The sequence below is a fragment of the Oryx dammah genome, unplaced genomic scaffold, assembly GCF_014754425.2.
Source record: "Oryx dammah isolate SB20612 unplaced genomic scaffold, SCBI_Odam_1.1 HiC_scaffold_29, whole genome shotgun sequence".
Lineage (NCBI taxonomy): Eukaryota > Metazoa > Chordata > Mammalia > Artiodactyla > Bovidae > Oryx > Oryx dammah.
Window position 1 is genome coordinate 80,673,946 of NW_024070213.1, and position 72,089 is coordinate 80,746,034.

General features: G+C 37.6%; 3 protein-coding genes across 8 annotated transcripts in view; 1 reads left to right on the plus strand and 2 right to left on the minus strand.

The window, feature by feature from the left end:
- Positions 1–5,815: 5,815 nt before the first annotated feature.
- Positions 5,816–29,234, minus strand: PUS7L (pseudouridine synthase 7 like). 3 transcript variants are annotated; one of them, XM_040233798.1, is made up of 9 exons: positions 27,141–29,152; positions 22,681–23,606; positions 19,871–20,030; positions 18,085–18,277; positions 15,296–15,394; positions 14,350–14,431; positions 12,554–12,834; positions 8,262–8,315; positions 5,816–7,079 (listed from the first exon to the last, which is right to left on the minus strand). In XM_040233798.1, the coding sequence occupies exons 2-9, from the start codon at positions 23,591–23,593 to the stop codon at positions 6,753–6,755; spliced, it is 2,109 nt and encodes a 702-aa protein (XP_040089732.1). In that variant the 5' UTR covers positions 23,594–23,606; positions 27,141–29,152; the 3' UTR covers positions 5,816–6,752. The 3 variants fall into 3 exon arrangements, with proteins under 3 accessions (XP_040089732.1, XP_040089733.1, XP_040089734.1); XM_040233799.1 differs by having other exon boundaries at positions 5,823–7,079; positions 29,150–29,234; XM_040233800.1 differs by lacking the exon at positions 27,141–29,152 and adding an exon at positions 26,211–26,410 and having other exon boundaries at positions 5,823–7,079.
- A 119-nt stretch (positions 29,235–29,353) lies between these two features.
- On the plus strand, positions 29,354–57,194 carry IRAK4 (interleukin 1 receptor associated kinase 4). Of its 3 annotated transcripts, none has more exons than XM_040233802.1 (12): positions 29,354–29,452; positions 35,264–35,433; positions 37,824–37,969; positions 38,622–38,804; positions 39,192–39,352; positions 40,557–40,621; positions 44,439–44,553; positions 44,975–45,084; positions 49,920–50,103; positions 51,229–51,291; positions 55,782–55,940; positions 56,056–57,194. In XM_040233802.1, the coding sequence occupies exons 2-12, from the start codon at positions 35,273–35,275 to the stop codon at positions 56,089–56,091; spliced, it is 1,383 nt and encodes a 460-aa protein (XP_040089736.1). In that variant the 5' UTR covers positions 29,354–29,452; positions 35,264–35,272; the 3' UTR covers positions 56,092–57,194. The 3 variants fall into 3 exon arrangements, with proteins under 3 accessions (XP_040089736.1, XP_040089735.1, XP_040089737.1); XM_040233801.1 differs by having other exon boundaries at positions 29,386–29,568; XM_040233803.1 differs by lacking the exons at positions 29,354–29,452; positions 37,824–37,969 and having other exon boundaries at positions 35,316–35,433.
- Positions 57,195–71,004: 13,810 nt separating this feature from the next.
- Positions 71,005–72,089, minus strand: part of TWF1 (twinfilin actin binding protein 1) — a 15,684-nt gene continuing 14,599 nt past the window's right edge. Inside the window, exons 9-10 of one of the 2 annotated variants that reach the window (XM_040233805.1) lie at positions 71,883–71,968; positions 71,005–71,393 (exon numbers count right to left, since the gene is read on the minus strand). In XM_040233805.1, the coding sequence (XP_040089739.1) occupies positions 71,894–71,968 (75 nt within the window). In that variant the 3' untranslated portion in view covers positions 71,005–71,393; positions 71,883–71,893. Of the gene's footprint in view, positions 71,394–71,864; positions 71,969–72,089 lie in introns of both variants that reach the window. The other variant, XM_040233807.1, reaches the window with a different exon arrangement.

A 72,089-nucleotide genomic window follows, 5' to 3' on the forward strand; every position in this document is an offset into this window, starting at 1 on the left:
GGAAAGGAACAAACAGAACTGAACAAAAGGTATGTTTTCACAGAACAGGAGGCAGATGACACTTGAAAGATAATCTGAAGCCATACTGTGCAGGTCTACATGTGCTGTGTTTAGGAATTTGGATTTTCATTCCATTAATACTGGGAAGCCACAGAAATGTTATATGGTCTCAACACAATGACAGGATCAGATTTCTACTTTCAGGCGGGGCAGGAGGGTAACTGACATTAGTATACAAAGATAGACCAGTTAGAGTGAAGAATGGGGGCAGTCAGTTAGAAAATTATAACAACAATCAAAACGAGAGACAATATGTACATTAAAAACACAAATCATCAAATGCTTCATATGAAATTAGTTTTCTCTTTCAATGCCTTGGAAGAATGCTCTTAGAATTCAGAATAACTGCTTCTCAGTTTGTCCACTGGTTTCTAAACGTTAAAACATGCATTGTTATTATTTACATATCATAAAATCTATTAATTTCTCTTAAAATATTTCATGGAAAAACTAGTTTCCTTTTGAAAATCATATGCAAAAAAACCCAGCACATTTTATCATAACCTAAGGAAATTATAAAGGTTATGTTAATAGAAAGAGTCTAAACCTTCCCTTTTCAGAAACAAACACTAGTCCTTTATGACCAGGGGTGGGGGTGGAAACAATAATTAGCTAAGATTAAAACCCTATTGTAGTGAAAAATTCAGAATTCTGATTTAATGAGTCTAAGAAAATGCCAGTAAGGCTTACCAGAAAAGGGTGACTTGGAATCAAAGCAGAAAGAATCGAGTCCCTAACCCTCTCCACTCCCCACTCATCTTATTGCTCAAACACCCTCAGCTGAGGACTGACCAGCTGTTTGTTCTCTTCCCCCTAAAAACAACCAAATAGCTTTTGTTTTGACTTCATGATTAAATTTCCTCTTTGTAACAGAAAATATTAGTAATTGAGTTGAGTATGTAGAAAGGAAACTGATAAAGGAAAGGCAATTTAATGTTTCTTATATTTTGCCCTATTTTCCAATGTCTAAATATAAATAATTTCATGGGTATCGTGACTTTTCTCCGTAAGTAAAATTTTCTTTTAGTAAGACAGGGTCTGTGTACACAGGCAGAGTAAATTAGCTCCTGCCTCTCAGTTGCTGAGAAAATGAATTGCTTAAGATTAGAGTCATTTTCTTTGCTTAAAGGTATTCCTGATAGCCCACGCTGAAATTACACAAGATTAACTCCATTAACACCATTTTCCATTCTTTAAACTAGTAGCTTTCTAGAAAGCAGCATCTAGACTGAATAGTTCAAAGCATATTTTAAGAGAAGATCTCACAATGCTTAGAAATGCTAATATAAGCATCATTTAAGGATTCAGAATGAGGTGCTGAGTGGTCAAGAAGTCTATTATTGGTCCTACAGTGAGCCAGAAGTGAAATGAAGACACCACTTGTTTTTCTCTTCGTCATCTAGTGGTCTGCATACTCTTTTTGCAGATGGCATTTCAAATCAAATGATATTGTCAAGGATATCCCTCAAAGGCAGGGTATTACTGATTTGTCTTTCCCCATTGCATCTTACAGAGTGCTGTGAATTTAGGGGCATGTTTTGCGGCCTATCAAAAATAGGTAAAGGGAGAGGGGCTTAGGAAAATAAATTAAAACAGTACCATAAGACATCAAGCTATCCTTAAGAATCTTTCTGAGTCTGAAAGCAAAATCTATAGCACAGGTACTACATTTTAAACTATTTATATATGGCAGTTCAGTAGTTAGGATTTCACAATCTCACTGCCGAGGGCCTGGGCTTGATCCCTGACCCAGGCACTAAGATCCCACAAGCCATGTGGCATGGTCAAATAAATAATTAAATAGATAATTAATAAATTATTTACATTAACCACAATTAGTATTGTGAAAATGTATAATGCATAAATTTTTGTCTCTCTAGTGATATGTTGGCATGAGCAACCAGACCATTCTGAAAAAATGCAATCATGATCCTTCAATTTCCTCACCTTATACTTGTTAAAATTTCAGTATTCTTTAAGTATTCTTCAGTTTCAGAAGTAAATAAAGAAAAAATATGACAAGTCCTATTTTCCTTCCTCTCCATATCTCCCTCCAACCTCTTCTCCTATTCCAACATTAATGCAAGAAAGTTTTCCATTGTTATATGCAGCTTCATTTCTTGTCTCTTAAGGGTAGTTCTCAGGTGGAAAATATTGAAGAACAGTGACCCAGATAGTTCTAAATTTGAATGAACTGCTGAATTCCCAGATTTAGAAACATGTAATTCTACTTATAAAAAATAAATAAATAAAAGTGTGTTGAATTATAATCATTTTATGCTAAGACAGTCAGATCAGATCTCAAGGGAAATTCATTAGCCATTCAATTATAAAACTTTCAACAGAGAGCCCAGTAATGTAATATTAACTAAAAGAACGCTAGTTACATTTATTAAGAATTTGCTAGGTGCTACGCACTACCACTTACATAAGATTTTCTGAAAGAAAATCCCTATCAGTACAATTTTAAGATATGACATGTGATCATTAGTACTTGTGCTTATAATATATTGAATTTGTGTATTTTTCATTGTTTTGTTTGATGCTGTACTGTCCTGGACTGGGAAATTATTACTAACATAACTTCACACCTGACATCACAACAGAGAAATTCAGTGGGTTACTAAAGTGAAAGTGAAGTCGCTCAGTCATGTCCGACTCTTTGCGACCCCGTGGACTGTAGCCTCCCAGGCTTCTCTGTCCATGGGATTCTCCAGGCAAGAACACTGGAGTGGGTTACCATTTCCTTCTCCAGGGGATCTTCTCCACCCAGGGATTGAACCCGGGTCTCCCGCATTGCAGGCAGACGCTTTGGCCTCTGAGCCACCAGGTACACACTAACACAGTGACAGGCCCTCTCTGAATTCAGGTACTCTCATTATTCCCCAAACTTCAATTGTTCATGTATTGCTGTTTTAATTACTGCTATCTCTATACTAGTAGTTGCTTATTACCTTTACATTGATTTCCTCTTTTCAAAATTAAACTTATTTTTCAAAGAAACATCAAAAAAGTGGAAAACCAATATTATTGGCCATAATAATTGGCCAATACGTCTATTAATCAATATCAAGAAATATTAAGTTGGTAGAAATAGAAATTATTATTAACCAAAAACTTTTCAGAAGGCAAATATTAAGTGGATGAAAGCAGTACTGATCTAGAAGCATAATAAAGTTCAATCAAATACCATCTTGCTTGAACTTGAACAGGTCAGTAAACCACTCAAATATTTTCCCATTTGCAAAAACAGGGAAAACACTACCCACCTACAGGGTGGAAACATGGATTACAACAAGAGGAGTGGAAGTGCCTGTCACAACACTCAGCAGATGTTACCTGGATCAAAGTTGCATATGAGTTTGTTTATGATAACTTACAAAAAATCCAAGTGTTTTTATCTTAATAAAAGACCTAAATTTGTTTTACCTTAGTAAGCCTGAGTCACTATTGCTCAGTTTCAAATATTACCTTGAAAATTAAAGCTAATCCAAAGATTCTTCTGAGAGCCTAAAATGCTCCAGAAAAACTGCAAAACCCTAGATGACTACTCGTTTGGTCCAAAGTCTATTCAAGTCCTTACTGGGGAAAAAAAAATAGAAATTAACATGGCAAATAATATTAGTATATTAAATAATTTTCCACATGAACAGTATCTGAATACATTTTATGGTAAGTTTAGTGATCCTTTCTTTACACAGGGCCAAAGTGCTAACTAAAGATAGCTAAAATTATAGTGCCACCTAGAGGCAAAGAAAATACTGTCAATAATGGCACACAATACTTTCATATTTTCTAATTGCTACCCAATGTTTAAAAGAAAACTGGGATTTAATTATTGAGTAATTCACTTTCAGATTATATTTACAGGATATAATTTATCATATAAAAGTTAAAACATTACTTTTAATTTTTTTTTACTACTTAATACAGCATCATTTCATTTTCAATGACCATTAGATAATAAAGGTAATTCTGAAAATCCACAGTACAACAATCTGCAATTTTGGTGTCCTGAATTTATTAATTATTAAAATATATAAAGACAAAACAGGAATCTTCTGGTATTAAAAAAATTCCAAACATTCTATGACATTAACAGAATGACCTTTTCATTTCTTTCTGTTCCCTTCCAAACTTGGATTTGCGGATATTTATTTAACAGTAACTAAGTGCTAGGTACTTTTCTAAGCTGCTTTATATATATTAACTCAGAAAATCATCACAATAATCCTAAGAGGTATGTTTATTACCATCCCTGTTTTTACAGAAGTTGAAACTGAAACACACAAACTTCTAAGGCCACACTGCGGTAAATGGCAGAGCCAAGCTTTAAACTAGAGGAGTTTGTCTCCAGTATCCACGCTTTTAATTACTATTCGGAAGTGCGCCTCCTGTGTAAAAGCTGCATTTAGTGTATACACTCCATTTGTGTTTTACATATACTTTTGAGGGGCAATATTTTCTCACATACATAAAACTTTCATTGTTAATACCTACATGTTTTGCCATCAAATTGTTCCATCTCATTTCACTTTAGGTTAGCTAATGCTGGCCTTTCAAACTGATTTTTTCTACATATAAAAATGTTACACTAAGCAAATCTCACATGACATATAGTTTTTTTTCTTCTTCTGAATTTTATTTCCTTATGTTAATATATCCAAAATGGTTTGACTGACTTAAATATATAAAAGTACCACATTACTAACATAATACTCTCTACAGTATTTTAAATTTAAATCATTATGTAATGCTACCAGCAATAAAAGAATGCTCAGATTTTTTCTAATCAGTATATTCCATTTGCTCCCAAATTCAACTGATATAAAGTGGTTAAAGAGATTTGTGACATGGAATAGTTAACCCAACAAATACTTAGAATTGAAAAAGACACAAATACCCCAACGTTCATTGCAGCACTATTTACAATAGCTAGGACATGGAATCAACCTAGATGTCTATCAGCAGATGAATGGATAAGGAAGTTGTGGTACACACACACATGGAGTATTACTCAGCTATAAAAAAACGAATGCATTTGAGTCGATTCTAATGAGGTGGATGAAACTAGAGCCTATTATACAGAGTGAGGTAAGTCAGAAAGAGAAATACAAATACAGTATATTAACGTATATATATGGAATTTAGAAAGATGGTAATGATGACCCTACATGCGAGACAGGGAAAGAGACACAGATGTAAAGAACAGACTTTTGGACTCTATGGGAGAAGGCGAGGGTGGGGTGATCTGCGGGAACAGCACTGAAACACGTATATTACCATATGTAAAACAGATGACCAGTGCAAGTTCATTGCATGAAGCAGGGCACTCAAAGCCAGTGCTGTGGCACAACCCAGAGGGATGAAGTGAGGAGGGAGCAGGGAGGGGGTTCAGGGTCGGGGGACACATGTACACCCATGGCTGATTTATGTCAATGTATGCCAAAAACTATCACAATATTGTAAAGTAATTATCCTCCAATTAAAATAAATAAATATATTTAAGACGTATTTAAATGTCGGAATGGGTAAAATGTTTTCTTCCTCTAGAAACATTAAAAAGGTGGAGATAATTCTATTATTTGTTGTTTATGAGGTTGGTGCCACCTTGATTCCTTAAATGAACCTCAAAAAGAATCAATAATAGTCACTAGTAAGTGTCAGAGCTGGAGTCTGAGTGCAGATCTGACTCTAAAAATTTATGTTCTAGATGATAGAACAAAAATTACAAAAAAGTGGAGGGTCAGTATATGTCAAAATAAAGAAACTGTATAAAAATTTATTTCAATGTTCATCAAAGATTATTTATTTCATAAAGGGGATATCATACTAATATTACCCTGGGATCAGTTCAGTTCAGCCGCTCAGTCGTGTCCGACTCTTTGCGACCCCATCAACTGCAGCACGCTAGGCCTCCCTGTCTATCACCAACTCCCAGAGTTCACCCAAACCCATGTCCATTGAGTCGGTGATGCCATCCAACCATCTCATCCTCTGTCGTCCCCTTCTCCTCCTGTCCTCAATCTTTCCCAGCATTAGGGTCTTTTCCAATGAGTCAGCTCTTCGCATGAGGTGGCCAAAGTACTGGAGTTTCAGCTTCAACATCAGTCCTTCCAATGAACACCCAGGACTGATTTCCTTTAGGATGGACTGGTTGGATCACCTTGCATATCATGTTAATAAATAGAGGGATAATATTTTCCTTAAGTACTATTCTGATCAATAATTTCAAAAATAGAAAAGAATGGCACTAATTAACAAAATGCTTCATCTTTCCCTCCAACCATATGTTTTCATTACAACCTAGTTTAATCTACATTTTAAGCAAGGAGCCTGAGGATATAAACACTACTCCAAGTTTTTCTTTAATGTTACCTTCTTTAATGTTATCTTGCAGTATGCTCCTAATAGTCCAGAAAGATTTTAACTTTCATAGCACAGAATAAAGGTCATTGAGATATTAGTTAATAGAAAAAAACAAAGGCTTTGGAGTCTTAAGTTCAGATTTTGCCACTTACTAACTGTATGTCCTCTTCAACGTGAGTATCAAATTCCTACTTCATTGCAATGGTGTGTAATTAAGATAACAATTATAAAGCTGCTAGCACATGGTAGACACTCAAATTTTAGCTCCCTTTTCACTTTCCTTTAAAAAGTGGCACATACTGATTATATCAAGGGTATCAGTTTTAAAAATCATGCTTCATTATTTCCCTCAGACAAACTGTAGCATAACACGAAGCGTCAAGATCAAAAGAGATCAAAAGGGATAACGTTGCTTCATCGATGTGGGAACCTTCCTTCTTGACATCAATACCATGGTCTTCCATCAGTTGGTATGAGAGATTACAGGGATGTTTCAAAATCTTTCTATAGCATCCTGGAACATTCAGTTTCAGGGTAGGTATTTTAAATTTACATGTCTGTAGTCCATCTCTGCTGAGTACTTCCTGGTACCACTGCCCTACTTTGTTTTTAGGGTACTGAATATTATATCCAAGCACTGGAAGAACCACCTATGCAAGGGAAAGGGGAAAAAAAAGGTACATGAAACAGCCTTCAGAAAAATATGTGATCATTTCTCTCTTTTTTTGGCCACCCTGCATAGCACATGGGATCTTACTTCCTTAACAAAGGATTGAATCTGCACCCCCTGCAGTGGACGTATGGAGTCTTAATCATTGGACTGCCAGGGAAGTCCATATGCAATCATATTTTAAATTTACTTTTATGACTGGGAGTTGAATATGTAAAAACACACTCAGAATACAAACACTGCAATCACTCTAAAACATGCCACTGAATACTACACTATTTTGATTCTTTTTAATGCTGCCAGGCAAAAAGAAGAGCTAACTGAAATCAAGAAGGACTCTTAGTTAACAAGGTAACCAATTCAAGTCAGATATTATTTGACAAATTGCTGTTAAGGTAGAAGAAATGGAACAAGAAGTTGAGGTACATCTAATTACCCAACAAACTTAATCTTTATTCAGTCATACAATGCTAAAAGCATATTCTTTCTGGAACAAACAGAATAATCCCTACTGCTCAATCACAGAAAATTTGACAATTTTCCATTTTCGTTGCTTACTTATTAATAAAAACATGAAAGCACAGAAGAAGCTGCCAAATTAATTTCTATTTTCTCAGCTGCTCATGAGTAAACTACATTTTGTGGAGGTTTCCTCCTTTGCTGATGACTTCTAGATATTTTTCCTTTAACTGGAACCAAAATGTAGGCAGCAAAAGAAAGGCACTAGGTAAAAACTCAAATACACACAACATGAAAATTTCAAATTCATTATGCTCATTGGAAGAAGCCAGACACAAAAAATCACATACACTATATGAATCCATTTCTATGGCATTCTTTCAAAGGCAAAACTGTAGGGCAGGAAGTAGCTGAGTTGGGGCAGGGGCAGGGGTGACAGGTGACTGCAAAGGGGTAGAGGAAGTTTGAGGGAGACGGGAAACTGTTCTTTATCTTGATTCTCGTGGTAGTCATATGATTGTCTACATTTATCAAAACTCATAGAACTATAAACTAAGAAGTGAATTTTATTGTATATAAAGTATATCTGAATAAAAAGTGGTGGAAAAAAAGGAGGCGGGGAGGAGAAATGGTTAGTACACTGTCTTTTCAGCACAATGGCTATATTTAAGTCTAAATGATACTAATTTTTAAGCACGTTTACCTGATGTATTGCATATGTGTTAGCTGATTCCTCTTCTTCAGTTACTAGATGAACCTATTTTTAAAAAACATGATGACAATACAGATGATTCACAAATGTTCCAAATTCCCTCAACTTTTCCTAACTCTGTTATGTATAATACAACTTCTTAACTGAATAGACTCATACTCAAATAAGATCTTTCCACAGCTTGTTTCTATAGGAGCAGACTACTTAAAAATTAGGATGATTCTTCTTGCTTTAACCCGATGACTGCAGAGGAACCAGAGAAGGGGGCAGCTTATCACTCTGAAGCAACACCTTCACCTCAGTTATCAATCATCTTTTTCTAAATAGCAAACCATTTTTTTATTCCACTGAATCAAAAATCTGTTTCCATGAAATCCCTCTCCATCCCCTGTCCCCAACAGGTATCATAGTACTCTATGAGAAATAGTCCTTCTCAAAATGTGTTTCATAGACCAGGAATAACTGTCACACGTACGTGGGAAAAAAAAAAAGTGAGTGATAAGTTTGAGAAATGTTGCTCTAGGACACAGAATAAATAATTCTGATTTCTCTGAGACATGAAAGCTCAAAAGTATAAAGGTAGCTACCATCACTCCATGAGGATTAACACAGTCTCATTTTCCTAAAGCATTCACCATATAATGCCTAGATCGTCTCTAAACTTGCTTGCTTTCCCAATTCTCCCTACTCAGATCAATAATATCCCTCCTTTTTGGTTTTTCATTTTGGGTTTATTTGTTTGTTTACATGTTAATAACCCATTTTAACTGCTGCATTCAGAAATGGACATAATATTCTAGATGTGATCTGACCAAAATACATGGGTCTATGATCTCTCTTGCATCATCAATTCCAGCTCTTTGCCTTTCACAAATTCATAAGCATTCCTAAAATACTACAATTTAAGCAATCTGTGAAAATACTGAACAAACATTTTCAAGTACAGAACACTGTAGCTCTCTTTAGAGAAGTCCCTCCAAGCTGATATCAACTGATGAACTCACCATTCTTTGTCGTATGGCATCTCCACAAAGATGAATTCACATGAATTTCTCATTGTCTAATTCACATTTCTCCATCTTACTCACAGAAAAATTATGAAAATCTGCCAAGTCACCTGAAATTAAGCTACATCTGTAGGCCTAGTACTCTCGCCTGGAAAATCCCATGGACGGAGGAGCCTGGTAGGCTGCAGTCCACAGGGTTGCTAAGAGTTGGACACGACTGAGTAACTTCACTTTCACTGTTCACTTTCCTGCATTGGAGAAGGAAATGGCAACTCACTCCAGTGATCTTGCCTGGAGAATCCCAGGGATGGCGGAGCCTGGTGGGCTGCCATCTATGGGGTCGCACAGAGTCGGACACACTGAAGCAGCTAAGCAGCAGCAGCAGTAGGCCTAGTAATTCTATCGAAAAGGGACTCAGATTAGATTCCTATAGTTTCCTACAATTTTTAATGTAGATGTGCAACATGAAATATTCTACAAATATTGTTTTTTCCTTTTCCATATTTTCCATATTTTATGTCCTGAGCCTCCAATTCTTGCCTTTTCTTTTCTCAGTGCTAACTAATAAAGTATAAATAATCAATTTAAAAAATACAGATACTTTTCGCTGCTAATGAAAGGAAACTCTGCAAAATGTGAAAGAGAAAATTTTTTCTTTTCTCCTATATCTCCTGAAAGAAAAGCAGACAAAATCTTGATCACAAAAATATCCTTGCAGATGTTACCTGGAACAAAGTCTTATGAGACACATGCATTTCAGAGATTATTGCTATATCTTGTCAAAGTGAACTTCTGAAAATTTGAATTAGAAATGGCTGACTTACTAAATAATGTATTGCCAAGAAATATTTAAAAGGACATGTTTTCTGAAAGGTATTAAAAAACTTAATGTTTTCCATTATTTATCAAAATGGAATCAACTGACATAGCCCTTCTTCCATTTATATGAGGTAAAATAAAACCTAAGATGCTGCTAGATTTCTTTTTACACAGTTTCAGAATCTGTGTCTCAGTTAAATGACCATTCTTAATGAAGCTCCTAGTGATCACTTTTTTTTTTTTTCCCCTTAATGTTTCTTATATTTTATTGTTTGACTATGCCGGGTCTGACTTGTGGCATGGCAAGATCTTCGACTTGTTGCAGCTAGCAGGATCTTTACTGTGGCATGTGAACATTAGTTGAAGCATGAGAACTCTTAGTTGCAGTATGTGGAACCTAATTCCCTGACCAGGGATGGAACCCAGGCCCCCTGCCTTGTGAGCACAGAGTCTTAGACACTGGATCACCAGGGAAGTCCCTCGCTTTCTTATCTAAATATTCACAAGTCATTCATTTAATAGAATAGTAAAGCAGACCTCTTTGTTGTGGCTCACTCATCACTCAGCCTTGACTCCTTTTCTGATAGTGTATCTGCAATTTCCTGGGAGCTTCCCTCCCAGTTCTTGAATGTGGTTTGGGTGGGATGGTTCCAGGAAGGAGTCCTTGGAACACAGGCTTTGCCAATCACATACTGCAGTCCACAGTAAGTGGTCTGGGGACATGGAACACAAACCAAGCCATTCTGAGACTCAATTCCATGGCTTTGACTGAAACTGTTAGGAAATAAAAGACTTCTTTGCTGGAGAAGAAACTGAGAATGGATCTAACAGAGGAAAGCAGAGCTGAAAGATGAAGAAAATGAGATGGATGATTTAGGACACTGTCTAAGCCCCTTCATAACAGCTGTACCTGAATCAATCATGGACTTCCAGTTATGAGGGCCAAGAAATTCTTGTCTGCTTTCCTTAAGCTAGTCTGAGGTGGGCTTCTATCACTTGAAACAAACAAACAAACAAAATCCTAACTTATACATCTAAAACTCTGCCATTAATTTAGATAAATCATCCATTATGGTAAGGTCAGAGTCTGTTTTTTCTCCACTTTTGAAAAATAGGACCATGCCCTATCTCCGCATGCTGACACTTTTCTATACCCCATGATTTCTCTAGTCGAGACCAAGCTGGGCTAGGAATCAGACAACTAGGTCTTCTGAATTCTGCTACCTACGTCACTTAACCTGTCTCCTCTCCAGCCTGGGTCTCAATTTTCATTTCTATGAAATGGGAATTAGAAAAGAAGTCTCTAAAATAATTTTATCCCCTAAAGTTTAATGATTTTATGATGTTATATACAAAAGCACTACTCAAATCCCTTCATTAATTTTTAAAATATAGTTTTGAGATTGAATTAAGATAATGATGAATAGTCTCTTTTTGCATTACAAAGCTATGAAATGAATTTACGTGATTTATGGAATTCAATTTCATTATTTAGGTCATATTCACAGAGATTAAAATACCATAAAAATACTAGTTGGAAATACCAATATCCAAAATATCCAAAATACCATGGAGGAAATGGAAGGATCAATTTTATAAGACAAATTATATTTCATTCATATAAATGTCTCTAAGATCTTGTTAAGAGAGAAAAAAACAAGTTGTAAAACCACACTTATATAAAAGAAATGACATTTCATATCCTATAGCATTATTATAGAAATTTTATTCTTTTTCCTTTTCATGGTTTGAGTTTCGAGTCTCAAATTTCTGTATTTTTTTTTCTCATTGTTAACTAACAATAAAAATCCACTTTCTGTGGATATTTATGGGAAAGTATAGAAAATGGTCTAGAAGGAAATATGCCAAAAGAGACTGATTTTCTGATAGTGGCAGAGGAAATCACAATAGAGTGGTGGCAGGAATGACCTCTCCATCTGTATTGTTTTGGATTTTTAAGGAGCCTGTTTCATGCATTGGGTGTGTGCTCCGTTGCTCAGTCTTATCTGACTCTTTGCAGTCCCACAGACTGTAGCCCACCAGGCTCCTCTGTCCATGGGATTCTCCAGGCAAGAAGACTAGAGGAGCTGCATTTCTCCCTCCAGGGGGTCTTCCCGACCTGGGGATGGAACTGCGTCTCCGGCATTGGCAGGCGGATGATTTCACCAACGAGCCACTGGGGAAGCCCGGTTCATGAACTGCTGTGGAATTTTCTAAAGAATGTGTTCTTTCAAGGAAGGCTTACTATCTTCGTAACTCTCACTTCATACCACTGACCATTTGTATACTTCTATCTAATGGCATGTTAAGTGTCAGCTGACAGCAGAGCAGAAGCAGATGAGCAAATATAAGTTTTAAAAAAAAAAAGCATGTTTAGTTTTAATTTTTTTCTAAAATAAGAGTTTCTGAAAATAAATGCTCCTGATACATAACTACTCTTGATGAAATGATACTTACTTTACTACTTGGTAATTGCTCATTGTCAGCATCTTCATCCAAACAGACCAAGTCACCCTCCACAACTCTTGAGCCATAAGTTGCAAGTCTGTAAGATACTGCCTCATTCCAGATTTTGCTGCTGTATGCATGAACGTAGAATATGCGCATAGAATGGGGGAAGGAGAACCACGCCTGGATGCAGCCCTCCTCTGTCATGCCAAAGCGATGCAGTGAGTCTAACAGTGCTCTCTCCCGAACTTTGAATTCGGGCATCAGGGAAAGTGTGCCTTTAGCATCCTCTGAAACAAAGAGAACAGTCAGTTCCTTTTATTCAAAGGCCAGTTATTAAGAGCTTTACCATGCTCTCTAAATACACTGAGCTATCCTGGGAACCTGAATATGAAGATGAGGCTCAGCACCAACTATAAACCAGAGCTACATTTGAAGAGGTTTTTTGTTTGTTAAAAATCGTTAATCATGTGGTTCATTCACTTTCCCTGCTTTAAAAAGAGGACATTAGTAACTCCAATTTCAGGATGGAGATTAACTAATTTGCAGTTATTTAGAACACTTTTTTTTAAAGCATTATACAAGTCCCTGAGCTGAGATTTTAAAGAGCTATTATGGACATTTTACAGAATTTTTTGAATAAGAAAGGGTTGACATCTGGATCCTTCAAGTATACTATTCAATATTCTACTATTCAGCATGCTTTTTAAAATTAGATTACTGGACTCCGTGGCAAACCTGCTTATTCAGGTAGGGCCTTGGAGTAAGCATTTTAACAAATGCACCAGGTTTCTTGCACACACTAAAATTTAACAGTCACTGCCATAAGGAAATTATTTTCTCAGGACCCTACAATAGATGTAATTTTGAACTTTGTTTAGTGTTACTTAGATTACTCATAACAATGTGAAATGCTCATTTGGTTTATAGATTTGGGTGTGGCATAAAAATATTTTTCACCTATTAATCATTATATATGTAATATGTACCTAATTTTAAAAAATGGAGGTATTAGAAACTGATGTCCTTTATTTGTATGCAAGTGAAATTTAATATGCACATATATGTTGATCATATATTTTGATCATATATTTAATGAATCTAAAATCTTATGGTTGCTGTTACTATTTAAATACACATAACATTTATTCAGTATTCAGAATAAGCCAGGCATTATTTTAAAAGCATTAAATCTATTATTTCATTTAAATATTAACAGTCTTTTAGGTATCATTATTGGCTTCAATTTGCAGATGAAGAAACTAAAACAATGAGGCTAAATCACTTGCATGAGACCATATGCTGGGAAGTACTAAAGTTGTATTAAACCCATGTAGATTCACTCTAGAACCACACTCAACAAATTTTTTTTAGTGCTTCTCATTAAGTATTCTACATATACTTAGCTAAAGTTTTCAAAATTAGCAATCAGGGCTAAATGGAGATTAGATCAAAAACAATGCACAAAGTACCAGATGTAACCAATGTACTTTTATTTATTTTTCAGTCTCCTGATTGCAGTGAATTATATCAATGTCAGTTTAGAACTGGGAACTCTTCTTTTTTGAGGATTTGGGCCAGGAAAAACTCATAAAGCATCTTTCCCCTCACCCAACCCCGAAGTAAGAGTTATACAAAAGTCCCATAAAAATGGAGTACCTAGGGCACATAATAAAAATGCTTAAATATATAATATATTACAGTCTATTTCTTATCACATTTATGTAGAAATGAATGCTATCCTGATGATATAACACTTGTATATCTACCTAACTATATACGAGGTAAAGAAACTTTTAAAGTACCAGTCTGAAGAAAATATTTCTTTGCTCTATTTACAGGATCATCCAAATCTTCTGGTGTAAAAAACAATTTTACAGCCTTCACCTTTAAAGACCAAACAAGCAAATACGTATTAGATGAAAATGACAAATTACTTACTTTAAAAAAAAAGGTACATCTTTAAAGAATAGGCACTTAACATGATATTTGACATGGCAATTCTATCTTTAAGCATTCATAAGCTAAACAATTTAGAATTAACTCCAGTGCAAAGGAACCTAATACACAGATTTAAAATCTTATGGACTGGAAAAGTGGTCGACACAACTTCCATACATCTTCTTCTGTCATTTTTTGCCTCTATCATAGAAGTAAGTACACTGTATTAAGTGGTGACAGAAAACTCAGGCTTTTCCAACACACACAATAAAAAAGGGGGAGAGAATAAACATAGGAAAGTGGCAAGCCACTAATTTCATTTGTGTTCTCAAGTTTCAGAACTCTTTGTCTTTGGTCTTAAAAATAATTTTTAAAAAAATAAATGTAAATAAAAGTTTTAAAAATTCCCAACTTTAACATTTTCTTTTAAAACATAAACAGATTAAAAGATGCTCCTTAAAAAAAAAAAACATATCTACTAGTTCCTGTATTTTATCACTGTTTCCAGTACTACAACTTATTTCTAAGTATGCATCTTAGAGTAGGAAAGGATCTTAAAACAGGGCATTCAATCTAGCCTCCAACTCATTCTTCTTTTATACTATTCATTCATTCAAACAATTATTATTCAGCATCTGTTTTGCTGTAAAGTGATATGAATATAGTGGCTGTTCAATAAACATGATGTACAGTACATATATATGGGGGTATACATGCATCTATATGTTGGGTTAAGAAAGCAATGAGCTGGCTTATGTAATAAGTACATCTGACAAAACAGGTAAGATCATATCTTTTTAGAATCCATACCATTTCACTCTTCAGCAAAGCCAATCCAATTTGGTCTGTGTGAACTTTCCTTCCCATCCCAAATCTCTGTGGTCCATAGTAATTCACAAACCCTTTATTCTATAAACACACAAAAAAATCAGTTAATTAAAAATATATTACTATAGACTCATGTCTGTGTCCTCCCAAAAATCACATGTTGAAACCCTAACCTCCAGTGGGATGGTATCTGGAGATAAGGCCTTGAAGAGATAATTAGATCATGAGCATAGTGGCTTCATGAATAGGATAAGAACTCTTATAAGAAAAGGGGGTGGAGCTAGCCGACTCTCCTTCCACCACATGTGAATACAATAAAACCAGGCAGGTATCCTGATCTCAGGCTTCTATCCTCCAGAACTATAAGTAATTTTCTCTTGTTTAAAAATCACCTTGCCTATGGTTCTTTGTTACAGTCTCAAACTAAGATAAATAAATACAATTATTGTGTCAAAATATGTAACCAAGTCTTTCTCTTTGTCTTTATTGTAACAAAAGAATCCTGTAATTTGGCAATACACAGATGGATACCAAGTGGGCTGAGAAACACTATATGGTTAAAGAATACAAAGGAAAAGAATAAATGATTGAAAATCAGAAAATAAGTAAAAAAGCTTTAAAAATATGTGAGCTTTTCATTCCCATTACTGAGGAGTTTTCTGGCATGTGGGATTCTTGGTGCTAAAATCAGGAAAGCTCTGGGGAAACTGGGATAAACTGGTTACCTAGTACTGCATCTGCTCTGATCCCTGAAGCTCCTCCTGATCTCAAGGATTCGGCTGTCTGCAGATGCTTGAAATACGAAGCAGATTTATTTTCAAACCCAGCAAGTCCTGGCTTTTTTGTATATAATGGTTGCTTTTTCGATTATCTCAGTTTCTGAAAGTCTGAGCCAAGACAATGGCACAGCATCACTTCAGTAGGAAACAGAAAATTGATATTTACTACTGCAACCATTGAGGATACTGGTTGGTGGTTAAACATGTCCTAACAAAGCAAACAACAGGCCCATATGGTTTCCTGAAAAACAGAAGAGCTCTCTACACTCACTCTATGGGGGGAATATATTAATATATTCATTCAGTGATGATTATCGAGCACCAGTTCCAGGACTGTTCAATAACAGATGCAAATAAAAGATAATCTGTAGTCAGCATGCTACACAAGGAACTGCATCCTTCCTGATCTCATGCCACAAAGATCAACTGCAGATAGAATAAGTACCCCCTGTATTAAGTCTCTCAGTTAAATACTTTTAACTATTTCAAATTTGGAAAAATAACATTAGACAATATCCTAAAAACACCAGGAGAGTTTTAAGTACCCCTGCCAAGTTATTCAGGGTTGATTACAATAAAATGTTTATAGCAATCTGAGTTATAACCCTTTAAAACAAAACTCCAAAGATTTCTTATTTTCAGGACTTCTCAGCTCACTTCCCCTCATCATAAGAACTAAAGGAAAGTTGGCTAAATCTAAGATTATTCCTACAGAGATTTTAAAATATATATAAATAGGTACCAAATGAAAGATGGGCAATAAATAACATCAGAGTTCAGAAAGCCCCACTCCCTTTTCTAAGAGATTATCTTTGTAATAGTTTAACAGGGGGGAAAGAAAAAAAATATATAGTCCTAGGTAGGTCTAGAGAAAAGGAAAAAATAACCATATGAGGATTTTAAATATCTTTAGTGAAGATATTTTCCTGACTGTTAGGGTATAATAGTGATTAAAATCTGGTTTCTGTTTGTTTTCCTGTTGTAGAGGCATAAAATTGTATGAAAAGGTCTTTGTGGTCAGAAACTTGCAGCAGTGTTTCTCAATGTTAGTTGTGGAGTAGAATCACTTAGGGAGATTTTTTTAAATGCTAATGCCTAAGCTACATCCCCAAATGTTCTTATTCAATCGGTCTGGGAGAAAAAACAGATTATTGAAATTTTTTTAAAACACCCTAGGTTGAGAATTTCTGGTCCAGATCAGGGGTTGGCAAGCTATTTAACTGCCCCACAAGTCAAATCTGGCCCTGTAACCACTGCTTTTGTATATAAAGTTTTATTGGAATACAGCCATGTTCATTCATTTATGTATGGTTCATGGATGCACCCACACAATAGCACTAGAGTAGCTGCAACAGAGACCATATGTCTACAAAACACAAACATTTCTTTTCTGGCCCTTCACAGAGAAAAGTTTGCTGACCCACAGTCTATATGATCAGATTGAAGGCTATGGCTATATGTACACATTTAGATGCCCAGCAAATATCATTTTAAAACTTACAGTAAGTAATTTTTTTACTGTAAGAATAACAAAATGTATATGATTTCCCATTTGCATACATTGATACAAAATTCAAAATTAGATTGAAAAGAAAAAACATTCTGAAAAGTAATATAAAAACTATTTACCAAAGATTTCTGAAAAGAAACGCTGAACAAAGTCTCCCCCCAAATTAATCTCTTTGCCTGTAATATTACTCTAAATGGCAGACGCTAAAAAAAAAAAAACTGTCCTTTTAAACAGATAGGTTTTACCCTTCCAACTGGGGGAGTCTATACAATTTTTTAAATTACACTAACGTTGTGTTTTTTTCAATACAAAGATATATACTAAGAAGAAAAAATAAAAAATAAGTAAAATGGACCCAATTATCATTTTTAAAAATAATTATACTGCACATAAAAAGAAAATGTACAAAATAAAATATTTCCCTTCATATCTCAATGTAAATGAAGATTTTCCCAAAATACTCTACAGTGCAGTTTTCTTACCTTAACATTTTCTATTGCCTCCAAAATTCTCTCTCTCAGGTTTGCAGAATCATTTATTTGATTTTTTAAATTTCTGATGACAATATCAAAGTGATTTCCTTTGAGCTGACCAAGTCTAAGGGAATCCTCTACAGGCCGAATGTTAAACACATTCATTCTTTTCTTTTCAACTTCTTTTGCAATATTTTTCAACCTATAAATGATAAATCATTTATCATTTGGATTCAGTTAACTCTTACATTTAAAAAATAGTTTGTGTTTAGTGTTAAAAATTATTAATGTTTAAAATATTAAAAATGTCAAAAATTAATTTAAAGTAAAGTTTAAATGACAGATGGCAGACAACCACTTATACTGGAATACTGAAAAACTGGAGGGATTATTTCAAAAACACATCTTTAATTTATTTCAACAGATGTGCACTAAAAACCCTTTATCATAGGATTATATTAACAGAGTTATTCTAAACTCTGGAACACATATTCCTAATGCTATCACTCTATGTAGGCTTCTGACTTCTCCTCAGTTCAAGTGATAGAACCTCTTAACTGTTCTTCGCTCTTCTGTCCTTAGACTTTGCTCCTTTCCTTCTCAGTTTTTCTCCGTTACCAAAAAGCCACCAGCGCCAGAGGACTTTCCTAAAGTTCTGCTCTGAACACTTATTTACTAAAATTTTCAGTTCTTCACCAATATTAGATCCCAATTGTCTTATCCTAACTTCTAAGATCCTGTAAGAACTGATGTAAATTTTTCTTTACATCTATATTTTCTGTAGTCCTTAAAGGAACCACCTGCTTTATCAGGCAGACTGTTTTACTTACAGGCCCTCCAAAATATCTTCAGATTTTCTGCATCTGCTAAAATCTTACTATTGGTTAAATTAAAATTCCATACCCATAAGCCAAATCAAACTACTCTTTTCTCCTAGAAACTAATAAAAGATTTCGTTTTTGGTGGTTAAAAAACATTTAACATCTAAATACCTTTCAACATCTAAAGTCATTCCTTCTTAGCATAGTGCACTTTTTGACCACAAAGACAAAATCATAAACATTTTTCTGTCCCTCATATAAGAACTTAAAAATATTTAACAGAAAATAGTACTTAAATATCTGATGACTAAAGATTAATATATTTTTAATACGTCAAGTTAGGCAGAATTTTAGTCCAATGATTCAACTTTTTTTAACTTTATCTTAAGGAAAGCATCCATAAGGCACAGATTTAAGTGTAATAAAGTTAATCACAGTAGTATTTACAGTGAAAAATTGGAACAAATTTCTATATCCCAAAACAAGGGAAAGTTAAACAAATTAGTCCATATAATAAACATGACTTTGAAATATTTCATGACATAAATTTTCATTAAAAATACTATTTTACTTTTATTAAGTAAAATACAAATTACATATATAGTATGATTTTCACATATATAAAAAAGGCCTCTGTAGCATCTGCAAATATCTTAGTCTCTGAAAAATGTCTGAAACAGACCAAACTGTTTTTGTGGTTATTTCTATGTAAGAGAAATTTTAGTGACATTTAATATTCTTTTATATTCTTTTATATTTTTCTAAATCTTCTACAATAAACATGTATTATTTTTACAATAATAAGTCTATTTAGAAGATAATTATACTATTAATGCAGAATATGCTGCTCAGTAAGCCTATAATTACTATTGATAGTGAGGTTAATATGCTCCCAGTATTATTCTCAGTTTTTAATCTAGTATTTATTTGATGCAATAAGAAAATAAAGTTCTATCCTTTAAACATCTTATTACCTCTCTGGTGTCACTTTTCTAACCACCATCGCTTGATAAGTGATGGCTTTCTTGTCTTTAAGTCCTGCATAACTAAAATCCGAAGGAATCACACCAAGTTTGACAGCTAAAAAACCAACTGCTTCAAACATTTCTAGATTTTCTTTTCGTAGGGTAAAAGCTGAAACAAACAAAAAATCCTCAATTACAAAAAAAGGCAGCTAAATACATCATTTACATTCTTAGCAAACTGACAGATCATTATAGTGAATCAAATCATTAATTTAGATGAGTATTTTTTAATCAAAATACAATCAGTAAAATACAAACCTCACAGATTTCAGCTCTCATTTTTAAAATGCTAGTTGGTTCACAGGAGGCTTACAGAAAAAAAAAAAAAATCCACATTCCCTGATTAGGCATTCATATTGGCCCTAATCCACCCCTCCAGTCTGCACTTGGGCTATCTTATATATCCTATAATTGTAACCCAGAGAACTTGTCACAATCCTTGGATGAACTAAAGCCTTTCACTGTTGTGGACTTGTGTGCATTGAGGTCCTCTGTCTAAAACACATGCTCTCTCCACTTATTATTTGCCACACTTTTTTTCATGCTTCAAGATCCAAGGGCCACAGCAGTTTTCCCTCAAATTCCTTCCAGGTTCTGGAGGCTGAATGCTCCCAAAGTAAGGATCATGTTTGTTTCATTGACCATTATACCCTCAGACTAACACAGTAAGTATTCAAATATTTGTTGACTAGATGAAAAAACGAACGTTACAAGGAATTGATTACTTAAACCTACATGTCTTCACAAGCTGTCATTATCTACATCATGACACTGAACACCATGCCATAATTTATCTATTTAAGTTTGTGTGCCCGGTAGACTGGGAGTTCCAGGCCAGGAAATCGGTAAATAAAACAGAGCTTGTTGCCTCATGGTAGAGCCTTCAAATGTCTATTAGATGAGAAGGTGAGAATGAGATCGCAAAAGTGGAAGGAGGAACAAGCCCCGTAACAAGTACCACCAAGCACTACCCCCACCCCTGCCAACTTGTTGGCCTATATAACCTACCAACATTGACAGTAAGAAAATATCTCAGTCCTCAGTTCAACATAAACATATGACACTTCAAAGTACTGTCCTCTTCCCTCAGATCATGGAAAGGAAATTCAAAGTATTCTGCAGAATAATTTCTGTTTTGTACAACTCCTGTAACCATCATCAGGAGCTACAAGAGTCTCTCTGAAGAGCACTCTAAGAAAAATGAACATTTAACATAAGCCTGACTCAGGAAGCAGAAGGATGTGAAATCTATCTATCTCTGAATAAATGAAATAGCTAAACAGAAGCTTATAATATCTATTCTTTAGAAATCATGTTTAAAAGAAAAAAGAAAGATCTGTATGTTCTTTGTATCTCTCTATAAAGAATCTCTAAAAACATGGAAACAGCAAGTTTCAAAAATATGCAGGGTGTATATTATTTATGAAAAGTTTTAAAAATTTGCAATATTGATTTGGTATTTGAACATATTGGAAAATGACCACCACAATAAGTCAACATTTATCACCACACATAATTACAATTTTTTTCTTGTGATGACAACTTAAAAAAATTTTTTCTTAGCAACTTTCAAATATATAATACAATATCATTGACTATAGTCACTATGCTGTACAGGCTTCCTGATGGCTCAGTGGTAAAGAATCCATAGGTTTGATCCCTGGGTCAGGAAGATCCCGAGGAAGGAAATGGCAACCCACTCTGGTATTCCTGCCTGGGAAATCCCATGGACAGAGGAGTCTGGCAGACCATATAGCCCATGGGGTCCCAAAGAGTAGGACACGACTTAGGCCACAACCAGAGGGATGGCAAAGAGTTGGAAACGACTTGGTGACAAAACAACAACAATCATGCTGTCTGTGCACAATATTCCAGAACTTGTTTATTTTATAACTGGGAGTGTGTACCTTTTGACCACCACCATCAATAAACATAAATTCATATTTCTAACAATTCATTTTAAATTGCCAATAAGTTAAACATAATTACAACATAAGCAAAACCTGTTTGAGATCCATAATAATTTACAAGAACTATCCTAGTCCTGGAGCCAAAACTTTGAGTATCAGTTAGTAATAGTGTGAAAAAAAAAATAGTATTTTAAATATACCAAATCTATGGAACTGGACAGACATCACTAAAATATCTTACAAGTATAGGAACAGCCTGGCTAGGAACTGCAAAGTGTGAAAAACAGACCAAGAAAGTGTATTACATAGAGTAAAAATCAGAAACTGATAACAGGGCTCAGAAATCTCTCTCAACAAGCCCTTTTGATGATTATATGAATGCAAAATTTCGAGAAACTCTTCTTTAAAAGATGGGACAGTGTCAAACGAAGGAATTCCTTGTAAATCTGCAGGATTCTTTCCATAGGCTATGAAGTCCAGCTGTTCCAGACTACAAGGTATTCTCTTCACTTCCCTAAGTACAGCAAACATATTTTACATCTCTCCAAATATTTAAGATAATTTTCAAAATATGAAATCAAGATTCACCCCCGTGAGATTTATTAATTCTTTAACTTTATACATTTGTGACTACATTAACTATAAACATGTGTTAATCACACTTTCATCAATAAGGTTAATATTTTACAACTAGTATATTGTGAAAGGCTTATCTTCCATTTAAAAAAGGACCCATATATTGTTTTCAATATCCCTCTGGACATGTCTATTTAATTCATTTGAAATTACACAGATTTCACACAATTTTATCTAAGTTTACCTAAGAAAATGGTAATGATATCTTGTTACCTGTGTATGTATCTTTTCTTCCCTGGCATTCAAGAAGAGACCTCTTCCGGTGCTTGTGTGCTTTGACCCGAAATCTTACAGTTATCACCACATTTGGATTATCAGCACTGTCATTCAGTTCAGGAAAGGATTTGGTCTCCACAAGATTTCCAAACTTCTTGTTGACAAAATGGTGGACAGCTTTTCTGTGTTCTTTGTTCGTATCAGGTTTAAACGTAAATTTGGAATTTTCTTTCTTTGCATCCAAATATTTAAAAAAGTCAAATGCTTCCTCTTCAGATACCAAGTGACAAAGTTCTTTATACTCAAGATTTGGTCTTACAACAATTTCACTGTTTTTTCCTACGGTTATTAAAAAAGGAAATTTCTGCCTAATAGCACTATGCAAGGTAGCCCTCTGGTTCTTATCAAGGACTCTGCCTAATGAGAATTCAGGAGATGGTCCAGTTAGCTCAGTTTTGGAGTCCCACTTCTCTTTTATATCACAGGCAAACTGATTCAGTAATTCATTAGTTTTCTCATCTAACAAGGAGCCTAATACGTCAACATTTTCTTCTTCACCTTTGTAAGTTCTATCTTTGATAGTATCTTCCTTTTCTGAACAAGGCACAACATTGTGGTCATCACTGGAGCTACCAGCCAAAGTACTGACTTCTTGATTGCTTGCCTCTTCAAAACATAAAGTCTGAAGATCTAGTTTTGCTTTTTTAGCCAAATTATTTGGCTCAGGTAGTACTTTAGTAACCTTGTAAACAGGTTTGTCACTTGCTTTATTAACTAACTCTCCCTGTTCATCAATCTCAATAACAATGAAGTCACTTGGTGAACTTTTTATGGTGCCACAAAAACCAACATGATCAGTTATGAAACACAAAGAACTAAATCTGATTCTGAAATCTGTATCCTCTTCCATTCTTGAACAATGCCTACAAAAGAAACAGAGGTGATCAATTACCAGGAAGAAAAAAAAAATCTGGAAAAAAAAATCTAAAAAAGAAATAGGTCTGCAGGATTTATTTAATTCTGCTTCTCTCTCTCCCTTCCAATTCTGAGTCCCCTTAAATGACAGGGCCGGCGGCTGGGAGGAGCTACCCAAGGAGTGGTGGCTGCGCAGGCACAGGAGGGCCTAGAGGAGCTATCCCACGTTGAAGGTCAGGAATGCTGGCAGTGAGGAGATAACCCTCATCCAAGGTAAGGAGCAGTGGCTGTGCTTTGCTGGAGCAGCCATGAAGAGAAACCCCACACCCAAGGTAAGAGAAACCCAAGTAAGATGGTAGGTGTTACAAGAGGGCATCAGAGGGCAGACACACTGAAACCATACTCACAGAAAACTAGTCAATCTAATCACACTAGGACCACAGCCTTGTCTAACTCTATCTGATAGATAGAGTGCCTGATGAACTACGGAATGAGGTTCGTGACACTGTACAGGAGACAGGGATCAAGACCATCCCCATGGAAAAGAAATGCAAAAAAGCAAAATGGCTGTCTGGGGAGGCCTTACAAATAGCTGTGAAAAGAAGAGAGGGGGAAAAGCAAAGATATAAGCATCTGAATGCAGAGTTCCAAAGAATAGCAAGGAGAGATAAGAAAGCCTTCTTCAGCGATCAATGCAAAGAAATAGAGGAAAACAACAGAATGGGAAAGACTAGAGATCTCTTCCAGAAAATTAGAGATACCAAGGGAACATTTCATGCAAAGATGGGCTTGATAAAGGACAGAAATGGTCTGGACCTAACAGAAGCAGAAGATATTAAGAAGAGGTGGCAAGAATACACAGAAGAACTGTACAAAAAAGATCTTCATGACCCAGATAATCATGATGATGTGATCACTAATCTAGAGCCAGACATCTTGGAATGTGAAGTCAAGTGGGCCTTGGAAAGCATCACTATGAACAAAGCTAGTGGAGGTGATGGAATTCCAGTTGAGCTGTTTCAAATCCTAAAAGATGATGCTGTGAAAGTGCTGCACTCAATATGCCAGCAAATTTGGAAAACTCAGCAGTGGCCACAGGACTGGAAAAGGTCAGTTTTCATTCCAATCCCAAAGAAAGGCAATGCAAAAGAATGCTCAAACTACCGCACAGTTGCACTCATCTCACATGCTAGTAAAGTAATGCTCAAAATTCTCCAAGCCAGGTTTCAGCAATACGTGAACCATGAACTCCCTGATGTTCAAGCTGGTTTTAGAAAAGGCAGAAGAATCAGAGATCAAATTGCCAACATCCGCTGGATCATGGAAAAAGCAAGAGTGTTCCAGAAAAACATCTAGTTCTGCTTTATTGACTATGCCAAAGCCTTTGACTATGTGGATCACAATAAACTGGAAAATTCTGAAAGAGATGGGAATACCAGACCACCTAACCTGCCTCTTGAGAAATCTGTATGCTGGTCAGGAAGCAACAGTTAGAACTGGACATGGAACAATAGACTGGTTCCAAATAGGAAAAAAGGAGTACGTCAAGGCTGTATATTGTCACCCTGCTTATTTAACTTATATGCAAAGTACATCATGAGAAACGCTGGGTTGGAAGAAACACAAGTGGAATCAAGATTGCCGGGAGAAATATCAATCACATCAGATATGCAGATGACACCACCCTTATGGCAGAAAGTGAAGAAGAGCTAAAAAGCCTCTTGATGAAAGTGAAAGAGGAGAGTGAAAAAGTTGGCTTAAAGCTCAACATTCAGAAAATGAAGATCATGGCATCTGGTCCCATCACTTCATGGGAAATAGATGGGGAAACAGTAGAAACAGTGGCTGACTTTATTTTTTTGGGCTCCAAAATCACTGCAGATGGTGATTTCAGCCATGAAATTAAAAGATGCTTACTCCTTGGAAGAAAAGTTATGACCAACCTAGATAGTATATTCAAAAGCAGAGACATTACTTTGCCGACTAAGGTCCGTCTAGTCAAGGCTATGGTTTTTTCCTGTGGTCATGTATGGATGTGAGAGTTGGACTGTGAAGAAGGATGAGTGCTGAAGAATTGATGCTTTTGAACTGTGGTGTTGGAGAAGACTCTTGAGAGTCCCTCGGACTGCAAGAAGATCCAACCAGTCCATTCTGAAGGAGATCAACCCTGGGATTTCTTTGGAAGGAATGATGGTAAAGCTGAAACTCCAGTACTTTGGCCATCTCATGCGAAGAGTTGACTCATAGGAAAAGACTCTGATGCTGGGAGGGATTGGGGGCAGGAGGAGAAGGGGTCTACCGAGGATGAGATGGCTGGATGGCATCACGGGCTCGATGGATGTGAGTATGAGTGAACTCCGGGAGATGGTGATGGACAGGGAGGCCTGGCGTGCTGCAATTCATGGGGTCGCAAAGAGTCGAACACGACTAAGCGACTGAACTGAACTAAACTGAAATTAAATGACATTACTAATTTATTTCTATATATCATGTGTATTTTGACTCTCCTATACCAAGATGGCATGTCTGGTCATTTGCATCTTGATTCTTCACCACTCCACGTTTTCATCTATTAAAATTCCAGGATTAAAATGGGTTCGTTTCAAGCTCACTTTTAAAATATCATCGGTAGACCAACAAAGAAGAGACTGGAACATACACTGTTTTTTACAATGAGTTGTCTGAATTCCATCCCTGAAACCTAAAATTTCCAGTTAATTTCAGAGAATCTGTGACTAGATACTAATATATGGAGGGATAGGGGTAGGGTAAAGGCTGAGGGGAAGACAGGAAAAAACAGTCCACAATGACATATAATGAAGTACTAAAAAAAATTTGCAGGATTTCCGTGGTAGTCCAGTGGTTAAGACTCCAAGCTTTCAATGCAGGGCGTGCAGGCTTGATCCCTGGTCAGGGAACTAAGATCTGCTGGGCATGATTCCGAGGCACACGGCCAAAAAAATTAATTAAATAAAACCAACATGCAATGTGATTAGGCTTCAAGGAAGGCTTATGTTAACCTTGGACCTTAAATCTTCATGAAAGCTCAGATACAAACTTTTTCAGCTGACCCATAAGAAAAGTACAACCATCTCTCTCTGGCATCAGAGAGAAGACACATTTACAGAGCTTCTTGAAGCAACCTTCACTCACTCTTTGCACAACCCATGGCTACCAAATGGAGTTTCAGGAAAGATAAAATGCCCAAGGAACTGACTGGTACTGCCCGATTCTTTGTGTTCATCATGCTCTCCAGGTAATACATCATCTGGACCTTCATCCCATTTCTATGGTGTATCTATTCATCTGAACCAATTTAGAAAACCACTTCCACTCCATCCTTTCTGTAATGTGGAACTCACAGAAATATCCTAATATGCTACTGTCCTAGGAAATAAATAGGATATATTTATTTTTCCTCATTCCTTAATTTCCTGCACAGACTCCTCAGTTTCTTGCCTGAACTGAAACCTGGCTATTTCCCTTGGGCTGCTTCTTCTGTAGTCCTCCTATGTGACAGCTATTTTTCCTTTCATACCCACCTGGGGACCTGGAGGTTGTAAATATTTTCCGTGTTTGCCGCTGCTCCTTCCAAACCACTTCTTCCTCTACCTCTTCAAATCCCATTTCCTTTGAAGTTCAGGCCATCAGGCTGTACTATTTGCTGCCACCCTCTCTCTGGTCTCAGGACAATTCTTCTTCACTCACTAATGACTTTAATACCTAGCTTCAAATATACTATCCAGCCTGACCTCCACAACCATCCGTATGGATGATTCATTTAACATCACAGTCCCTCAGTTCCTTAATCTCAACCTCAAACCTTCCACTTTGTCTCAGTCTTAGCTTTGATTTTTTTCATCACCAAAACTTGCATCACCTTTAAGCATCTGGCTCTCTGATTATCCCTACTGCCCTTTCATCACCTCTATTTTAATATGTTCATTCCAGAAATTCTTATACACTATGAAGGGCTCTAATCTCTGCTTCTATTACTAGTCCACCATAGTCAATTTTCCACATAGTAGCCAGAATGATGATTTTAAAAGGAAAATTAAATCATATCACCACCCTATTTAAACCCTCTAATCACATTTATAATAAAATCCAAATTACCTACCCTGGCTTCCAAAGACTTCTAAGATTCTGAACTCTGTTCTCCTAATTTATCCTGTACCCTTTCCCCATTATCCACTATACTCCAGCTACACTGGCCTTCTTCAGTTCCTTTATGCCAATTGTTCCTGATGATTAAAACAGTCTCTCTTCAATAATATCCTTAAAGAGATCTTCCTTGACCAATAATTGGAAGAAACCAGCAAGTCACTATTTTTCATAAAATCTTATTTAATTTTCTGCATATTTCTATTTAATCATTTTACTTCACTATTTACTAAATACCTACCCCAACTAGAATGTTTGCTCCATGAAAGACTCCTGTTTGCCTTATTCATTGATTATCTCACAATTAGAACAGAATCAAGCACATAGTAGGTGCACAATCAATACTGATTGTGGAATAAATAAAATGACTAGTACAAAATAAGAGCAGTAAGAGTGAAGAGGAAGAAAGAGGGGGTCACTTTTGCCTAGAATAATCAGTAAAGCATAATGCAAGAAGTGGCCACATTTTCAAAACACTTCAGGAGATAGAAATGAGGCAAAGGCATAAACAAACTATGCAACGTGTTAAGAAAAAACTGAACAGCCCAGATACAGAGCAGTAGGAGAAAGTGTTTTCTAGCACAGTTCTGGAAAATATGGCCGGATTACTGCCGAACTAGGTAAAACACTTAATGCCCTGTCAGGGGCTTAGAATCCATTGAGTGGTTAATCGATGGCCACTGGAGGTGTCTGAGCAGGAAAATAACACAATCCTAAAAGATGTTTTAGTAAGATGACTGATAGTACTAGGCAGGATGAATCTGTTGAACAGTTAGAGGAGATCAAAAGCAACAAGATGTGATCAAGAGCTCAGCTGTAGGAAGAAGATATGAAAACATTCTAAGCTAGTGGCATAGGAGAACAATTTGAGAATACAATGATGAGGGAATTACAACCAAGCATCTTAGTAAGAGTGGAACCGTGCTGAAGGGCAGCCAAGGAACCCACACAGAGTCGAGTTTCCATGCAACAGATGTGTCGGTAAGCCTGCCGGGCGGACATGGAGAGGGCAGTTTGGCTGACCCAAGGCTTGGGAATTTGGATTGTGGCTAAGGGCAGAGTTTAGGAGGATGTTAAAAAAGGACAGTAGCTCCTCCTGTTCCTTCCACCGCCAATGCTCCACCTAATTCACTCCTACTTCCTACTTCTGCCACCAACCAGCAGGACTGACTCCTGCAGCACAGACTTAAGGCACTTTCAAAAGCACCCCCGACACAGCCATTGGCTCCACGGGCGTCTTCTCCACCCCCATCCCCGCCTAACTCAAGGCGCGACAGTAGCTCACATCGCGCTCCTCTTGGGGACAGAGGGTCAGGGTCTCAATGCCAATACTGTCATCGCCCCCTGCACAAGCCCACGTGGCGCCAAGAAGCTCAGCCCGGTCTACCTCAAGTCCAGCTGAAGGGTTTCCTCCGCACCTCGCCGTGCGCATGCCCGGAAGCCATAAACTAGCTAGTCTCCGACCGAAGAGTATTTAAAGGGACAGGCTCCTACTTAAAGAAACGCCTCTCGGGAATTTTTCACTCAGTGAAGAGGCGAGGGGGAAGCACAAAGAGGAAGGGGGCGGAGAGGGGCGGGGGCGGGACCTGACGGATTGGGCACGCCCCGGCCCTTCGGAGTACTTGGGTCCTGACGACGCTGGCTCAGCCCCACGGCGCCCTGTGCGCCCCTGCGCCGCGCGCCCGGGCAGGTAAGGGGTTCCGGACTTGCGCGCCACCTTCTCCGCGAAGTGTCCGAGGTCTGCGCCCTGGCCTCAGGGTTGTGGAGGGACTGCTCGGAAGGAAAATCGACTTCTCTTCAGCCCAAGTGAGGAAAGTTAGAGGGGAAGTAGGTTGCGTGGGCAGCGCCTGCTCCAGGATAAAGGCTTGGGTGGGTCCCTAGGGATTAGAAAATTGGTGGGTCCTCCATTGGAGGACCGTGGGGCGAAGAGAAGCGTCACTCGGTGGTCGGACACCGCCTCGAGTTTCTCAACTCCCGAGCTATGTGTTCCGAGAACCCTGTTTACGAAATGAAATCTCTTTTCCTCAGAACCAGGAAGTAGGACCAGCACCCAACAAAGATGCTGACCGCGTGGAAAGCATTCTGAACCCCCACAAGATTCTAATTAGCTAGTTTCTCAGGCCTCCAGGAAATTAGAAAGTGGAGCGGCATTGTCAGTACGTTATCAGATGGGGAAAGGGTACCGACAGCCTGGAAACGAGAGGGAGCAAAGGGATGAAATGCAACCTCAGAAAGCATTTTAGCCATTTAGGATGGGATGCTGGGGAAGACTGAAGGCAGAAGGGGTGGCAGAGGAACAGATGATTGGATAGCATCACCGACTCACTGGACATAAATTTGAGCAAATTCCCAGAGATAGTGGAGGATAGAGGAGCCTGAGGGGCTATTTGGGGTCGCAAAGAGTAGGACGGGACTTAGCAACTGAACAAGTGCCTCAAAAACGTCTCTGCCTAAAGAGCTGAGAGCAGAGGATATTCAGATTTGCCTTTTCCCTTTCTGGGGGTAATCCTTGAAGAGACCTGTCAGAAAGTTAAGATTTCTTTTCACTTTTGTTTGCGTGCTAAACGTTCATTTGACGTTTGCTTACCCCTGTCCAAACAGAAATCCTGAACTTCCAGGCTAAACATGCTCCTTTCACATTCTGCTCCATCTTATTGTAAAAGTCAGGAAGGGGGCGGAGAGAGGCGGAACCACGGGCGTCTTCTCCACCCCCATCCCCGCCTAACTCAAGGCGAGATACTAGCGCACAGCGCGCTCCTCTTGGGGACAGAGGGTCAGGGTCCTTTCACAGTCTTCTCCATCGTATTGTAAAGGTCAGGAAGCTTGTTCAAGCCAGAAACCTTGGTGCCAACTTCTCACTCTTCATAGCAGCATACAGGATTCTGTGTGATTTCTGAGGTTTCTACCTCAGAAAATATCCATCATCCTAGGAATTCTACCTTCTTTGCTACCACTCTGATGTAAGCCACAAGCACCTCCCACCTGGATTGTTGATGTACTTAATTGATCTCTTCCTGCTTTTCTGCCCTTATTTTAATATACTTTATTCAACAATAATTTAAACAGCGATTAAACAACAATAATTTTCCACAGCAGTCCCCGATGTCCTTTTAAGTATAGAGCACGTCTGTCCGCTTCTCAAAATCTCCCCTGTCTTCTCATCTCCCTCAGAAGATGAAAATGAAGTAGGACCTTAGGGGACCTGGCCCCATTACCCCTCTCTCCTACTCTGCTTTCCTGCTCCCTCTTCTCCAGTCTTACTGTTTTCTTGTGGTTCCTCAGTGAGCCCATTCCAGACCCTTACGTTCTCTATTCCTTTTGCCCAGAAACTTTTACCACAGATATCCCAGTGGCTAGCTTTCTCATTCCCTTAAACCTTTAATCCCATGGCACCTTATTGAGGCCTACTCTGAGTACTCCATTTAAAATTAAAACCCTTTCTCAGTTATTTTTTTTTTTTTTCCTTTTCATTTGGCATCATATAAAGACTTCCCAGTGGCTCGAGGGGTAAAGGACCCACCTGTTAATGCAGGAGACATAAGAGACTCGGGTTCCGTCCCTTGAGTTGGGAAGATCCCCTGGAGAAGGAAGTGGCAATCCACTCCAGTATCCTTGCCTGGAATATCCCATGGACAGAGGAGCCTGGTGGGCTACAGTCCATAGGGTCACAAAAGAGTCGGACATGACTATAGCAACTTAACACAGCACAGTGTACTGTAGAGTAAATGCTTATTACCCATCTTCATCTGTTAGAATATAAGCACTCTTGCCTGGAAAATCCCATGGACAGAGGAGCATGGTAGTCTCCTACAGTCCATGGGGTCACAAAGAGTCGGACACAACTGAGTGACTTCACTCACTCCATGAATTCAGTTAATTTTTTTTTTTCTTATTTTCCTAATGCTTTATCTCCAGGGACCTGGATCAATATCCAGCACAAAATAGAGATTCAGTAAATATTCATAAATGAATAATATTTTGTTTTTTTAAAAATATATCCAAAATGTTTCAAATTACTTACCATTAAGTTAAATTGATTTTTGAGGATGGTATTAATATATTGTGTTTAATTTATGGCATATTAGCAAACATCCCAGTTTGAGAAGGGCAGCCCTGTATAACCTATTAGGTCTAGAAGGTATCACAGACTTTTGTTCATAATGATGGTGTTGGGTTGTCCAAAAACGGACAACCACTTTTGATCTAGGTAAATGGTTATCTACAATCCTTTACTGAAGAAAGCATGGGAGTGAATAATGTATTTTGGGAAGATTATAAGCATATTAAGGATACTATGCTTAGTAACATGACTGTCACCGTGAAAAGCTTAGCTCTGTTCTCAAACTTTCTTATTTCCACTTCCTCTCCTTCGGTTGCCTTTCACTGCTGTTGTGAAATTGAGCTTAAATAAAACTCTGCACATTTCTTTTTTAAAATATGACAGAAGAATAACTTCTGCCTTATAATAATCATCACTATATTTTCTTTGATCACTTATTATTGATAGAATTAGACATCTTTTGACTTTTAATCTATACAGAAACTCTTAGATATGACCATCTCCGGTTTTCAGATGAAGAAACCGAAGTCCAGAGAAATTGAGTTATTGATGCTAGTCACAATTGGCTTGTGGAGGAGCTACATAGGAACCCAAAGTCTTCTTGGAAAATGTATTTCTACTATGCACTCATTGCTCCACCAAAACTGTTCTTAAGTCACCCAAAGGCCTTTTGGTTTCCAAATTGAGCACACCATCAGTATTTATCTGATCTCTCAGGGACTTTTATACCAATCTATACCCCATTCTAGAAATCTCTGGTATACTACCTCCTGGTTTTCTTAGCTTCCATGACCTATCAATACTTTTTTTATAGTTTCTTTTTTTGTTTCCCCTTCATTCCTTCCTTCCTCTTTATATTCCTAATAGGCAGGCCCATATTTCTTGTTGCTTCAGCCAACTATTCATATGGGAATATGTGAGAAGGCTCATACTTGAGGATTCATTACCAAAACATCTATCCTAATCTCCAGACTGTATATTTAGCTATTTAGTGCCAGCTTCCCAGATGGTGCTAGAGGTCGATATTTCACATTTAACATTGACCAAAACTGAACATGGGGCAACCCACTCCAGTATTCTTGCCAGAAAAATCCTGTGGCCAGAGGAGCCTGCTGGGCTATAGTCTGTAGAGTTGAAAACTTCTGAGCGAGCACGCGTGCAGAACTGAACACATTATTTCCTCTATCATCTACGTAATTACCCAAGCCGAAAAAGTTAGGAATCAGCTTGTTTTCCTCGGTCTCCCATTCTTCTAATGTCTTGATTTTCTTCCCAGATCTTTGAAGCTGTTTCTTCTCCATTCCCTGACTGAATGCTTTCTTAAGACTTTGATTTACAGATTATTGTAAAGTTTTCAAACTGATCTCTTTCCTTAATATGTACCCCTTCAAGTTTTATCCAGAGGAATCCAGTTAACCAAATAAGATCACTTACCACCTTTCCTTAAATTGTGCAGTGGCTCCCCTATACCTTTTCATATGAAGTTTAAATCTCCCATTGTAGTATATGAGGGGCATGATGACTTGGCCCTGCCTACCTCTCCCACTTCATATTTTACTGCTTAATGACACGTATCCTAGGTCCAGCCATAGCAAACTCCTGGCCTTAGCCTAACCCGCCCTTTGCCATGCTAATCCTGCTGCCTGGAATTCCCTTTGGGGTTTATCCTCATTCCTTCCAACTACCCACTCACCCAAATCTGTCTTCAGACTTCAGACTCTTTAGATTTCCTTCCTTGATGCTTCTCCTCTGGGCCCCATTAACACTGCTAACACTTCTTGTAACGTTTATACTGAGTGTAAGTGGTTGTATCCCCCATTAGACTGAGAAGCTTGAAAACAAAGATTTTCTCTTCTCTGTAGCTCCCGTCACTTAGTGCAAAGCCTGACATATATCTTTATTAAGTGTATGAATGAATGAAAGGAAATGACTGGTCTTTCTAGAAAAGAGAATGACATGAACAATGAATTGAATTAGAGAAACAGGCATATATGACATGAATTTGGAGTCAGACATGGGTTCAAGAACTAACTTTCACTTACTACTTTCATGAAATAGAGATCCCAGCCCTGCCTTAGTCACTGTTATGATCAAGTGAAATATATAAGTCACCTAGCATGGGCAAGAAATTCATTCATTTGTAATACTGAATACCAATTTCTGGGGTATGCTAGTAATTAGTTATATATTAGTGAATAAAATGAACATTACCTCTGAATTCATGGAGCTTATAGTCTAATGGTGGAGACCATTATAAGCAGCTAAACAAATAAATATATGATTACAAACACATCGTGCAATGATGAAAGATAATTAGGTTGAGAGTAGGTGGACCTATCTAGATGTGATCAAAGAAGGCCGCAGAGAAGAGACTGCCAATATAGAGCCTAAGACATAGGAGGACTTCTTTCTTCTTACCCTTTTGTAGCATCTCAATTTCATACCACATGAATCTAGTCTTTACTCCCAAATTAATTATATTGCCCTTTTAAAATAAAAGTATGTAAGGGAGCAGGAGAGTAATTGATAGGAGAATATTTAAATCTACTTGTTTTGATTAATTAGAAGGAAAGGCCACTGGCCTGCTGGGAATGAGTGAGGCAGAAGTCAGATAAATTATGGGGAGACCTGAAGGTGTGAAATAGTCACTCAGGGGGATGAGCAAAGGCAAGTGAAAGGATAAACAGCAGTGTTGAAGGCCCAGTGAAAAGGGGTCCCCTAAATTTGTATTCACACCAGTCTGCTCAGTTACTGGGTTCTCCACAGCTATATTCAGCAGTGCTTGTATATAAGAAAAATTGTGAGGTCCCTAGCTACAACTCTCCAGGATGGAGTAACAGAAGAATAGGGGAGTGAGCAAATAAAGGTTCTGCCTAAAGAGTAGTTAGGTGGCAAACCACAGGGTTCACCTTAGTAGGGAATGAATTATCATCAGGCAAGTCTGATGGACTCAAAAATTGCAGCAGAGTCAAGGAAGAACATGTTACATAAAAAGGTAGTGAGTAGACCATCTTTGAATGCTATACAAATTATTTCAGGACATTTCTTTTTTTTACTTCTACCAAAGAATGTTGCATAAATATTTACTAGTAAAGAAATACAGATTGAGAAAAATATTTTAAATTGAAAAATATTTTTCATAATATATTTGATTCCTGAATATGTTTACATGAATTTTTATGAAAAAGTACATTTTTTCCACCTTTTTGTAAATTTCACTTAGAAAATATTAATGTCAGAAAAATAATCCTGTAATTTTTAATTAATATTTAGAGGCGGAGAAAGACTAAAATATCAATGTCTTGACCTTGGAGTTTTCCTTCATTACAGTGTAATAAGTTGCCAGCATTTCCTATGTTAGACCAAAGTGTGATGTGTGAGCTTATAGATGTCATCACTAAAGCTACTGTAAAATTTTAATGAGAATTTTCCATATTTTAGGAATAAAAGATGAACAAACCCATAACAGCATCAACATACGTGCGCTGCCTCAGTCTTGGACTAATTAGAAAGCTGTCTGATTTTATTGATCCTCAAGAAGGATGGAAGAAGTTAGCAGTCGCTATTAAAAAACCATCTGGTGATGATAGATACAATCAGTTTCACATAAGGTAACATAAAAATCTTTCTCTTTTTAAATTCTTACATCACAATTTAGAATGATTAATAGGTACAAATACTGTCTAATGCTGCAGTTCAGAAAATAAATCTCTCTCTAGGGGAGGTATGGTAATAAATCCCCCCTCTTTTTTTTTTTTTTTTGCGACTTTTGCTTCATTCTCCAGTATATCAGCCAGGTCAATACTGTGATCTTGCAAATAAATTTTTATGGTTAAATTCATGTATGAGTCTCTAATTCACTTAAATGGTATATTTGGGGAATTTTTCAAACTGATGTTGTAAAGTTGCTTGTACATGTATACATCTATAAATCGACTTCTTAGTTCTTACCCTGGATTTTTCAACACTGTCTTCAGAAAAATTCCATTCTATTTGTCTCTACTTGATTCAGTGTGAGATATAAGTACAAATTTTGTTTTTGTCAGTTATTTCAGCCAAAACTCATGTCAAAATATGTCTCTGGAAGCAAAGGGAAATAAATTTATTTGTGACTTTCAGCATTAACCTGAAAAAAATCTGAAACTTTAGTTTTCATATTAGTCCTTCCAGGAAGTGTTTTCTCATGTGAAGGATGAGCATCTTAAATTATTTGGAGGAAGCTTAAGTTTAAACCTCAGAAACCATTCTTATAGAGAGTTTGTTGATATTCACTTGAAGACCTTGGGAGAAGGGACTTCTGTGGTGGTCCAGTGGTTAAGAATCTGCCTTCCAAAGCAGGGGATGTGGGTTTGATCCCTGGTCGGGGAACTAAGATCACACATACCAGGCGTGGGGTAGTCAAGCATGTGTGCAGCAACTCCTAAGCTCATGTGCTCTAGAGCCCATTTACTGCAACTGGAGAAGCCTGAGCCCCGTGATACAGCACAGCCAAAAAAAGAAAAAAAAAAAAAAACGCTGAAAGCATAGTTGAGAGAATGAGGAGAAAAGACTCTTCTTTACAGAATAATGGCAGCAAATATTGAAAGAATGAGAGAACTAAAAACTTACCAATTTACAACTACCAGTGAGTAATTGATTATGAAGGGCTCCTCAGTGAGTGCTGAAACCCCGAGGCAAAAGGGTGTTGATGAACAAGATACCTACATGATTTCAAAGTATATTCCACAGATGATTTATGAATTGCAAAGAGGAAAGGTGCTTTTGCAGAGAAAAAAATCTGCAGTACACCTCTTTAACCAAGTAATCCAACTGGTGTCATCACTATTGGTACAGACTGCCTTTATGTGCCTCGGATGTGATGCAGTGGAAAGGACACATTGTCATCTATGTAATGGTCTTACCAGCAGTTTTTCATCTGAATTTAATCGTGAGAGATTTGTCAGACAAATCTGGACTGTGAGAGTTCTACTACACATCTGGTCTAAGTTCTGTAAAGTGAGCACACAGACACAGAGATGAAGAGGGAGAGGGCGAAAGCATAAACACAGTTAAACATTACCTGGTCCTTCAGCGAATCTAGATGGTAGCTCATGGTATTTTCCTTTCAACTTTTCTGTAGGTTTGAAATTTTTTGAAATAAACAGATTTTCAGGAAAAAACAGAGAGAGCTAAGTTGTTTAGGTTTTTAAATATTGCTTTCAAAACTGTTGATAGTTTTTTTCTTTTTTATTTATGTTTTTTTAATTTTTACAATGTTGTGTTGTTTCTGCCATATAACACAAATCAGTCATAATTATATATATCCCCTCCCTCTTGAGCCTCCCTTCCTTTCCCCCATCCCTCCTCTCTAGGTCATCAATAGAGTGCCAGACTGGGCTCCCTATATTATACAGCAACTTCTCACCAACTATTTATAAAGAAATTTTTCATGAAAAACTGATCTGTTTTTCCCTCAGTTGAAATGGAATATAGTTAAGATCCAAGGAATAATTCTCCAAGTGTATATATTTTCTATTTCTTTAAGCAGCCTGCTTTATTAAAAATCATATGGCTAACAGTGTTAATAAGTCATGTAGGGAACTAGTATAGCTTCATATGTTGAGAGTACACCTGTGTGTTCAGTGAGATATCAGTTTGAATCTCAGTTTGTATACAAGTTTATTGGCTGTGTGACTGTGGACTGCTTACCTCTCATGCTTTCTCTTTAGTACATTAGCATGATATTCACAGTGTCTTTGAGAATTATATGAGTTCCTGTTTTGCATCCTGTAGCCCACTGTAAATACTCAGTGTCTGTCAACTTATCATCACCTTCAGCATCTTTTCTTCCTTCTGCCTGTCTTTCCTATTCTCTGTAATTCTTGCTGACTCTCTTTCTGCCCCTTTCTTTTTTTAATCATAGGAAGTGCTGTGGACAAGAAGGGGATTGAGGGGAATAATACCTACTTACTTGTTAACTCTACTTACATACTAATCTTATTTCTCTGTTACTTGCTTTAAGGAGATTTGAAGCATTACTGCAAACTGGAAAAAGCCCCACGTGTGAATTACTGTTTGACTGGGGCACCACAAATTGCACAGTTGGTGATCTTGTGGATATTTTGGTCCAAAATGAGTTTTTTGCCCCTGCAAGTCTTTTGCTACCAGGTAAACTGAGCGTGTCTACGATATCAGTGACTAGGATGGAAAGACAAGTGACAGAAATAGGAATGTTTCTTCTCTTACTTTTTTCTCAGAGTAGATGAACCTTACCTTTAAGATTCTTCATTCTTTGAACTCTCCCCACCTCTTTAACAAGCACCCCAGATGCTGCAGACTGGCTGCTGAGAAAATCCTGAAACTGGTAAGACTTCAGGATTCAGTCTGAACATGCAGTTAAAGTCAGGTAGCTTTATGCCAATAGGAAGTTTAGAATGATGACAAAAAGCTCTTGCAGTTCTTACCCTTCAGAGGGCATAAGAATTACCTGGAGTTCTTGATTAACATGTAACTTCCCAGGCTTTACTCCAGACCTCATTATCAGAATTCTTGAATTAAGTTCAAGGTCAATGTGTTAAAACAGGTACTTCAGTGCTTCTGCTGCAGGTGACTTATAGGCCATTTTTTGGAAACACTGCCTTGCCCCATCCTTATCCAAATTTACAAATTCTTACTAGGTAAATTCTCATGAGCGCTGTGAAAATATGGGGCTAATGGGTAGAAACTGGAATGATGTTAAGTAAATTGAGTTCCTAATTTAACTTTTTCACAAACACTTTTTCTTATGTAACAACAACTTGTATCTTATTTCACTTGTTAGATGCTGTACCCAAAAATGTTAATACACTGCCTTCTAAAGTCACTGTAACAGTTCAGCAGAAACCGAAGCCCCTCTGTGGCAAAGACAGGACATCTGTGATATCTGATGAGAATCTTGAACAAAACTATGTGCTACCTGACTTCTCAAGTCCAGAAAATACAAGCTTAGAATTTAGTGATACACGTAAGTAATATTTGCCTTGCTTTCTGCTAGTGAGTTTGTCATGAGACCATCACTGCTTTAAAATAAAGCTCTCCTTTTGTTTATTTTCTCTGGCAATAGCTCTTCTGTGGTCTTGTTTTCCTCCTGATTTATTAGGCGGCGTCTTCATTGTTTTAGTGTTATAGGTGAGTAGATGTAATAGGACATATGAACAACCACAGAAGCTGTGATAAAAAAAGAAGTAAATATTTACATAGTTTGAAAGGATCATTTTATAAAGAAAATAAGTGACTAGAGTTGAAATGTTTGCATAGGTATGAAATATCCAAATTGAGAAAATACTGAAATTATGAAAACCAATTTCTTTTTTATTGAAGCACTCTTTTTCTTATTCTATTGACATTACAGGTTTTCACAGTTTTTCATTTTTTGAATTGAAGGATGTCACAAATAACTTTGATGAACGGCCCATTTCTGTTGGTGGTAACAAAATGGGAGAAGGAGGGTTTGGAGTTGTGTATAAAGGCTACGTGAACAACAGGACTGTAGCAGTGAAGAAGCTTACAGCAGTAAGTTATATTTTCTGGAAGAGAAAAAATTACAGGAAGAGTTGTTTCCTAGTGTGCTATATGTGAGTGAGTGAAAGTTGCTCAGTCGTGTCCGACTCCTTGTGACCCCATGGCCTGTATAGTCCATGGAATTCTCTAGGCCAGAATACTGGAGTGGATAGCCTTTCCCTTCTCCAGGGGATCTTCCCAACCCAGGGATCAAACCCAGGTCTCCCGCATTACAGGCAAATTCTTTCCCAGTTGAGCCACAATGGAAGCCCAAGAAGACTGGAGGGGGTAGCCTATCCCTTCTCCAGCAGATCTTCCTGACCCAGGAATAGAACTGGGGTTTCCTGCATTACAGCTGGATTCTTTACCAACTGAGCTATGAGGGAATAATAAATATTAAGTTAATCTTTAGGAAATGTATTATTTCAGTGTGTATTTTCTCTCAGTAAACATCATTCTAAATTGGCAATTCTTAACATTTAAAACTTTGTTGAAAGCTGCAGATACTGTCTCTACAAGAATTTAGTTGTATTCACATACATACAATTATACACATAATTTGGGGAGATTCATAAAATAGAGAAGCCAAATTCTACACAGTGCTCCATGTAGAATCAATATTAAAACATTAAGATGCTAAGAAAATTTTATAAAAATATCTTCCTTATTTACTTTTCTCATTTAAAAATAAAGATTAGAAAATATTGCAATAAAAAATTTAAAAAATTCTCATTTGCACCCTTTGCATTTCTATTAGAATATCTTATATTTTAAATCTATTCTTATATTCTAAAATATCAATACAATGCATTTTTTATAATAAAGAGCCCTTTGTCATATATGTTGCAAATACTTTTGCACATCTTGTTTTTCTTTTTGCCTTCAAAATTGCTTATGTTTTCTAACACACTGAATTTTTTTTCAGAATGTTTACAGTAAAGTCTCTTATTATTTCATTTTGTTCCCACAATGAATCACTGAATTATATGTAGTTATATGAGTTATACGGTTTTCTCCCTTCCATTTAACCAGCCATGAGACCTTGAGCAAATCACTATTTCTAGTTCTCAGTTGTTTATAAAATGGGGAGAATGATGACTTACATATATTTTTAAAAAAAGCAGGATCTGCCAGATGATCTCTTGTACCCCTTCTAGCTTTAGGAGCCTCTGGGTTATTGTATGGTATTATATTGTATATTATTTTGTATTTTTAGATGGTTGACATTAGTACTGAAGAACTGAAACAACAATTTGATCAAGAAATAAAAGTAATGGCAAAGTAAGTTAATTTGGCAGTATGGTACCATGGAAGAGAGCAGAACAAGAAAGGACCTATTTCCTACCCAGAGTATGCTAAGAACTGGTGATATTTTTAAATATAGGCTAAAATAGTTTAACGAACTTGACAGAACTTTAACTCTACAATTCTCTGGCTACATATACTCACTCATATGTGTGTAGATTAAACAGCAGTCATTTTTCTAAATCATGGCAAAATTATATGGAATTTCAACTATCTGGATAGTTGATAATGGAACTATGATTCCATTATCATGTTTTCTGTTCTCAAAATTTATGAGAGGTAAATTATAGTATATATATGCATGTGTGTATAAATATATATTTATATATTAATATATACATGGCAAATAGTCCATTTGATATGTTAACACCATAAACCAGGGAAGTGTTATATGCAAGAATGTTTAGAAGCCATTGACTCAGTATGTTTGAAAATTGTCAGAAAGAGAAGGAAAAACAAATTGGGAAATTTATTCTAATAATTATAGTGATTGATACTTCACTATATGTTGTTGTTCAGTCGCCAAATCATTTCTGACTCTGTGCGACCCCATGAACTGTAGCATACCAGGCTTCCCTGTCCTTCATTATCTCCCTGAATTTGCTCAAATTCATGTGCATTGCATCAATGATGCCATCCAACTGTCTCAACCTCTTGCCCTCTTCTCCTCTTGCCCCTAATCTTTCCTAGATCAGGGTCTTTTCCAGTGAGTCAGCTCTTCACATCAGGTGGCCAAATATTGGAGCTTCAGCTTCAGCATCAGTCCTTCCAATGAATATTCAGGGTTAATTTCCTTTAGGATGGACTGGCTTGATCTCCTTGCTTGATCTCCCTCAAGGGACTTTCAAGAGTCTTCTCCAGCACCACAGTTTGAAAGCATCAATTCTTCAGCACTCAGCCTTCTTTATAGTTCAACTCTCACATCCATACACGATTACTGGAAAAACCATAGCTTTGACTATACAGACCTTTGTTGGCAAAGTGATGTCTCTGCTTTTTAATATGCTGTCTAGGTTTATCATAGCTTTCCTTCCAAGAAGCAAGCATCTTTTAATTTCATGGCTGCAGTCACCATCCACATTGATTTTGGAGTCCAAGAAAATGAAGTCTGTCACTGTTTCCATTGTTTCCCCATCTATTTGCCATGAAGTGATGGGACCAGATGCCATAATCTTACATTTTTTAATGCTGAGTTTTAAGCCAGGCTTTTTACTCTCCTCCTTTTCACCTTCTATACCATAGACCAAAAACTGTAATGCATTAACCAATTGTTATAACCACAATTGTTGTAACCACCCGCAATACACACACTTTGTTTTTTCCACTGAGATACAGAAACATTAAATAACTTTATCCAAGGTCACTTAAACATAAATATGTGGGTTTCAAATCCAGATCTGTCTGACTCCAGAACTTGCGATTTTGAAATATATCCTTAATAGGATTTACCAATTTATTCTCATTAGACCCATTGCTATAAATGACCAATTCTAGTTGCTTAACTTCAAGAAAGAAAGAATAGATTGGAATTAATTTTTTCAGTAAAAATAATATACACTGAAAAAAATAAAAAGACTGTCCAGGATTTGTTCCTTCTGCTCCTACTTCCACTCTCCAGTCCTAAAAATAACTTGTTCAAAATAGATAATCTGGAAAATACAGGAAAATATTCATCCCTTGAATATATCACTCAGAGATAACCACTGCTAGTATTTTGATGTACTTGCTTCATGATGAGTGTGTGGCATTTTTTCCATGTTGAAACATTTAAAATTATTGCATAATATTCTAGCATATATACAAATTATGTTTTATTTAACCATTACCCTTCCATATTTGTTTCTAATTTTCAGTATTACAAATTAAAACACCTTTAAATCTCTTACATAAATATTTAAGTGCAAATATGCTTTTTTCATCAGGAGATAGTCCTAGAAGTTTTACTGGTTCTGAATACATGCACTTTTTAAAGACTTTCTGAATATTTGTCTAAATGACTTTGTAGTTGTTATAATAATTTGGTGGCTCAGATGATAAAGAATCTGCCTGCAATGCAGGAGACCCAGGTTCAGTCCCAGGGTCCAGAAGATCTCCTGGAGAAGGCTATGGCAATCCACTCCAGTATTCTTGCCTGGAGAATGAATCCCCATAGACAGAGCAACCTGGCGGACTACAGTCCATGGGGTCATAAAGAGTCAGACATGACTGAGTGACTTTCACTTCACATACTTCTACCAGCTTTATTGCGATTTCACAACTGCTACCACAATACCATTAAATATTATTGCTGTTTTTAAAATAAATATCAACCTCTGGCCCTTACTAGCAGAATGACCTCAGCCAAGTTTCTTGTCTGTTTTCTCATTTATAAAATGGGATAATTATTTTAATAATGAAATGTTTCATTAAGTTATTATTTTTTTTCCTTTTTTTTTTTACCTATAGCAATTTTTTATTGGAGAGGAATCCAATTAATCAAAAATTAAAGGGAAATTATAATCTTTGCTTTGAAAGATACCATGGATTCTGTTATTTTCAATAAATGTCCATCCTTATATAGACAGGTTTTATTTTATTTATTTTTATTTATTTATTTTAGATTTTTTTTTAATTTTATTTTTTATTTTACTTTACAATTCTGTATTGGTTTTGTTATTTTAAGGGTTAATTAAACAAAGCAGGTAAATCAAGTACCACATGCCTTGTTAGTATAAACTCAGCAAATGTTATCTACTCATTTTTAAAGTGTGCCAATTTGGTGAAAATGGAATACTTGCTGTTTTAATTTGCACGTCATAGAATATATTCTGGGCTCTCATATTTGTTGCTCTTTAGTCACTAAGTCCTGTCTGACTCTTTTGTGACCCCCATAGACTGTAGCCTACCAGGCTCCTTTGTCCATGGGATTCTCCAGGCAAAAATTACTGGAGTGGGCTGACGTTTGCTAGTTCAGGGGATCTTCCCAGCCTAGGGATCGAACCTGCATCTCCTGCTTGGCAGGCTGGTTCTTTACCACTGAGCCACCAGGGAAGCCAGAGGACTCTCATATGTATTTGCTCATTTAATTCTCACAGCATTTATGTTACATAATAGGCATTATTACCCACATTTACCAGGGAAAGTTGCTGAAGCTCAGTGAGGCTGTTAACTTGTGAAAAGTCACATTTCCAGGAGGTGGCAGAGCTGTACTTTAAACTTAGGAATTTGAGCCCAGATTTCTTTGTGCTTACTGTACCATAGATGCCTGCAGTTTTGTTATACTTCAGCTTTATTTAGTCTTATTACTCTCAAGTATATAAAGAAACTCAAATTAGGTTATAAATAACCAGATACTATTAAAGATCAAAAATGTATAAATTAGATGTAATTGAAAATCAGATATCTGTAAATCAGTGCTTTGAATGTGTTTGAGAGTTCTTGAAAGGGTTGTCATACACGTTTCAACACACTTCTTGAGCTGTTGTTTACGCTGTCATTAAAAATTATGTGAAACAATGGTAAACACCTACCTAGTTCTTAACCAAACTATTATATGTGAATTATTGAGCTTTAATTTTAAAATCAAAATTATGTTGATTAATATTGACCGAAAGGGAACTGTTTACAGAACATTATAAACAGTTATACTAAACATATATAAAGATTTAGAAACATACGTATCACATTGCAATAATGTATAGCATATAATTATTTCTTTCTATGTTCTTTTAAAGCTCCAAATTGAATAACATAACCTTCAGGGAAATATGTGTATATATGGTAATAATTTTGGATGGAAAATTATTTGCCACAGGTGTCAACATGAAAACTTAGTAGAGCTCCTTGGTTTCTCAAGTGATGGCGATGACCTCTGCTTAGTGTATGTTTACATGCCCAATGGTTCATTGCTGGACAGACTGGCTTGCTTGGTAAGATGTTTTTTATTAGGTTGTTTGGCTTCCTGTTTCTGTGTTGGAATTCTAATATTTTCTCTATGACAGAATCTTTTAAACTGTATTAATATCTTTCCTAGTTTGTGAAAACTATACAGTTATTTAAACAATTGGAATTCCCTTTCTATCAGATAATCTAAAATGTAAAATTATCAGTCAAGGCTAGACTTTGAAGATGCTCTCATATATTTTTATTGTTTGATAAGAAATGCTAACTTCCATTTGATCTTATTTAGCTCTTTTTGTTTAACAACTTAAAAAGTGGTAGTTCTAAATTGTTAGCAATGTAATAATATGGTCAGTAGCTGCTTAGAAGAAATGTTCTGTTATATATTTTCTATAGATTTTTTTTATTCTCCTCTTTTATTTTTAATTGGTTTGTTTCTTACTTCGTAAGGATGGTACTCCCCCACTCTCTTGGTACATGAGATGCAAGATTGCCCAGGGTACAGCTAATGGCCTCAGTTATTTACATGAAAACCATCATATTCATAGAGATATTAAAAGGTAAATGCTGCCTTTAAAAAGCTTTTGGAGAACGGTCTTTAAAGAATAATTTTCTCTCACTCTTCCTATTCACTATTGACATGAACTTCTTAACTTGCCATGAAAGCTTGTCTCACTAAGGACGTCTATAATCTCCCTTATTTCAAACCCAGTGACCTATTTCTAGTACTCATCCTAAGTAACCTGTGTTTTTTTGTTTGTTTTCCACAGTATGTTATTCTGTTCTTCTTGTCAGAATTCTGTCAATTTTCTTATTTTCTGGATCATCACTCTTTTTTGAATCACTTTCATTCTTCATGAGTACATTTCAGTTATTTTCCTTGTTATGTATTTATTTAGTTAACAAATATTAATTGAGCATCCATTATACGACAGGTACTGTAGATGGTATAGTTAGCAAAAGTAGCATTTGTAGCATCTGTCAGTAATCAGATAATCACAAAATAATAGTAGAACTTTAGTGTATAGTCTATAGGATTAGTATAAAAAAGAGTTCCCTGAGAAAATTATACTTAAGCAGAGATCCAAAGAATGAACAGGACATGAGCACAATTTGAGGACAGCTATAGAATATGGGGAAAAAGTATTCTGGGAATAAGGAAGCACATTTCTGAGACCAGTGTTCAGAGGGAACATGATAGATTACAGGAGGTAAAATAAATGACTGAAGTGCAGAAATTGAAGGAGTGATGGATAGAAAAAGAAGATAAAATTATAAGGTAGGAAGAGAGCTAAGCCCTGTGTAGGACCTAATAGACCAATATAAGAGCTCTACTTTTATCATAAGTATAATCAAATGCCATTGAATAATTATAAGGAGGAATGTGGCATCATAGTTGAGTTTTGAGAAGATCACTTTGGCTTGAGTATAGAGACTCATTTGTAAGAAACGGTAGCTTGGAGCCTGTCAGAAGATTTGGTGATAACAGTTTATATGAAGAAATGTGAACAGATTCTTGCTTACTCTTGCCTGCAGGGTGGGTGGGTAGCATTCAGGGAGAGGAACATGTCAGGAATGGCAGGAGGATTTATGGCTTCCAGAACTGCATTCTGGAATGACTGTGGCATGATTCATTTACAGAGAAAGCACAGAAAGAGGACAAGGTTGGGATTGGAAAATGTGAGTTCTCTTTTGTACATGTTGTGTTAAAGGTTCCTTTAAGATACAGAAGTGAGTAGAGATGTTAATCAGCATGAGGTACATGGTGGAGCTAAAAGAAGTCTGAGCTGAACATATCAATTTCTGTGTTACTATGTATGATTTGAAGAGCTAGCACATAGTTACCTTAACTTTAAGAAAGATACAGATTAGGAAAAGGTTACAAGATTTAGCCCTGAGGAACTTTAAGACTTAATGGCGAAGTAGAACAAAATGAGTCTAAAATGGAATCTAAGAAAGGATGCAATGAAGCTGAAAACCAGGAGAGTGTGGTATCCCTGAGAACAAGGAAAGACAGTTGCCTGAGAAGGATTAGTCAAAATTTTCAGTTGCTTTTTGGAAGTCAGAATGAAAACTGAAAAATGACCCATTTTAAAAAACATTTAAATGAAGCATTTGATTAGTGCCATGAAGGTCATTAGTGACTTTCAGGAAATCTATTTCCATGTAGTAATTGGGTCAGAATTCAGGTGGTAGTTTCATGAAAAGATGGGCTCGATAAAGGACAGAAATGGTGTAGACCTAACAGAAGCAGAAGATATTAAGAAGAGGTGGCAACAATACACAGAAGAACTGTACAAAAAAGAGCTTCACGACCCAGATAATCACGATGGTATGATCACTCACCTAGAGCCAGACATCCTGGAACATGAAATCAAGTGGGCCTTAGAAAGCATCACTACGAACAAAGCTAGTGGAGGTGATGGAATTCCAATTGAGCTGTTTCCAATCCTGAAAGATGATGCTGTGAAAGTGCTGCACTCAGTATGCCAGCAAATTTGGAAAACTCAGCAGTGGCCACAGGACTGGAAAAGATCAGTTTTCATTCCAATCCCAAAGGAAGGAAATGCCAAAGAATGGTCAAACTACTGCACAATTGCACTCATCTCACATGCTAGTAAAGTAATGCTCAAAATTCTCCAAGCCAGGCTTCAGCAATACGTGAACCGTGAACTTCCAGATGTTCAAGCTGGTTTTAGAAAAGGCAGAGGAACCAGAGATCAAATTGCCAACATCCTCTGGATCATCAAAAAAGCAAGGGAGTTCCAGAAAACCATCTAGTTCTGCTTTATTGACTATGCCAAAGCCTTTGACTGTGTGGATCACAATAAACTGTGGAAAATGCTGAAAGAGATGGGAATATCAGACCACCTGACCTGCATCTTGAGAAACCTATATTCAGGTCAGGAAGCAACAGTTAGAACTGGACATGGAACAACAGACTGGTTCCAAATAAGAAAAGGAGTACGTCAAGGCTGTATATTGTCACCCTGCTTATTTGACTTCTATGCAGAGTACATCATGAGAAACGCTGTGCTGGAAGAAGCACAAGCTGGAATCACGATTGCCGGGAGAAATATCAATAACCTCAGATATGCAGATGACACCACCCTATGGCAGATCGTGAAGAGGAACTAAAAAGCCTCTTGATGAAGGTGAAAGAGGAGAGTGAAAAAGTTGGCTTAAAGCTCAACATTCAGAAAATGAAGATCATGGCATCTGGTCCCATCACTTCATGGGAAATAGATGGGGAAAGAGTGGAAACAATGTCAGACTTTATTTTGCTGGGCTCCAAAATCACTGCAGATGGTGACTGCAACCATGAAATTAAAAGACGCTTACTCCTTGGAAGAAAAGTTATGACCAACCTAGATAGCATATTCAAAAGCAGAGACATTACTTTGCCAACAAAGGTCTGTCCAGTCCAGTCCATTCTAAAGGAGATCAACCTGGGGATTTCTTTGGCAGGAATGATGCTAAAGCTGAAACTCCAGTACTTTGGCCACCTCATGTGAAGAGTTGACTCATTGGAAAAGACTTTGATGCTGGGAGAGATTGGGGGCAGGAGGAGAAGGGGACAACCGAGGATGAGATGGCTGAATGGCATCACCGACTCGATGGACACAAGTCTGAGTGAACTCCGGGAGTTGGTGATGGACAGGGAGGCCTGGTGTGCTACGATTCATGGGGTCACAAAGATCAGCCATGATTGAGTGACTGAACTGAACTGAACTGAGGAGAGAGTGAAATATGAGTATAAATAAGTCTAATGAGACACTTTTATTTAGCCCATGAAGGGTGATAGCTGGAAATCAATGTGTCATTCAGCAAACTTTTTTTTTCTTAAGATGGCAGAGACCAAAGCGTGCTTTTATGCCTGTGGGAAGAGGGATGTGATAGAACAGAAGAGAGAAGTGAGGTAGTTTATAGAATAAGGTTCCTGAGAATGTAGAGAGGAGTCCTGTAGAGGGATTGGCCTTAGAAAAGAGAAGATACACCATCTCCCATCCCTTACTCGGTGTATTCTAACTGTGTATTCTAATTGATTGCTACCTCATTGTCTCTTCTGTTAATCCTGCGTATTCTTACTGAGGGATATGTTGACTTCAACTGCTACCTCCATGTGGGTGACTCAAATCTATATCGTCAGCCTCCAGTCCTATATTTTCAGTGTCTCCAGACCAAATCACCCTACCACAATGTTCCATAGCAGTTCCTAAGTCAACATGTTAGAAGTCAAATTCATTTCTCTTCCAACCCAAATTCTTCCCTCTGTGTTTTTTTCCTAATCAAGTGAAGTCAGTATTCATCCCATCTTCTAAGCTAAAGACTTCCTCATTCCCCATACCATATAAATTACAAGGTTCTATTGAGTGTACCTCAAAATTTGCACCTCCTTTTCTCCTCAGCCTTTATTTACACTTTTACTATCTCTTATTTGCTTTTTTACAAACTTTCCTGGTCATCCTTTAATTGGTCTGTGCCAATTCTTGTCTATTCTCTAATATACTGCCAGGTTGTAGTTCTAAAAATCAAGTTTGATAACATCATTCCTCACTAAGAAACATTCAGCGGGCATTCTGTTGCTTCCAGGATAAAGTTCAAGTTCTCCTCACGTTCCACTGACACTAGTTACTTCAAATTGAGCACTGTGTCCATTCTGTTCCATTTGCCTCAAATGCCTTTCTTTCCCTCAGTAACCTCAACTTCTAATAATCCTTCAAGACTACACACACTTTTCACCTTCTCCTTGAAGTTTTCTGCAGTTCTTCTGCACACACAGTTGTTCTCTCAGCATCACCATTAGGACTTTTTAAAAATTATTTCTATATCTTTGTCACAGACAAGATCCTAAGATTGTCCCCATGCCCAGCACTGAGCTTAAATACTGTAACACGTTGTGGGTCTTCAATAAAGTTTTGTTGAATGAAAGTATGATTGTATGAGCAAATGCATAAAATAAATGAATTAAGATCTTTTAGCCATATTATTTCCTCTTCAAAAGATTTCAGAAAGAGTACCCCCTAAGAAATGATATAGTTGAGATACTCTGGTTGGAAGTTTGTTTTTAAATGAATTGAGAAATTTTAGGGGAGGAATTAAGAAGGGTGCTTTCGCATACTTTGAGGGAAGTTGCCCTATAATAAATTACTTGTGAAATAATAAAAATATCACTAATGTGAAGAGTTTTACTTCACTTTATTTTCAAATTTTCCTTACAGAAACAAAAAGGAAGACAGTTTTATTCTTCTTTAGCTATAATCCTTAATCCAGATTTATTTACATAGATTCAACCTTTTATGATGTGTATTATAAAATACTCTGTAAATACATACAGTGTTATACCTTCCTAAGGAACTATTTGATTTGTTTAAAAAGAAAAACTGTTTTTCAGTGCAAATATCTTACTAGATGAAGACTTTACAGCCAAAATATCTGACTTTGGGCTTGCACGGGCTTCTGAGAAGTTTGCCCAGACAGTCATGACTAGCAGAATTGTGGGAACAACAGCTTATATGGCACCTGAAGCTTTGCGAGGAGAAATTACACCCAAATCTGACATCTACAGCTTTGGTGTGGTAAGTTTCATATATGTTTATTTCTCTATACATGTAAATAGGCTTCCCAGGTGGTGCTAGTGGTAAAGAACCTGCCTACCAATGCAGGAGGTATGAGATATGGGTTTGATCCCTGGGTCAGGAGGATTCCCTGGAGAAGGGCATGGCAACCCACTCCAATGTTCTAGCCTGGAGAATCCCATGGACAGAGGAGCCTGGTGGGCTACAGTCCATGGGGTCGCAAAGAGTTGGACATGACTGAAACAACCTAGCATGCATGTACACATACTTGTAATATATTATATTTTACTATACATATAATTAGTAACAATAATCGTTCTGGCTCTACTTGTGAAATTGAAATAGAATATTTTGAATACACCTATGTTGCTTAGCTCTCATATGTAAAGATACAAATTGCTCACTTTAACCTCTAGTTAAATGAGAAAGTAATAAAAACTTCTCTGAATTTGTAAGGCTTTTAAATTGATTTCTGAAATTACTGTAAGAAATAATATTTTTGCCACGTGAATTAGCATGAAACTTAGTATATAAATTGTGTCCTACAGTATGCATTTTAGTGTCATATTTTAAAGAGGAAATTTTTTGAAGGAAATATGTTGTGGCATTTTCTGATCTACCAGTTGGATAATAACCTTTTATGATGGTGTAAGGAGTGGGGCAGGAGTGGTTGGAGAATTGGAAAATCCTTTATCTTTTACACTCGTATGTGTTTCTTTTATGGATGTCTACTGTCATAACACTGTGAAGTTAAGGCACAAGTTTCTAGGATATGCCTGAGGTTTAGAAAATAGTATTCTCCTAAAAGCCAGAGAAAATTATTCTTGTGATATATCTTCTGCAAGACAGGAAAAAGAGTATGTCCAGAACACATATTTAGGGGGCTGATTGTTTAGTGAGTTGCCAGTATTAAAGAATTACGTGTGGAGACTGATGAGTTCTGAGGTGTCAGGGAAGAAAGGGTGGTAAGAAATGACCACAGCTTGTGTTCTTTCCACTTTCATGCCTAAAAGTCATGCAGTGTATGGAAATGGTTCATTCAATTTCATAATCAAGAGCCATGTTCCTTCCAGTTTTTATATGTTGTCTTGAGTCTTATATTTATGGGTTTTACTTTCTTCTTAGGTTTTACTAGAAATAATAACCGGACTTCCAGCTGTGGATGAACACCGTGAACCTCAGTTATTGGTAATAGAAAGATTTCACTTTTCTAGCTCTTTTCTCTTTCGTTTATAATCTAAATTTATGTGGGTAAATTCAGAATCTGGAAATGTCATTTTCTACTGGCAATCTTTCTGTTGGCAATTACATAGTGGCATATGGAAAAAGCATCAATTATTTTTAATCTCAGCTCTGCCATGAAATATTTGTGAAGCTTGGAAAAGACACTGATATATTCTATGTTCTAGTTTCTTTGTAGCTAAAATCACAATGGAGCTGTATGATTTCTGAGATCTCCTCTAGTGTATTTTTATTTTGTTACTTTCATGGTGATTACTAATACCATTTTCAGAGGAGAAATAACATTCTTCCTTAGAAATTTGTGTCAGACTAGAATTGCTAATAAAATTCTTTCTCCATTTCTATTATGGAATATTTTTAATAAAGTTATTATAGAAAATTTTACCTGTGTATTATATAGGGATTCATTGACAATTATATAAATAGACTAACTGAACGCTAAAACTACAGTAAAGTTATGCCAGGCCTTGTTTTCCTTTATACTAAATTTTAAGAACTTACAGGGTCCTATAAAATTAAAAACTTACATAAATACTACCACATATGTTTTTCATAAAATTATTCAAATACCTCAATTCAGTTCGGTTGCTCAGTCATTTCCAAATCCTTGCCACCCCATGGACTGCAGCACTCCAGGCTTCCCTGTCAATCACCAACTCCCGGAGCCTACTCAAACTCATGTCCATCCCGTCTGTGATGCCATCCAACCATCTCATCCTCTATCGTTCCACTTCTCCTCCTGCCTTCAACCTTTCCCAGCATCAGGTTCTTTTCCAGTGAGTCAGTTTTTCATATCAGGTGGCCAAAATATTGGAGGTAAAGCTTCAGCATCAGTCCTTCCAGTGAATATTCAGGACTGATTTCCTTTAGGATGGACTGGTTGGATCTCCTTGCAGTCCAAGGGACTCTCAAGAGTCTTCTCCAACACCACAGTTCAAAAGCATCAATTCTTTGGCACTAAGCCTTCTTTCTAGTCCAACTCTCACATCCATACATGACTACTGGAAAAACCATAGCTTTGACTAGATGGACCTTTCTTGGCAAAGTAATGTCTCTGCTTTTTAATATGCTGTTTAGGTTGGCCATAGCTTTTCTTCCAAGGAGTAAGCATCTTTTAATTTCATGGCTGCAGTCAACATCTGCAGTGATTTTGGTCCCCAAGAAAATTAAGTCTGTCACTATTTCCACTGTTTCCCCATCTATTTGCTATGAAGTGATGGGACCAGATGCCATGATCTTCGTTTTCTGAATGTTGAGCTTTAAGCCAGCTTTTTCACTCTCCTCTTTCACTTTCATCAAGAGGCTCTTTAGTTCTTTGTCACTTTGTGCCAAAAGCTTTCACTTCAGTTCAGTTCAGTTCAGTCACTCAGTCGTGTCCGACTCTTTGCGACCCCATGAATCGCAGCACGCCAGGCCTCCCTGTCCATCACCAACTCCCGGAGTTCACTCAGACTCACGTCCATCGAGTCAGTGATGCCATCCAGCCATCTCATCCTCGGTTGTCCCCTTCTCCTCCTGCCCCCAATCTCTCCCAGCATCAGAGTCTTTTCCAATGAGTCAACTCTTTGCATGAGGTGGCCAAAGTACTGGAGTTTCAGCTTTAGCATCATTCCTTCCAAAGAAACCCCAGGGCTAATCTCCTTCAGAATGGACTGGTTGGATCTCCTTTCAGTCCAAGGGACTCTCAACACCACAGTTCAAAAGCATCAATTGTTCGGCGCTCAAAAGCTTTAGTGTAGTCAATAAAGCAAAAATAGATGTCTTTCTGGAACTCTCTTGGTTTTTCTGTGATCCAGCAGATGTTGGCAATTTGATCTCTGGTTCCTCTGCCTTTTCTAAATCCAGCTTGAACATCTGGAAGTTCACGGTTCACGTTCTGTTGAAGCCTGGCTTAGAGAATTTTGAGCATTACTTTGCTAGTGTGTGAGATGAGTGCAGTTGTGCAGTATTTTGAACATTCTTTGGCATTGCCTTTCTTTGGGATTGGAATGAAAACTGACCTTTTCCAGTCCTATGACAACGGCTGGTTTTTCCAGATTTTCTGGCATGTTGAGTGCAGCACTTTCACAGCATCATCTTTCAGGATTTGAAATAGCTCAACTGGAATTCCATCACCTCCACTAACTTTGTTCATAGTGATACTTCCTAAGGCCCACTTGACTTCACATTCCAAGATGTCTGGCTCTAGATAAGTGATCACACCATCATGGTTATCTGGGTTGTGAAGATCTTTTTTGAATAGTTCTGTGTATTCTTGCCGCCTCTTCTTAATATCTTCTGCTTCTGTTAGCTCCATACCATTTTTGTCCTTTATCAAGCCCATCATTGCATGAAGTGTTCCCTTGTTATCTCTGATTTTCTTGAAGAGATCTCTAGTCTTTCCCATTCTGTTTTCCCCTATTTCTTTGCATCGATCGCCGAGGAAAGCTTTCTTATCTCTCCTTGCTATTCTTTGGAACTCTGCATTCAGATGCTTATATCTTTCCTTTTCTCCTTTGCCTTTAGCTTCTTTTCTTTTCTCAGCTATTGTAAGGCCTACACTGACTTTATTCTAATTTCTGTGTTCTAATGGGACATTAGAAAAATTCAGACATGTGTATACCAGATTATTTCCCTAGAACAAAGATTAGAAAGTCAAAAGGTATAATATATTTTCTCAAAGGCTCATGCCATATTTTTAAGAAAAACCATAAGTGTAATATCTCTGTATTATAATGTTGCTACAGATGTCCCTTATATAAGTATATATTATAAAGCTTGCCATGGGTTCTTGGATATGTATAATGAATATTGAAAAGTGAAAGTGAACGTTACTCAGTCATGTCCAACTCTGCAACCCTGTGACGTATATGGTCCATGGAATTCTCCAGGCCAGAATAATGGAGTGGGCAGCCTTTCCTTTCTCCAGGGGATTGTCCCAACCTAGGGATCGAACCCAAGTCTCCCACATTGCAAGCAGATTCTTTACGAGCTGAGCCAAAGGGAAGCCTAAGAATACAGGAGTGGGTAGCCTGTCGCTTCTCCAGTGAATCTTCCCAATTGAAAGGCAATTGGCATTGCCTTTCTTTGGGATTGGAGGGGTCTCCTGCATTGCAGGCGGATTCTTTACCAATTGAATGTTACATGGTATCTAATATTTTATAGTAAAGTATAAAGCCTCCAATTATTATGAAAAGTTAATATTTTTATAATATTTCATAATATTTTATACAGGGTGAGTGCATGCTAAGTCATATCTAACTCTTTGCAACCCCATGGACTGTAACCCACCAGGCTTCTCTGTAGCACATAGTGAAATTTTGTCTTTATCAAAGAAATAAATCCTCTGTTCCATTGGTTATTGGAGGTCAGAAAAGAAGCCTGGGCTGGAGTTGCAGTTTTTGAGCCGTTCATGTACAGGCATACATAAAGCTTTGGATGTTGGTTGTATTATACAGAGAAAGTGTATAGATTAAAAATATAAGAGGGAAAAAGATTACTACCACAAAAATAGGACTTGCAATGACAGAATTACTCTGTCATAGTTCCGGAAACCAGAAGTTGAAATCAAAATTTTGTCCAGGCACCATTCCCTCTGGATACTTTAGGAGAGAGTCTTCCCTTGCCCATTCCATCTTCCAGTGGCTGTTGACATTCCTTGACTGGTAGCCACATCCCTCCAGTGTCTTCCCCGTGACTGTCTTCCCCTCTGTGTGTGTGTGTGTGTGTATGTATGTGTTTCTTTCTTTCTTATACAGATATTTATAATTGGATTTAAGGCCTACCTGGGTAATCCAGGATGATCTCATCTTAAATTGCTTAGCATAATTACATCTGCAAACACCTTTTTCTCCAAATACTGTTATAGTCACACGTCCTGAGGATCAGGACTTGGACATTTCTGTTGGGGGACCACTGTTCAACCACTACAGCATGCTCGTTCTCCACCTCTCTCCATATTTGTTACCTTTTTATCATGGCCTTGCCCCCTTTTTCTTCCTCCCTTTTTCTCTTGATTCAACAATGTGAGTACCTACAGAGCAGTGTGCTTGTGCAGAGAGGAAGATCTGCATTCAGAGTTGAAACTGCATCATTGGGGGCACAGCACAGGAGTAGACCTCACTGTGCTGGAAGCCTAGTAAGGGCTGCTAATGGGCATGTGAGAGCAATGGCTAAATGTTTCTAGGAAGGAGATATGTATGTATGTATTAATATAAGTAAGTAAATAAATAGAGTTTGTCCTAGATGTCCTCAATTCTTAATAAGGTTACAACAGCAGATAGTAAATACGAGTAAATGTTATTATAATGTAGATTAAATAATTTAAATGTATTATTTTATAGCATAGTAATATTAATTTAGTTATAATTTATATTTATTTATAAATACACTTATGAATTTACCTGCTTGTTTCTCTTTTATTTGAAACTTTTAAAGTTTTAACTTTTGCCTTAAAGCTAGATATTAAAGAAGAAATTGAAGATGAAGAAAAGACAATTGAAGATTATGTTGATAAGAAGATGAATGACATTGATCCCACTTCCACTGAAACTATGTACTCTGTTGCCAGTCAGTGTCTGCATGAAAAGAAAAATAAGAGACCAGACATTAAGAAGGTATTCATTTTTATGTGTATTTAAAATGTGAAGGAGGTGGGGTTTGTCATTTTTTCCCACGTGTACATTTCCAATCAATTATTTAATGCGTTTGTTTTCTCTTTCTTTATAAAAGGTTCAACAGCTGCTGGAAGAAATGACAGTTTCTTAAAACTTTACTGGAATAGACTCTTGGATTTTTCTATACAGCTATCTAAATCATTTTTTAAACTAAAGTGTTTGGTTTTTTTTGTAAGTATTCTTTATCTTTTATAAGGCAGCATGGTGAAATGCAGTGGTTATTAAAGCTTATGTAGAACTCACAATATAGAGGACAAACAATAGTCGAACCACTGTTGCAACACAACCCAACTTTCTTAGAGTCACTCTGAGTTCTTACAGTAATCCCTGAGATATTTCCTCGGAACCTCAGCAAACACAGTTTGAAAACTCAGAATTAGCTAAACAGAGGACGGGACTATAGGGTGAAAAGACCCTGTGCTGAAGCCTGACTCTACTACTAGTTTTCTGTAAGGATTTGGGAAATGTCTTAGCTGCTTTGAGCCTTGTTTTTTTCAACTGTAGTGTTGGATTAATATCTACTGTGCCTCTCTGACAGGTAGTCATGATGCAGAGTATGTACAAGCACTTTGTAACTTGTAAAGGGATATAAAACTTAGTGTTTATATAAATAATTATAAAATCCTATTATAGTTTTCATTTGTTTATAGGGTCATGTTCACAGTGTGCTATTAGCAATCATTCACCATAAGCCAGTTATGCCCTGATGGTATTCCCATGATGATGTGGCCATTATTATGTTATTGGCAAATTTGAAGGTGTTTTGAGATGCAGTTAAGGTCCCTCATCTGCTGACTTTGAGTATCAATAATAAGATGCTGTTTTGGGGGCCTGACCTAATAAGGTAAGCTCTTACAAGAAATCTGAGCAATCCTCCTATGGACCTTGAAGTAAGCTACCATGTTGTAGGAAAGCCACATTGGCTATAATTTACTGATAGCCTCTAGGAGATGAGAGCTACCTTCCAGCTATCAGTCAGCAAGAAAAATCTGGAACCTTGGTTGTGTAACACCAAGAAACTCAATTTTCCAAAAACCCGAATTAGCTTGGAAGAGTACTTCAAATTTCAGATAACACCATAACCCCTGCTGACACCTAAATTTCAGCCTTGTGAGACCCTCAGTAGCAAACATGGATTTCTGTGCCTGGACTTGTGACATACAAAATTGTGAGATAATAAATGAGTTGCTATAAGCTACTAAGTCTGTGATATTTTTTTATGCAGCAATAGAAAATGAATATAGATATTCCCATGGCTCTCCCATGGGGACAGTCTGCCATGTTCATAGGTTATATCCACAATACCAGGTGTCTGCAATTACTCATTCATTCAATAATCTTGATATCATTAATTCTTTCATTAACCCCTCTCAAGAATGGGCAGAGTGAGCTATAGTAGAAGGTGATTGTCCTCTATATTATTTAGACTTTCCTAAATGTTTTCTTGGGAATCAAAGATAGTACACTTTTCAAATCACCTTTATAAACTAAGCATTTAAGCAAAAAGAAATGTTTGCTAGTGGGAAAGGAAAATAAGTAAAATCACTTGATAACAATCTCACTAGGGACCCACATAATCTGAGGTACATTATGGCCTATAACTGAAAATGATGTGGTTTGAAAATATAATGAGAATTTAATTATTTCTTGAAATAAAATGGTAAACGAGGAGCCAGGCTTCAAATCCACTCTCATATGTAAGCCTATGCTCTTAACCCTTCAGCTTTCTCTTTCTCCTCACCCTTGCCTCACCTCTCAACTAACTTACCTCATGGTTATTGGGATCCCAATAGTGCAGTCAGTTTCCTACTAACTATACAGATGCTTTCTCACATTGATTTTTTTCATGATTACTTTTTTACACACTTGAGTCTGTTCTTAGCTGAGTTAGTTGGTCATCTTTTGTTGGTAACTTTAATTTTTGTTCATGTCATCATACCAAGCTGGCTTGGTATCATTTTAGATAATATCTTCCCTGACATCAAGCTTCTATGCAACAGTCTCTATTGGCCTTTGTCTAACCACTTCATCCACTCTTCAGTGGATTTTCATCTGTGTTTTTGACAGTTTATGGATAAACAAAGATGTCAAAGAGACAGGATGTGTCTGAGTTTATTTATCCTGCCTTTGGCAAAGGAGTCTTTGTCTGCAAAATGAAAGTGGTTAGTAAGCAAAAACAGGATTAAAAAAAAAAAAAGAGGATGCCCACAGGATAGATGTAGCAAGCTCTCATGTTGTATGCAGTTGAGATTTCTTGCACCATTGGGACCTTAATGACTGTGAGATGGGTTGTTTGAGAGGTGGGGGAGGCGTGAGAAGGAAAGACAGAAAATGATGCTCTACCCTTCAATTTCACCCTAAAGAAATTGTCCATTAAACCTGGGATCTGGGTTGTTCGCTAACCACCTCTCCAAAGCATGCATTTGCTCAGGAAATGGGCTTTCAGAGAAAAGAGAAGGATGTGCGTTATTAGCTAAGACCCTATCTCTCCGCAGGGGAAGAGCCAAAAGGTAGTTCCGTAAGATTGCACAAGGTACCTAATCTGTTCCATCAGACTCAATCTTTGTTAACTTGGCTTCCTCCACTGTGTTCTCTGAGAGCTCTCACGTGACAGGTTACCTTCCCTTTACCCTCTTTATCAGTCAGAAATAATTTCATAAGCATCTACTCTGTACTCAGCATTTCCTTTATATACAGGCCAGTTGCCTGATGTGGCTTGGCTGATGTTTCAGGAAGTTTTCTTTGTTGTTGAAACTGTGCTTAATGCTCTCCCTGGATTATCTGCTTCCATATCTAGAACGGTCTTGTAAGAAAGAGTCTATGAACTGTGATTTACAAAAGAAAAAGCAGGCAGAGAGAGGAGAAATGACTTGTTAAAAACCACACAGCTAATCAAGGGGCAGAGTGTGGATGCTCACCCCACTTCCTCAAATTCTAAAGCCTATACATTTATGACTATCAAATAGCAGAAAAGTGAATAGGAACTCCTCCACCACTGTTCTTCTCATGAACAAAGTGGATTCTGTTGAGGAAAGGTAAATAAGAAAATTGCTTGGTCAAATAAAAATGAATGTCATTGCTTGGTTAAATAAAAACCAATGTTATTACTAATCAGGTGAGCAGTATCTCCAATGCTGCTGGGGAAAAAAAAGTCAGGAAATCACTTATTTTCAGAAAAACACTAATTATACAAATATAAAATCTTCTGAGTAAAAATGCCAAGAACACTAGTGTCGTCTTCAGCTTAAATAGGCCTTCTCTAGTTTGGCTGGCATTGAAATATTAGAATTTGATCTTTATTCCTCCAGGGGAAAAAAAAAGCATATATATAAAATAGCATGTATATAGTTGTTATGGACTGTGTCCAAACTCTATTAAAAAAATTCTAAATGAGTAACCCATTTCACTGATTTTGAAAATTTCACAATATAATTTGGTAGATATTTCCATTCCATTAAATGGAATTGATATCAGACTTGCCAAAATTAGATATGGCTTCTCTCTCAGGTTAAGACTGTGTCTTAACTATTTTGAAAGCAGCAGTATAGTAAATCCAAGATTCCAAAGCAAGAGTCCGCACTGTTTCATGCCCAATGGTTATGTGCTGCATGGTGGGGCCTGAGTTTGTGTGACTCTTAGCTCTGGGAATGAATGACAGAGGGGTTGCCCTCAACTCGCAGCTGAACAGGACTAAAGTTCTGAGAAGAAAAATGTACAATGTACAAGCTCTTTTCACTGTTTCCTCAAGGCAGAATTTAATGGCCTGTAGTGACATCTAGTTGAAGCATTTTCTTAACTGCCTTTGGAATATGCTTCCCCCTAATCTTTTATAGAAACAGAAAAAATCAGACAGATTTTTGAAAAAACTGTTTGGTGGAGACTTTGATGTGAACTTTTCATGTTGCCTCCAACAACTGATTGTGCAAACCAATATGTAATGAGAGCAGGGTTGAGAACCAGTGGCCTGCCCCATTACCAGAAAGAACAATTGTTTTTTACCCTGTATTTTTGACCCATTGAATTTTGCCAACTAGCCAACTATATTTTTAATTCTAAATTTTTCTAGGTTCTAAGAGGAACAGGCAGATAATAGAAAAAATAGTCAATGTTTTTCTTTACTTTTCCTGATATATAATTAAGACAGATTTAAGACATTCTAAAGTATTTATTGGGCTTCCCTGATGGTTCAGTTGGTAAAGATCTACATGCAATGTGGGAGACCTGGGTTCAATCCCTGGGTTGGGAAGATCCTCTGGAGGAGGGCATGGCAACCCACACCAGGCAGTATTCTTGCCTGGAGAATCCCCATGGACAGAGGAGCCTGGCAGGCTAGTTCACTGGGTCCCAAAGAGTCAGACACGACTGAGTGAAAAGTAAACACAAAGCATTTATTGCTCTGTCCACCTTTTGGTTCTGTAGCTATATAAAATGACTATAGTCCCAGCTATCTATAATTCCTTTTTTCATTTTCAAAATAATCATCAGTTCAGTTCAGTCACTCAATCGTGTCTGACTCTTTGCAACCCCACAACTGCTGCACGCCAGGCTTCCCTGTCCATCACCAACTCCTGGAGCTTTTTCAAACTCATGTCCATTGAGTCAGTGATGCCATACAACCATCTCATCCTCTGTCGTCCCCTTCTCCTCCTGCCCTCAATCTTTGCCAGTATCATGGACTTTTCCAATGAGTCAGTTCTTCACATCAGGTGCCAAAGTATTGGAGTTTCAGCTTCAGCATCAGTCCTTCCAATGAATATTCAGGACTGATCTCACTTAGGATGGACTGGTTGGATCTCCTTCCAGTACAAGGGACTCTCAAGAGTCTGCTCCAACACCACAGTTCAAAAGCATCAATCTTCGGTACTCAGCTTTCTTTATAGTCCAACTCTCACATCCATACATGACTACTGGAAAAATCATAGCCTTGACTAGATGGACCTTTGTTGGTATAGTAATGTCTCTGCTTTTCAATATGCTGTCTACATTGGTCATAGCTTTTCTTCCAAGGAGCAAGCATCTTTTAATTTCATGGCTGCAGTCACCATCTGCAATGATTTTGAAGCCCAAGAAAATAAAGTCTTTCAATTTGTTTCCCCATCTATTTGCCATGAAGTGATGGGTCTGATGGCATGATCTTAGTTTTCTGAATGTTGAGTTTTATGCCAACTTAAGCAACAAAATAAGCATATGGCATCTGGTCCTATCACTTCATGGGAAATAGATGGGGAAACAGTAGAAACAGTGTCAAACTTTATTTTGAGGGGCCCCAAAATCATTGCAGGTGGTGACTGCAACCATGAAATTAAAAGATGCTTACTTCTTTGAAGGAAAGTTATGACCAACCTAGATAGCATATTGAAAAGCAGAGACATTACTTTGCCAACAAAGGTCCATCTAGTCAAGGCTATGGTTTTTCCAGTGGTCATGTATGGATGTGAGAGTTGGACTGTGAAGAAGGCTGAGCACCGAAGAATTGATGCTTTTGAAATGTGGTGTTGGAGAAGACTCTTGAGAGTCCCTTGGACTGAAAGGAGATCCAACCAGTCCATTCTGAAGGAGATCAGCCCTGGGATTTCTTTGGAAGGAATGATGCTGAAGCTGAAACTCCAGTACTTTGGCCACCTCATGCAAAGAGTTGACTCATTGGAAAAGACTCTGATGCTGGGAGGGATTGGGGGCAGGAGGAGAAGGGGATGACAGAGGATGAGATGGCTGAATGGCATCTTCAACTCGATGGACGTGAGTTTGCGTGAACTCCAGGAGTTGGTGATGAACAGGGAGGCCTGGCGTGCTGCAGTTCATGGGGTCGCAAAGAGTCGGACATGACTGAGCGACTGAACTGAACTGAATGCCATGTTTATCTGGCATTCTTTTTTTTAATTTTGATTTTTTGGTCTGGGTTCACCTTTTGGAAGATAATGTACAGTGACAAAGACTGTTGTAATCTACATATCAGCTTTTACTGTGGAATTTTTAAAAAAATTTCGTTTATTTATTTATTTTGGTTGCACTGGGTCTTTGTTGCTGTGAGCGGCCTTTCTCTAATTGCAGTGAGCGGGGCTGCTCTTTGTTTTGGTGCGCTGGCTTCTCAATCCGGTGGCCTGTCTTATTGCAGAGCACAGGCTCTAAGCACACGGGCTTCGGTAGTTGCAGCGTGTGGGTTCAGTAGCTGTGGAACACAGGCTTAGTTGCTCTGCAGCACGTGGAATCTTCCCAGAACTGGGATCAAACCTATGTCTCCTGCATTGACAAATGGATTCCTATCTACTGTGCCACCAGGGATGTCCAGAATGTATTTTTATGACTAGGAAAAATCACGTTCTGGTTTATAATGAAGTATTTTGAAAATTTAGGTAGTATGAATTAAATCTTCAGAGACTGATCATCTCAGGCTGTTCTATAATACTGATATCTAAACTCTAGATTGTGACAGGCCCCTTCTTCTGCTACAGCCATTCTAACAGCCAGATAGTGTCTTTACCTCTTTTAAGAATTAGAAAGGAACTAACAGTATGGTGATAATCTTTTGGAGCAGCAACCCCACGCCCAAGGCTAGGGGTGGTGGCCAGGAAGGCCAACCCCACGTCCAAGGAGTGGTGGCTGTGCGGGCACAGGAGGGCCTAGAGGAGCCATCCCAAGTTGAAGGTCAGGAAAGGTGGTGGTAGGAGATACCCCTCATCCAAGGTAAGGAGCAGCGGCTGTGCTTTGCTGGAGCAGCCGTGAAGAGACACCCCACGCCCAAGGTAAGAGAAATTCAAGTAAGATGGTAGGTGTTGCAAGAGGGCATCAGAGGGCAGACACACTGAAACCATACTCACAGAAATCTAGTCAATCTAATCACACTAGGACCACAGCCTTGTCTAACTCAATGAAACTAAGCCATGCCCGTGGGGCAACCCAAGATGGGCAGCTCATGGTGGAGAGGTCTGACAGATTATGGTCCACTGGAGAAGGGAATGGCAAACCACTTCAGTATTCTTGCCTTGAGAACCCCATGAACACTATGAAAAGGCAAAATGATAGGATACTGAAAGAGGTACTCCCCAGGTCAGTAGGTGCCAATATGCTACTGGAGATCAGTGGAGAAATAACTCCAGAAAGAATGAAGGGATGGAGCCAAAGCAAAAACAATACCCAGCTGTGGATGTGACTGGTGATAGAAGCAAGGTCCGATGCTGTAAAAAGCAATATTGCATAGGAACCTGGAATGTCAGGTCCATGAATCAAGGCAAATTGGAAATGGTCAAACAGGAGATGGCAAGAGTGAACGTCGACATTCTAGGAATCAGTGAACTAAAATGGACTGGAATGGGTGAATTTAACTCAGATGACCATTATATCTAATACTGTGGGCAAGAATCCCTCAGAAGAAAAGGAGTAGCCATCATGGTCAACAGAAGAGTCCGAAATGCAGTACTTGGATGCAATCTCAAAAATGACAGAATGATCTCTGTTCGTTTCCAAGGCAAACCATTCAATATCACAGTAATCCAAGTCTATGCCCCAACCAGTAATGCTGAAGAAGCTGAAGTTGAATGGTTTTATGAAGACCTACAAGACCTTTTAGAAGTAACACCCACAAAAGATGTCCTTTTCATTATAGGGGACTGGAATGCAAAAGTAGGAAGTCAAGAAACACCTGGAGTAACAGGCAAATTTGGCCTTGGAATACAGAATGAAGCAGGTCAAAGACTAATAGAGTTTTGCCAAGAAAATGCACTGGTCATAGCAAACACCCTCTTCCAACAACACAAGAGAAGAGTCTACACATGGACATCACCAGATGGTCAACACTGAAATCAGATTGATTATATTCTCTGCAGCAAAAGATGGAGAAGCTCTATACAGTGAACAAAAACAAGACCAGGAGCTGACTGTGTCTCAGATCATGAACTCCTTATTACCAAATTCAGACTGAAATTGAAGAAAACAGGGAAAACCGCTAGACCATTCAGGTATGACCTCAATCAAATCCCTTATGATTATAGAGTGGAAGTGAGAAATAGATTTAAGGGTCTAGATCTGATAGAGTGCCTGATGAACTATGGAATGAGGTTCGTGACATTGTACAGGAGACAGGGATCAAGACCACCCCCATGAAAAAGAAATGCAAAAAACCAAAATGGCTGTCTGGGGAGGCCTTACAAATAGCTGTGAAAAGAAGAGAAGCAAAAAGCCAAGGAGAAAAGGAAAGATATAAGCATCTGAATGCACAGTTCCAGAGAATAGCAAGAAGAGATAAGAAAGCCTTCTTCAGTGATCAATGCAAAGAAATAGAGGAAAACAACAGAATGGGAAAGACTAGAGATCTCTTCAAGAAAATTAGAGATACCAAGGGAACATTTTATGCAAAGATGGGCTCGATAAAGGACAGAAGTGGTCTGGACCTAACAGAAGCAGAAGATATTAAGAAGAGGTGGCAACAATACACAGAAGTGTACAAAAAGGATCTTCATGACCCAGATAATCATGATGGTGTGATCACTCATCTAGAGCCAGACATCCTGGAATGTGAAGTCAAGTGGGCCTTAGAAAGCATCACTATGAACAAAGCTAGTGGAGGTGATGGAATTCCAGTTGAGCTGTTTCCAATCCTAAAAGATGATGCTGTGAAAGTGCTGCACTCAATATGCCAGCAAATTTGGAAAACTCAGCAGTGGCCACAGGACTGGAAAAGGTCAGTTTTCATTCCAATCCCAAAGAAAGGCAATGCAAAAGAATGTTCAAACTATCACACAATTGCACTCATCTCACATGCTAGTAAAGTAATGCTCAAAATTCTCCAAGCCAGGCTTCAGCAATACATGAACCATGAACTTCCTGATGTTCAAGCTGGTTTTAGAAAAGGCAGAGGAACCAGAGATCAAATTGCCAACATCTGCTGGATCATGGACAAAGCAAGAGAGTTCCAGAAAAACATCTATTTCTGCTTTATTGACTATGCCAAAGCCTTTGACTGTGTGGATCACAATAAACTGTGGAAAATTCTGAAAGAGATGGGAATACCAGACCACCTGACCCGCCTCTTGAGAAATCTGTATGCAGGCCAGGAAGCAACAGTTAGAAGTGGACGTGGAACAGCAGACTGGTTCCAAATAGGAAAAGGAGTACATCAAGGCTGTATATTGTCACCCTGCTTATTTAACTTCTATGCAGAGTACATCATGAGAAACGCTGGACTGGAAGAAACACAAGCTGGAATCAAGATTGCTGGGAGAAATATCAATAACCTCAGATATGCAGATGACACCACCCTTATGGCAGACAGTGAAGAGGAACTAAAAAGCCTCTTGATGAAAGTGAAAGAGAAGAGTGAAAAAGTTGGCTTGAAGCTCAACATTCAGAAAATGAAGATCATGGCATCTGGTCCCATCACTCCATGGGAAATAGATGGGGAAACAGTGGAAACAGTGTCAGACTCAGTTTTTTGGGCTCCAAAATCACTGCAGATGGTGACTGCAGCCATGAAATTAAAATACGCTTACTCCTTGGAAGAAAAGTTATGACCAACCTAGATAGCATATTCAAAAGCAGAGACATTACTTTGCAGACTAAGGTCCGTCTAGTCAAGGCTATGGTTTTTCCAGTAATCATGTATGGATGTGAGAGTTGGACTGTGAAGAAGGCTGAGTGCCAAAGAATTGATGCTTTTGAACTGTGGTGTTGGAGAAGACTCTTGAGAGTCCCTTGGACTGCAAGGAGATCCAACCAGTCCATTCTGAAGGAGATCAACCCTGGGATTTCTTTGGAAGGAATGATGCTAAAGCTGAAACTTCAGTACTTTGGCCACCTCATGCGAAAAGTTGACTCATTGGAAAAGACTTTGATGCTGGGAGGGATTGGGTGCAGGAGGAGAAGGGGACGACTGAGGATGAGGTGGCTGGATGGCATCACTGACTCGATGGACGCGGCTCTGAGTGAACTCCGGGAATTGGTGATGGACAGGGAGGCCTGGCATGCTGCGATTCATGGAGTTGCAAAGAGTTGGACACGACTGAGTGACTGAACTGAACTGAAGTGTATCAAGTCACCATGTTATACACCTTAATCTTACACAATGTTATGTGTCAATTTTATCTCAATAAACCTGGAAAAAAAAAGAATTAAAAAATTAAATGGAGACTACATCCTTAGCCCATCCTCTCCTTTATAAAATGTGTAAATAATGATAGAATTTTTATTGTCAAGAAATCATATCCCATTATATATTTTAGACAAAGACTAGCATCCTTTATAACCATAACAGTGTTTGGCTAATATAAGTTAATGAATATTGACCTTAAAAATATTGACATGCTGACCAATATCTGTTTAAAAATAATATCACTTCCATTGTTGGCATTCATTTGTCAGATATTCTTAAATCAATTCATAAGTTAGTTAAGGGAACATGCTATTACTTACTCTGTTAAACATATTAGGAAGCCCTGCCATACTAAGATTATTCTTTTGCCAAAAAAGATTAATAATAGTATCAGCCCTTAAATATTCAGGCCTAGAAAATGGCAAAGGAGCTTTAAAAATTCTTGTCTCCATAAAAAAAATAAAGGCCGGCAAAAATGGTCAGAATTGACTTTTTCAGAACTGGAAATTAATCAAAAGCTTGCAGCAACCCCATGAGCATTTATTCAAGGAAAACAGCTAAATCTCAATAAAGACAACAAACTTCGTGGCATTTTAATTTACCCTACTCCCATCCCCTGCTTCCTAGCTCAGCAGTAACTTAAAAAAAAAAAAAAGCCCACATTTTTGGTACCAGAGGGAACAGAACAGAACTGGAGTTCTTCACAGCCTGATTCTGAAAGAACTACAATTGTTTAACTTGTCTGGCGGTTCCCTGGAAGACTCTATTCAAAGGTTTATCTCTATTTTGATGTGACTAAAGCTAACGTATCACTAAAAGCTTTTATGTGGAGTCATTGTCAAAACCATTTACTGGGAAATTTATATCTCAATTTAGTATATTTTATTTATTTTATTGCAATGTAATTGCTTTATAATGTTGTATTAGTTTCTGCTATACAAAATCATGAATCAGCAATATCATATGCCGTGTCTGTTAAGCCTCTCTTCTGCCTTCCCATTCTACCCCTCTAGGTCATCACAGAGCATCAAACTGAGCTCCCTGTACTATACAGCAGTTACAGGGGAGGAAGCAGGTGGGGGATGAATGAGGGAGTAGCATTGATATATATATATATATATATATATATATATATATACTGGCTTAGTTGTTAAATCGTGTCTGACTCTTGTAACCCTGTGGACTGTAGCCTGCCAGGCTCCTCTGTCTAAATCGGGTAGCTGGCAAATGTTTTAATCACAGCTGCCTGAAGTGATGAATAGTACAAACAATAGGCTAAAATCCTTGAAAGGAAAAACTGAGGGAGAAGACCTTCATTATGGCTTTGAAAGGTCTTCAACACATTCTTGGGGATGCAGAAAGCCATGCACATGTGTAAAGGCCATGTGCATGCTCAAAAAATCTGTGATGGCCTAAGCTCTAACCTCTGGCTGACCTTCAGGCTCTGGATAAGCAGGAAGTGAACACTAAAGCAGTGTCTAAACTGCCTGGCTGAGTGTGGATGATGTATCTCAAGGTGCACACAGAGCCTGTGGCAAAAACTGGGGGATTTATTGGTGTCAGACATCAAGCAATCTTTATCCATTCATCAGCTGATGACTAAGCTGAGTTGAGATTTCTGTGGCCACATATAATGAAGAATACAAACTTTGCAAAATTAGCTCATAAAGTCACTACATAAACAACAAATCAAACAATTAGCAACAACAACAAACCTTGGGGAGGAGGCAACATGATGTGCAGAATTTCCACATTATTTTATATTAAATTCCCAGCTTTCAATAAAAATAGACATGCAAATAAACAGCAAAGTATGATTCATATCTGGGGAAAAAAGTTCACTCAAAACTGTACCTAAGGAAGCCTAGATATTGTGCTTATGAGACAGACTTTAAATCAGTATTTTAAATATGTTCAAGAGCTAAAGGAAACTATGTATAATGAATTAAAGGAGAATGTGAGAACAATGTCCTACCAAATACATGACATCAGTGAAGAGATATAAATTATGAAAAGAAGGCAAAGAGAAATCCCAAAGTTGAAAAGTACGATAACTGGAATGACAAATCCATGAGAGGGCCTAACTAGATTTGAGCAGGCAAAAAACAAAGAATCATCAGTCTTGAAGAGAAATCAATTGAGGAACAGAAAGAAAAAGAATGAAGAAAAATGAGCAGATCCTCAGAAATCTGTGGGGCGGCTTCAAGATGACCAAAGTATGTATAGCGAGAGTTCCAGGAGAGGTGTGAAAGTGCTAGAAAGAATATTGGAAGAAAGAATGGTTAAAAAACTTGCTAAACTTGATGAAAAACGTTAGGCCACTCAACTGAGAAAGTAAGAATGGCAAGTAAGATCAACTCAAAGAGATCTTACTCCCAGATACATCATAATAAAGACAATCTTGAGAGCAGCAAAAGCAAGAGATTTAGCAGATATAAGGGATCCTCAAAAGGCTCATTATCTAATTCTTCAGCAGAAAACACAGACATTCAAAGCCTGAAAGAAAGAGTGTCAACCAGTAATTCTAACAAAACAATTCTAAAACATTGAAGAAAATAAGACATTGAGAGATAAACAAATGTTGAGAGAATTTATCAGAAGAAAATCTGCCCTTTGAGAAAAGAAGAAATCCTTCAAGCTGAAATGAGAGAATACTAGAGACTAACTATAATCCACAGGAAATAAATAGAAATAAAAACACCAAGAAAGGTATTATACACATAAATGTAAGAGGCATCACAGATATCTTGTGGGTGTGACTAAACCAAATGATTATAAATGTCATAAAGCAATAACTATAAATCTGTGTTGGCAGACACACAGTGTTTGTGCATAAAGATGTAATTTATATGACAATAATAGTTCAAAGAAGGGGGCTGGTACAGATCTACACAGGAACAAAGTTTCTGTATGTTATTGAAATCAGGTTTATATTACTTGAAACTAGGTTTTTGCGTAAATTAAGATGTTAATTGGAATCCTCAGGATACCACTAAGAGAATAACTTAAAAAATATGCTAAAACAAATGACAAGGAAATTAAAATATTATCCAGGATATACATAAATATGTGTGTATATGTATATATATAGTCCTTCAGTTCTTCCACTAATGCTTTTGTGTTAAATATATATTTATATATAGGATAATATATATTATATAGTAATGTTAATATTATATTGATATATAATCTTCACAATAAATATATATTATCCCTAATATTATATTATAATACATAATAAGTATATGCTTTCCAGGTGGCTCAGTGGTAAACAATCTGCCTGTCAGTGCAGGAGACTTGGGTTCGATCTCTGGTTGGGAAGTTCCCCTGGAAAAGGAAATGGCAACCCACTCCAGTATCCTTGCCTGGAAAATCTCATGGACAGAGAAGCCTGGTGGGTTACAGTCCATGGGGTCGCAAAGAGTCAGACACAACTGAGCAACTTCACTTTCACTTGAGCAACTAGACAACAACAACAATCCTCATAACAATCCTATGAATTTGATAATATTATCCACATTTTATAAATGAGGGAATTGAAGAAAAGTAACTTGCCCAATATTACACAGCTAGTAAACTGCAGAGCTGGAACTTTAACTCAGACATCTAACATCAGTCTGTGCACTTTACTATGCTGCCTGTCATCATATTGATCATAATCATCTTCCCTGTCATTTGAGGAGAGCTAACTGTTGTGCCAAAATCTGTTGGATCATCGAAAAAGCCAGAGAGTTCCAGAAAAACATCCATTTCTGCTTATTAACTATGCCAAATCATTTGACTGTGTGGATCACAACAAACTGTGGAAAATTCTTAAAGAGATGGGAATACCAGATCACCTGACCTGCCTTTTGAGAAATCTGTATTCAGGTCAGAAAGCAACGGTTAGAATTGGACATGGAACAACAGACTGGTTCCAAATAGGGAAAGGAGTATGTCAAAGCGGTATATTGTCACCCTGCTTATTTAACTTCTATGCAGAGTACATCATGCTAAATGCTGGGCTGGATGAAGCACAAGCTGGAATCAAGATTGCCGGGAGAAATATCAATGACCTCAGATATGCAGATGATATTACCCTTATGGCAAAAAGTGAAGAACAACTAAAGAGCCTCTTGATGACAGTGAAAGAGGAGAGTGAAAAAGCTGGCATAAAACTCAACATTCAAAAAAAAAAAAAAAAAAACTCAACATTCAGAAAACTAAGATCATGGCATCTGGTCCCATCACTTCATGGTAAACAGATGGGGAGACAGTGACAGACTTTATTTCTAGGGGCTCCAAAATCACTGCAGATGGTGAGTGCAGCCATGAAACTAAGACACTTATTCCTTGGAAGGAAAGTTATGACCAACCTAGACAGCATATTAAAAAGCAGAGACATTACTTTGGCAACAAACATCCATCTAGTCAAAGCTATGGTTTTTCCAGTAGTCATGTTTAGATGTGAGAGTTGGACTATAAAGAAAGCTGAGCACCGAAGATGCTTTTGAACTGTGGTGTTGGAGCAGACTCTTGAGAGCCTCTTGGACTGCAATGAGATCCAGCCAGTCCATCCTAAAGGAAATCAGTCCTGAATATTCATTGGAAGGACTGATGCTGAAGCTGAAACTCCAACATTCTGGCCACCTGATGTGAAGAACTGATTCATTGGAAAAGACCCTGATGCTGGGAAAGATTGAGGGCAGGAGGAGAAGAGGATGACAGAAGATGAGATCGTTGGATGGCATCACCGACTCAATGGACATGAGTTTGAGTAACCTCCAGGAGTTGGTGATGGACAGGGAGGCCTGGCATGCTGCAGTCTATGGGGTTGCAAAGAGTTGGATACGACTGAGTGACTAAACTGAACTGAACTGTTATGCCAAGCGTTAAGTCTACAGCAGGATTACATTTAATAGCTCTGTAGTGTAGGTCCTATTTTTTTTTTCTTATTGAGAAAATTGATGCCCCCAAGTTTAAGTAATTTCTCACTCATTTTCATTGTGTTAGACAGCAATTCTCCACTGTTCCCTAGACCCACGCCCTTTGCAATATACTTCTGTAATTCTTCCCATCAAGAGGTAAATTTCACGTTTCTGGTCCTCGGATTCAGAATGGTCTTGTAACTTACTGTGGCCAATAGACTGTAGAAAAAGTGATCTATCAGTTCCAATCCTGGGTCTCCAGAGCCCCTGTGCACTACTTTTCTCTGTTCTGTCTCTTGAATCATTGTCCACTGCCATGAGAACAAGCCAGGGCTAACAGGCTGCTGCTGAGACCGTACTGAGCAAAGACATCTCAGATGACATCATTCTAGACCAGCCAACCTGCCAGCAGACCACAGATGTGAGAGCGGTCAGCCAACCAGGAGACTCATGGAAAATAATTGCTATTTTAAACCACTACATCTAGAGGTAGTTGTAGCTACCATTAGTATGGTAGCAATATATAACTGATGCAGTCATGGAGCCAGGATGTGACAGCATCTCTCACACAAATACACACACACAAAGACATGACCTGTGGGCTCTGATCCATGCCGCTTGATAACAGGAGACCAAGAAATTGATTTAACCCCACCTCCATTCATGAAGCCATGAATGTGGAGCGGGCACAGGACACCCCCTGCCCTAGCACTAGCATTGGTTGAGTAGGAGGGAAGAGGAGGGGAGGGGCCTCTGAGAACTTTCCAGCCTCTTCAAACTAAGAGACATCTCTGTTGCCCCATCTCTGTTCCTTTCTTAAGAGACCCACCCCTCAGCCTGTCCCTCCTTCCTTCCCCTCTCCCTCACCCAGACCTGGTGGATCCTTCAGACCTTTTCCTCTTTCACTCCCTTTGCTGGTGCTGTTTGTATGTGGAGAGTAGATCTTTGAAGTTCCTGTTCTTTTCTGGCCCAAGTCTCTAGAAGTGGAAAGGTGGAAGTGAACATATTTTTAAAATATAAATAAAAGGTTTATAAGACACTACAGTCTAACTGAATTCTAGCAAATGCAGATATAATGGATCAGCACTAGCTGTTGAG

Excerpts from the sequence above, each read along its gene's own strand:
- IRAK4 (XM_040233802.1), top strand. The coding sequence starts at position 35,273 with ATGAACAAACCCATAACAGCATCAACATACGTGCGCTGCCTCAGTCTT. Across the intron at positions 35,434-37,823 it reads TACAATCAGTTTCACATAAG|GAGATTTGAAGCATTACTGC; the intron begins GTAACATAAAAA and ends ACTTGCTTTAAG. Across the intron at positions 37,970-38,621 it reads TGCAAGTCTTTTGCTACCAG|ATGCTGTACCCAAAAATGTT; the intron begins GTAAACTGAGCG and ends TTCACTTGTTAG.
- PUS7L (XM_040233798.1), bottom strand. The coding sequence starts at position 23,593 with ATGGAAGAGGATACAGATTTCAGAATCAGATTTAGTTCTTTGTGTTTC. Across the intron at positions 18,278-19,870 it reads AGAAAAGTGACACCAGAGAG|GTTGAAAAATATTGCAAAAG; the intron begins GTAATAAGATGT and ends TATCATTTATAG. Across the intron at positions 14,432-15,295 it reads CTTTGCTGAAGAGTGAAATG|GTGAAGGCTGTAAAATTGTT; the intron begins GTATGGATTCTA and ends TGGTCTTTAAAG.